Genomic DNA, 72,089 nt, shown 5'->3' with positions numbered 1-72,089 from the left:
TGCAAAATACGACCATCGCAAGTTTCAATTCGACCTCATCAAAATCTTTGTACATTATACATCTCTTAAAGTGTAACGATGTGAATTTTTCCTTTACGAAAGCCACAGCGAAAATAGCTTCAGGTTTAATAACGTATCATAATTCAGTTTTAGTAACGTAATAATAATAATAATTAATAACTTGTTAATATTTATGTTAATATTTTATTTAATATTAATATTTATATTATATTTATATTAGTTATACATGTACATGTTACAAATCGTTATCTATAAATCAATTTTTATTTTTTGACAAGATTGATTTCAGAACTTTACAATAGATTACAATAGCGGAAAGTACTTGTGCTCGATCCAAGTGACGGATATACTGTTACAAGCTGTATCCGCGCATTTGCGGTAAATGCATCCGTACGTGAGACTGTCGATCTGGCTCGCAGTGGGATTCGTCATTAATCATGCGGAGAACGTGTTCGTATAAGTATACACGGGTCATCCTATTCGATATTCTCGCGCGTATACTCTCCTGTTCTTGTGCATGCGTGCACCGTCGCACCGACGACACCCATGTCGCCCGTTTGATAGACGGCTCTAATCGCTATCGATCATTATTATACGCGCGCATGTAATACACGTGGCTCCGTTTGTGTGTCGTACGCCACCGCCTATATTACATCCGCGCGCGTATAAAATAGAAAATCGTGATGTGCGCGAGCGATACTCAACGTCGCATCCGTCGAGGATGATCGATCCATCGAACGATAGACAACGTCATCTCTCAAAAATTCTTAATTTTCTATGGGAGAGTAGCTTTTTCATTCTTTCCCTTGAAATAAGATCCAAACTCGCGGCTTTGATTTTGCGGTGGATCAAAGGCTAAAGTCCGTTTTAGACTATGCAATATATTGCGCTAGATTTGACAATTTCTTGAGCCAATTTTTGCTACAAGAATTGTTTGTCGTTAAATTTTATTGTGTTTTATACTGTATTTGACATACGTTTGTACATTGTATTTGACGCAAGATTTGTCCAATATGCACTTGTATACGCAATATGCAGGAGAGTGATTGGACACTTTACGCGAAACACCCTGTATAATAAAACGAATAATACACAGGCGATTATCATAACTTGCACTAATCATAAACAAACAAGTAACAGAAGTTTGTTCTTTTTCGAGGTTCTTTCTGCACTAGTGCAGGCAGGTAAAACGAACAGATGTATGTACTTCTTGTATTAGTGCAGACAATTCAGCTAAAAAGAACAGATCTCGAACGTACAAACCATGGCACATGCCAGTAGACAAAAAATTGCTCAGGAATAAAGCACGTTTTCAATATCTTGCGCAATTTATGAAACATATGCAATTTGTATATGATATTCTGCAATATTTATTGCTTTAAAAATTGCGTTAAATCTTGCGCAATATATTTCATAGTTTAAAACGGGCTTATGCGGCAGAATTTTGCGGTGGATCAAAGACTAAGCGGCAGAATTTCATAGTTATTATATGGTGTAAATAAAATGCTTGTAAATTTCATAATAAATTGCACATAGAAAGAGCATCTTCAAATTTTCATTTTCATTTCTTCATATTTTCCCGTGTTTGCTGCATGAGTCTGGATCTGCATAGGATATCTTGGTGTGCGGCTGGCTAACGATTTTGCAATCTTGTCAAAGCTCGTGAGCAGGTATGCAAGTTCGTGCGCTGGATCGCGTCGGGAAAAAGCGACAGGATGAAAGTCCCGGGAAAATAAAAATGGAGGCCGACTCATCGGCGTGACGCAGCTGCAACAACGGCTGCAACTGTATGACGGTCACCAGCCTCATCCTGACCCTTCCCGCTCGTTGGTCACGTGAACAATTTTTCTTCCAGCATGTTACTGCGTTTCATATTTATTCTCCTTTTTCCGTCTTTTTGTTTTTCGTTTTTTCGTTTTCAGAAGATCGTTTTTCCGACCGCTCGCGCCCATAAAACCAAAAGCGTGTTGCATGCATACGCAGGGGGGCAAAATGGGGTGGCGGGCACCACGGCGCGGTGGTTTGCCGGGCCATTTTGATCGCGCCAACTGTCTAAATCCTCGGGCATTGTTTGCAATGCTTTGTGTTGTTCCGTGGAGGCATTCGCCGCTCCTCTGCAACGACTCGTTCTCTCGTTCCATTTCTCTCCCTCTCTCACCGGTCATAACCCTCTTTCAACCCTCTACGCGTACTCTAGTCGTTGCTTCTGCCCGCAGTTCCTCGTCGCGACTATACATATTCCACAGCGTGGTTGAACAACGATGCGGGCGGCGAGGGAGCAGAGAGGGTTGACGACGAGTAGTATAAGGGTGGTTTGGTAGCGCTGGTACATGGGCGATAGAAACGACGTAGCAGGGGCAGACGAGTAAAATGAAGGGGACGGAAGGGAGCCAGGAAGTGGCGTTCAAGACAATTTCGCGGTCGGATAATCGCGCTTTGGCTGTCCTCTATTGCAGAGGGGGTGAGAGGAGGAGAAATGTGGCGCGACGCCGGCACTCTCATCCTCTTTGTGTAACCTACCCGGCCGGATATCTTATAAGCCATTTAAGAAGGAATTTACGTGTTGGGCTCGATACTCGGGTCGTATCCGTGTTAAGAGAACACGGTATCTCTTGGTATGCGTCAGCGTGCCTCATACGGTAGCGAGCGTGTTCATCTGCGACAAAGAAACATTTTTACTCTAAAAGTCATGAGGGCAGCAAGAGCAAGGATGGAAAAATATAGCGATGTAGGAACATTTTTATTCAGAGAGGGTTGTCTTGTACACTCTACACGCGGGCTCCAGTGAGATTTAACAACCATGTTTCTTCGAAGAAAAAGTTAAAAGTTGGATAAGGAGGCGTTACGAAAAGTACTGTTTTGAAAATTAATGTTTAAATAATGTTCGAAATAATGGCGTTTAATCGCGTTTAATCCCTCAAGACATTTGCGATTTAATCGCGACATACGTGATGCCGTGCGGTGTGATTAGAAATACATACAGTTGATTTATTCGCGCTTGAAATATGCAGGAACGAAGGAAATGTTCGGAGAAAACTCTTTTTATCGGTCTTTCCTATCGCTTAAGCTTCTCCCAATCCTGCTCGGCGTGTCACTTGCTTCCATTCATCGTCAATCCCTTTTGCGGGTAACGAGTCACGTTCGGCGGTACGATGGTGTACATACGTAACGTACATACCTACACGCGAGCGCACACACATTGCATCCCGAAAGCGGGATCGGCTTACGTGTTGCAACTTAGAAGCAGTTTACTGCCATAAACCATGCCGTATGGAGGATCACTATATATGTAGAACGAAAAGACATCCGCGAAGGAGGGCGCACTTCTACTCGTACTCAAAATTGCACATACTAGATTTTGCGGTTGGAAACAGCTCGCCGCGTCACTCTTGGAAAAATAATTGTACGAACTTTTCGGATGACACGCATCCGCAGCTATATTTCAAGCGGAAAAATATATTACTTTGCCCCCGAACGCATTTTTAAGCGCGATTTCATCCTGACATTTCAGTTTGATGATAACTTTATTTCGTTCTACGGACTATTCCTGCATCATTACGGAAAATCGATTTTATTACGTGGCAGATACGTCTTGTATGACGAGAAGGAGCTTTGGAAGTCGAGCTATTTGAAGAACGGCAGCCGCATTTGCTCTTGCAATAACTCGACTATCTGCTCGACAATCTTTTATAATTTCATCGTACGGCGTGAATCTCCAAAGTCGATTTTCCCGATTATGGAATCCGTATAATAAGGCGGAATAATCAGAATAAAAAAAAACAAATGATCAGCGGTGTAACGTGAGGTAACGTTGCTTTAATGAGGTATTGTGTTCGCGAGGAATCGATGTCCAATATTTAATCGCCAAAGTTACGTTCCTGCGGAATTTATTATCTTGCAGCTCCTGGTATCATGAATCAAGCGGCTGGAACTCGTGATTTATTCATGGATTTTAGTATTACCTCTTTAATTATGGTTAGCAGACTCCTTAAGCCTTCATACGGTCGAGTAGTAAGTCAGCTTTCTTTTAGCGCGCGGCGATATTAATAATTCAGCTGCATAAGACTAATAAAGTTCGTCGTCGGAAGTTTAGAGTTTCCTTCCACGCTTGTCCCTCCGGTTTATCGACCTCGTTTATCACCACGCTGCTACTTTATTCCGTACCGCCACCGACAACACCAGTCTCACTGATCTCATATAGAGTTCCGAGAAAGAAAGAGATGAAGAGAGAGAGAGAGAGAGAAAGAGTATAGATGGGAAAATAATCGAAACTCGCAGTTTATGGCGATATATATACGTTGCGTGCACGGACGTACCGCCGGCCGCAGGAAGGCACGTACGACCCATAAATACACCATAAACACCGCACAGGGAAAACGGGAAATCATTAGAGCGCCGTTCAATTTGCGGTACACCCTCGAAAAGGATGAACTCAATTTGGCCGATGCAGCTGGGGGCCTGTTTCCCGTTGCGAAAAACTCGAGTGCATCGCGCACGGGCTATCCCGCACTTTGCAATAACCCGAATTCAGCCGCCGCAGGTAGTCCCGATAGCGGCGAGGGAAGAAACAACGTGGACCGCGAATGGAGCGCAGGAAACTAGTACGCGGTTACCCCTTGGCTTGTAAATAATCAGGTTCAGTTTGAAAGGTACGTACCAACCACCAGCGGTCACGCAGAGTTTCGTAATTAGTTGAATGTGCACAGTTTTTGCGTTTCGATTACATGCCACACCTATTAATATTACTGAATATACACCCGCCCGAAGCATATAATTATCTGAAAATTCAGATAATTATTACATGTTGTGTACACACGAGTGTAAAGCCCGTTTTAGACTATGCAATATATTGCGCTAGATTTGACTCATTTTTTTGCTGCAAGAATTGCTTGTCGTTGAATTGTATCGTGTTTTATACTGTACATTTTATTTGACGCAAGATTTGCGCAATATGCACTTGTATACACAATATGTACAAACTGAAAACATGGATGAACGTATCAGCTGTATAGGAATAGCGTGCTTATTAATAGGAACATATTTAACAAAACGAATAATACAGAGGCGAGGCAATTATCATAACGTTGCACTAATCATAAACAAATAAGTAACAAAAGTTGTTCTTTTCCGAGGTTCTTTCTGCACTAGTGCAGGCAGCTAAAACAAAGATGTATATACTTCTTGTATTAGTGCAGACCATCGATATATACTATATAGTATGGACTGCGCGATCCGTACATGTGGAAGCCCTCGAAAAGTGTCGCTAGAATTAGACAAAGAGGGAACGAAGTGACGACCAATTGCTTTCTCTTTCCAATTCTCTACTACGCTACTGATTAGAAAGAAACAGAGCTTGGTTCATCATCGTCACCAGTCGCTATCTCTTTCTTTCGGCTGGTCATATTTTTCTATGCCTGAGCGCAGTCCATACGTCGATGGTGCAAACAGTTCAACTAAAAAAAACAGATCTACAAACCATAGCGCAGGTCAGCAGACAAAAAATTGCTCAGAATAGAGCACATTTTCAATATCTTGCTCAATTTACGAAATACATGCAATTTGTGTATGATATTTTGCAAAATAATCCAAAACGGACTCAAAATACATCCATGTCTCGTACGTTTGAGATTAAGATGCGGCCCATCGCTAGGAGTTAAATCGTCGATAAAATTGATGATGTCGCGCAAGTTAAATTGCGCGTCGATTAATCATCCCCCGTATCTCGTCGAAGTAAATCTGCAGGAGGGAAAAGTTATCATGGAGTCCCCAAGTAAAAGCGCCCGTGGCACTCACCGGGAGTGTCTATTTTTGACACACTATACATCGTCATGGGTAATGATGGAAAACTGATAGCGATAATGACAAGCCGTCGATAACCTGTCAAACTATCGACACGCGAGAGAGAAATTGTGCTCGCGAGCGACCGAACGCTTGTTCGTACTCGCAAAAGTATGCTTCGAAGTAGGAAAATCTGGGGAGGCTACGTGATACAAGGGATCACAGAGGGAAAAGCCAGTATCGCACACGTCCCGATATCGTGGAGCAGGTACCGTATATATTTACGTAGTTCGCACGTGCACCGCACTTACGTGTATGCCGGCGAAGCTGCTGCAGCGAGCATCCATCGCCGTTTCTCGTGAATTGAATTTTCATACGTTCCCCGTCTCCCTCTCGCGATACGTCAACCGGTTGTCATGCCAAGCGCAGCTCGCGATCGGTATCTCCAATTTCCCTGATCGCTTTACCGCGGTCATGAATAAAATATCGCGCGTCATTTACCCCTCCCTCCCTCTCTTTCCCTTCCTCTCCTTTTCCTCTCTCTTCTCCTCTCTCTCTCTCTCTCTCTCTCTCTCTATCTATCTATCAATCTATCTTTCTGATGTGATTTGAGGGTAAAAGTAACCCCAGGTAGGTTGTATATAATTTTTTCATTACGAGAAACTTTGAGAGTGTTAACTGGTACGCACGTGCGGAGACTATGAAAATCTGCGGTCTTCGTTCGTTTTATATTTATTCTTGAATTGCACTCTCTCCGATCTCTAGAAAAGTTTCGGTTTATTTAACTGTCTAAGGGCCTTTCTCCTTCTCTCTTTAAATGTAAGCGTATGTATGTCAAAGGTTACAGTCTGCACTTATTCGCGAGATATATAATGGTAGAGAAGCATCTCCATCGTTGCATTCTCGCTTTGCGACGCTTTGCATATATGCTCGGTATTTTGACAGCGCATGTACACGTTCGCAGAAACGTGCTGCACGTAGAAACGTAAGCGTTTGTGCATTAACGCTTTGCGGTTCTCTGCATTTTCGGTATTGGATCGTGTGCGAGAGCCGTGGAGGAGCTTAGGGTCAATTGCAACAAGGGATAGTTGTAATATTCGCGAGTCGACAGTTGCTTACTGTATATATCGGAGAGAGGAAGCAGAATAACGTACATCAAATATCGGTACGTTCCAGTGATCCGATGAGAGCAGACGAGTGCGCTAAATCAAATTTTGCAGATATTTCAATATAAATTTCAATATAAATTATTTTCAGTTTTTTTATAGACATATTTTTTCTATTGAATAACATTAAATGTGATATTTGAATTTCCGCTATTTCACTTTTTCGCATAATTTCCACAACTTGTTAATGCTGGTACATCACTTTACAGGATATATACGGCGATTCTGCGCGTTTCTGTTTGCACGACACACACATTCCTGATGCCGACGAAATAATTCAATTTTTATGTAACCCCGCGTTCGCGCAATCTTCCCATAGCAATTCCCTGAGCGACACAAAAGTGCCTTATCGACGATGCAATTACGAGGAACGCGATTGAACGCGGCGAGCGGCAGCCCGCGATTCCGCGTCGAACTTTGTACCGTAAAAATCCCGCGCGAACTCTAAACACCGCGAGTATCTCTTAATTAAGTTCTGCCGAGGTATTAATTATAAAATGAATTATCGTTCGGTTTAACAGCGACGCGACGCGACGCCACTCTCGCGTCCGATCAGTTTCCAACAGAAACGACGTCTCCTCAAATGGGGGAGACGTGCGCCACGGCGATAATACATTCACCCGCTTTTCATTACTAGTAAGCCAGTTATCGCGGCTCCCGCTCCCTTCACCCCGCTGCGGTAATCTACCGGGGATTCTTGGCCAATACCGAAGTTACGTCGAAGCATTTCCCATAAATAGGCGCTTAATAGAGCGGACGGTAATTTTATCGAGGGAGAAGGGAGAGAAAGAGAGAGCGGAGACAGACAGAGGGAGGCGACTGGCGAGACGACCGATCCGAAACGAACAACTTAATTAATTTTGAGCTCTGCTCAAAGATGCTCCTCCGCTCGGGGCTTTCCGCGTACACGTGTAATGTGTGTATGTGTGTGTGTGTGGGTGTGTGCAAATGTCTACGCGTGTACGCTTGTAACGGAATGAACTAAGTACACACGGCGGAAATATGTACATTGTACTTAGCAGAGCGAAATGATATAGACAGAGCACGCGGTGTAGCAGCAGCAACGCGACATAAAGGGACGCAATAATGAGCGCCCCGACCTCGACATGTAGGCCAAGCACTGACGCATACCTGCGTCGCATGCATATTGCGTAGACTAAGCAGATTGTATGCCGATGGTTGCCTCATTAAAGTGCGAACAGCCAGGAATGCCCCGGTGGGCACGCATTTCGCGAAAGGAATATTGGATTCTTACGGGTGTGCAACGAGCGACGTTTGAAGAATGCAACGCAACGCGTTTTCTCCTCGTGCCTCTCCCCACGAGAGCACTCTCGCCACGAGAAATATCTGGCACTCGGGGGATGATGGCTTTATGCCGTTCTCCTTATTTTTAAGCTCGCTCAGGGGCAGTCACTTACGATTCGTTAAACGTTAATGATCTGAATATTCATGGAGGGCTGTAATTCTTTTTTGTGCTTTATTAAATATTTCACAAGCCGCGGGGGGTGGACTGTAGCGTGGATGCTTACGCGACACGCGATATGTAAATTACAAACGGAAGATTATTAGTGCTTACATGGCAGGGTACGTTTGATTACAAATGCTCTAATTAACGACAAAGCAGTATCGTGCCCACTGATTTATTAGAGAGAAGGAGCACCGAACAACGTACATGCGCAACGGCAATTCTAGGTCTGTCATTAGTTCATACGGGCAAATGGTCCAAGGATTAATAGGAGGTTGATTATGTTGTACAATTTGTAGCTCTCTGTCTGGCGCTATGTGCACTCAAACGAGATATCATGTAGATAATCTTCGGAATGGTATCAATTTCTTGGTAGAGTTGCCAAAGGCAAGAGAGTGCGCGTGCTGCGCAAAGATATTGATTAAATGGTAATGGTTTTATTAATGTGAAAATACTACTTTTGCATCGAGAAGAATTTACATTATTATATCACAAGCAAAGCGAAATAAAGCGAGAGAACAATAAAAGAAATGAAGAATAACACAAATATATGGGTCACAAAAAGAAACGTGCCAAATGGCACACGCAAACAATTTTATCCAACTATCCTTTTTATTATAATATTATTATAATATTATAAACTTTTGCGTCGAGAAGAATTTATATTATATCACAAGCAAAGTGAAATAAAGCGAGAGAACAATAAAAGAAATTAAGAATAACACAAATGTATGGGTGACAAAAAGAAACGTGCCAAATGGCACACGCAAACAATTTTATCCAACTATTCTTTTTATTATAACCCATTTTTTCCGCTACACTACATTCACATCATTTTTAATGTGTTTCCATAAATCGTACCGTTCTTTTATTATATTTAACTGCACGAGTGTTTGCACGAGTGTTGGTACGTTGCGGGTTGATTTTTGCGCGATATCGCGCTAGCGATATTAGCGTATCGAGCGATCGATCTGCAGTGGCTCTGGCAAAGCATTCTTCAAATGGGAAACTCACAATCAATTAAACTCAAAATTTTCGAATCGGCTGTCTTCGTGAAGATTTAGTGGCGTGGTAAATTGCGAGTATTCCGCGCCGCGTATATGGCCGAACGATTTCGATTTCTACTCGTTAAACTACGAGCGCTCGGTATCACTTCAAAGAGGATAATCGCCGAGGAATTATCGGGACTTGAAATAGGAGTGATATCTTTCCCAATTGGAACAGAGTCGCGCGAAACGCGAACGTAGTTTCAAACCGGTTGCATAGCCAGGCTCCAAATCATCGTGCACTTAAACGAGCCTGTATGTTAAGGGTTGCGGGAGTCGATGTACGAGAGAGAGGGGGGAGGTGGGGTTCGACAGAAGTTCTGGAACTCGCGGAGACGGATTACGGTAGGATGAATGATGCGTATCGGCTCGATTTTGCAGGATGACAGATCTCATGCTCGTTAAAGTGCGAACGCTTCAAAGAGCTCTTTGAAAGGAGCGCAGTCGCGGTGAGTGGCGAAAGCGCGTTATTGAGTTGGGCACTGTTAGAAAGCCCAGGAATGAAGTTTAATTTCGCAAGTAGAGGACCGGGCGCTGCCGGTCGATTTAAGCGCCCATATCGAGCAGCAGCAGCAGCAGCAGTTTCCAAGTTCATATTAATGACTCTGCCGCGAATGACGGTCTATTTTTTTTTCGGTGTAGTTTCGAAAAAAAATATGATTTCATTTCGAAAATATCCGCGGGGCGGACCATGCGCAAGGCTGCAGACGCGCAGCGTAGAAACAATTTCGCCGTTATCAGTTTGCCAAATTCGCGAGCACGTCTACTTTGCGGCCGCGATTTACGGCTCCCTCCTCTCTCGTCTATTAACAAATACAGCCGATACGTTTCCTACGAAACGATCTATGGATACATAAATTCCACGAGACCGCTATTTACAGCTGACCAGCGCTGACCGGGCTAATAAATCGAGATGTTCAAAACAGTTTATCGGCTTGCCGGTCGATTCTATATAGTTCAAAGAGTCGATACTAATACGCTCGACTGTTTCCGCTGTCAATAACCGGCGATTTCACATCTATTCTTAGATTGTCCTATATTTACAGACACTATAGTCCTATGGTTCATAGATCAATGTGTTTGCAGCAGTAAAAGACTCACATACACATGTCGGCGATTATGCATCGAAGATTGGAAGCGGAGCTGCAATTTAAATACAAATTCCGTTGTAATCTGTGAAGGAGTCGCGGAACGCACCACGTGCGTAAAATTAAAAGCACGTATGTACGGCGCGCTGGCATAAATATTCCGCTATCACCATGTAAACTACGAAACTAAATTTCGTTCAGCACTTGCCTCGGAGTACAGCATGAATGTCACATATGCCTTGCGGCGAGTTATTATTCTGGTCATTTGCTTAACAGAATTATGCAAAATCGCGGAGGTTCGGAACCCTTATCGTGGGAGTGACACGTGTGACCGTATAGACCTGTATTCCGTTGTAATATATATTCATAAAGGTCTGCAAAAAAAATATTCGCAAATCTCTCTGCAATCCTATTTAAACCTTGAACGACGCCGTGCTCTATGTTGCCGTTTAGCGACAAGAGCAATTTTATAGATATGGAGGAGTAATAAAACGGAACAGCGTATCGCGGGAATAGTGCTCATAAAGAAATATACGTGACGTAAAATTGCAACGTTTCAATATTCTCAAATTTATTGGTATTACCAACAATTGATGGAGTTTTAACTGATTGCGACGGCCTTCTTGTTCTGCATTTGTAGTGATACCAGTTTTTCATTATATTTCATTATATGATAATGATACCTCATCGGTTTGAGTGGTAGTACGATGTAAAGATCATAAATGGAACTTAATTTTATACGTTTATAGGATTCTTTGTAACTTGTTATACCGTTTCCCCATTTTGGATGCGAAAATAATTATCATAATTATCATAATCTGTGATGATCATATTTATTAGCATCCAATAATCGGTATATCTGTGATAATCATATTTATTAGCATCCAATAATTGGTATTTATTATATATGAACAATTAAACGCAAACCGATTTTTGCAATATTCTGTTCTGCTCTGTGAAACGTTTTGTAAAAGATTCATCGCAATTTAAAGCTTATATATATCGCTGCCATTTCGGCATTCGTGTGATGCCACAGCGTAATGTGCGTGCCGCCGCTCCATTTTTCACTAGGAGTATGATAGACGAAGCGTTACTTTACCTCGCAAATAATTACTCTGCTATTTTTCGTTTGTATTATATATATAATCTACGACTGTTGCCGTTGAACGTATATAAATCGATTCGTACACACGAAAATGTAGATGGTAATTAACTGTGCTCTTTGTGAAACGGATAGCGATATTGATTCTCGCCACCAATGTTGTTACGAAAATTCGTACGCTTTTGCGAGAACGTTATTAACGGATCAAGAGATTACGTTTCATATAATCCTGGTTGAAGGGTCATAATTAAATATCGTTTCTTTCCACTTTGCTGTTTTCCGACATCTTCAATGATTTTTCGGGAAGATCTTAATTCTGTAAAAAGAATCTGAGACATTCTGCAATTTAAATAATTTTGGCTCCATATAAATATAAGTATATTTACGATCATGATAATATGGACTCAAAATTATTCCACTTGCAGAATGTCTCAGATTCTTTTTACAGAATTAAGATCTCCCTAAAAATCTCGGAAGATCTCGGAAAACAAGATATTCGGGATATTCTTATTTTATTACGATAACTTGAATAACGCAGATAGTACTCCGTGAGATACTAATGCAATATCTATTTTGAGTTTTGAGCTGAACAAATTTGAGAGCGAAAAGTGAACGGAAAGTCGCAAAAAAGACAATCATTTTTTACACATATTTTAATTTCGCAGCAAAGAATTTTTGATAACATATATAATAACTACATTGAATTCTCCGTCTATTAACAATAATTTGATTTCGCCGATTCATATGTCTAGGTATAATTATTTTGCGTGAAACGCTTAAATTGAATTTTGATGATTACGCACATTTATGATATTAAATAATTTAATAATACCAAGAATCGGTTTAATGATTAATGCGCGGGTACATGCCACTGGACATAATATTATATCAGCGATTACAGCATCAAGTTATTTAATGCGATACCTGCGCGCAAGCGCGCGGAATGCATACTGTAAACGACATTTCTGTCAATATATGTCATGCTTAAACATGAAAGGAATTGCGTAATATTATTCTGTATTATATATAAACAATTAAACTTTAAATAACCAAACTTATTATTAGTTTTCATTATTTTTTGCAAGGACGTACAGTTTATACGATTGTGCAATTTTAAATATGCGATTTGATATATACAATATAATAAATTTTACTTATTTGTAATATATAACACGATTTGTGATATCGAAATTTCTCTATTCATCAAGTTAATTCATTTAACGTGCAATTAATAGCCCTTTCATAAACGTATTAATTTCATGCATGGCATTCATTGTGACGGTTATTAAAATATTAAATAGTAGAAAAATTTAAAGGACATACATAGGTAACATTTAATGAAAGCTCGAAGTATTAATCGTTCGCTTAGAATACATATTGTGCGAGCACATTGCATAGTAAATAATAGAGACATTCGACCTGCAATAAAATTGAATGGTAACTCGAGCATAGCTGTGTGGTTATTTCATCGCTATAGCATCGCTATCATGTCACCCGATATAGAAACAGCTTAATGACGTGCAACCGCCTTTAAATGTGAGGAAATATCTTTTCTGTCAACTGTTGTCCCGATTATTTTTGTATAATGTACTAATATGAGATTTTTATATTTCTATAAATCATAATTCCCATGACAGTTTAACAAAAAAAGATTTGAAAAAAGATTAAAAAGAAGAAATCTCCTGCGTTAATAATTAGCGAAATTAAAAAATTTCATGAATACATAACTAAAATTACCTTTCCCTTCGTTATAGCGTAGTTATTGTTAAACAATTTTCATGCCCTTATGGGATGGAAAATAATAACTTAATTGTTTATTGCTTGACCTTTTGTTCCAAACATGAAAATTGTAGACTTAGCAAAATTTTGCGACACTGTACCTACCCTGGTAAAAGGTTAATGAAGACATTTCCCAGAATGCTACGTCTTCTTGTTTAAATAATATTGCAATTATCCAGACATAAGTAGCGAAATTAATGAAGAGCTGTATCACGAATAACATTGAAATGATAACTACTCATAAAATAAGAACGTTCACGCAAATCTTTTTAATTTAAGAATCAGAAACTAAAATCATGATAAAAGTAATTAATTAGATAACAAGTCTGCAATTTCAAAGTCACCTAAGGACTCCAAAAAAGATTCTATGTCTGCAGCATCACACCGACCCCGCTTAAGAAACAGCTTAAGAAAGATATTAAGAACATTCTCTGAAATTCAAGTTGAAAAGAGTTTGACGCAACTCCGAGCTTCAAACTCGCAATTACGAGGCCGAAACTTCCTAAGCGTTGCGCTCGTCATCATTCAAGTCCAGATAGATTGAAGACCGAGATCCGAATGCCAGATAGATTGCATTTTGTCTAGCAATTTATCAGCGTTAGTTGCGCTTGTAGCGAAAGTAATTCGTCCACGAAAGATTTGCATGCCGATGGACTGCCCGCGAGGGTGCAACGCTTGTAGAGGCGCCGGGCGCGTGTGTCGCGCCTGTGAGCGAAATAAATCAAGCGCGGGCGCGGACGATGGTGCAACGAACAATTAACGTGTCGGTGCTGCGCGCGGCTTTGTTATGGCAAACAAATCGTGTGAAGCCGCGCGGGAGATTCGCCCCGGCAGTTTTCTTCTATTCGGCCGATTCGATTTGAACCTGCTGCGCTCGGCGAACGTCAAGGAAAATGCCGCCGCGAAGGGGTAGTTCCCTGATTCGCGCGTGATTTCGGATGCGCCATTTACAGGGGGTGAGGAGGAGGCAACGAGATGACAACGAATCACGTAAAAAAATAGCGAGCGGTGGAGCGCTATATCGATCGGCGAAAACGCGGATACAGCGTACAAAAGAAAAAAAAGGTAAAAGAGAAAGAAAAGCGCACATCAAGTATGAGGTTTCTTGTTCGTACGGCGTCACTATTGTGCGCGTAAAATTGGATCTTTTATGCGCTTTTATAAACATTCCTCGCGTCGGGAATCCCTTGTATTTTCAGAGGATTGGAGTTGCGGATTCTTACGAGGGTGGGAAGGGGAGAACGTCTCCTCATCGGGAGGTCTCTGGGAATTCTTTAATATTCGCGTAGCACTGCTCGCACGACCTACTAGCAACGTTATTTACGACACACACGTGAGGAGCATTTACAAGAGCCATATTTATATTTCCCCTTTTTAAGGTCGAGGAAATGACTTACCTTGTTTGCGAGCAGTCCGCATTTGCGCTCTTTTTAGCGCTGTGACCGTTAATAAAAAGAGGTGAACTGTGCGCGTCTCTCAGAATGCAACAGAATACCGATTATAATTATTCGATTAGAGCAATTATGCTTTAAACAAACATCGTAAATTTTGAAATATTTCCTTCCCTCAAACGGAGCGAGAATATATGATTTTCGCACATCGGTTTCGCCTATAATAAGACAATAAATTACGCTGCTTTTTTTAAAAAAAACTCCGTCACGGGGCGTCACGATGAATGCGTTGTTTTATAAGAGCCTATTGTCTACTGTTTTCAGGGTGTAACAATGAGAAGTTGCTTTCTATTATGCGGAAGAAATGGAAATTGAAATCAGGATACACAATGGACGGGAAAATCGTTGGAGAGATAACGTTTCCACAGTGCGGGGTATTAATGGCGCTCGGTTTTTCCGTATATGTTCGCGCGGCTAGCGCGCGATGGAAATAAAGTTCGCGGTGCTGTCATCAAATTAGCTCACGCGCGCGCGTGGCCGTTTTCACTCGAATGAACGCAACAATGAGAGAGGAAATGGATATTCGATGTAAATGTCAATGTAGCGCAATTCCGTGATAGCTTTATTGGCGCGCCTACCGTCCCGTATCACGGCGATCGGAAACTTATATTAATAATTTATTAGTTACTGTCAACGCGTGTGTTCTCGGGTCGATGGTGCCGGTTCGCATTCGGTTCCAACGGTACACGGATTCAATGGACGGCGATTTCCGACCGGCGATAATTGAACGTACTTTGATCAGCTTGATTGAGTTGAAAAATGTTGAAATTAAGCTTTCTCTTGCGCTTCATTGTATCTCTCACATTGTTCGAAAGTGTTTTGTAATACAGCTAGTAATCCCTCTTTTTCGATTCTCTTCGTAATTGTTTAATTACTTTACGATCTCAAAAAATATTTTGACATAAATAACTACTCTCATATATATGTATAAGATAGTTTGAAAAATTTATATAAGTAAAAAAGTCTAAATATCTTTTTTTATAGTAAAACAAATAGACAGTTTGAAAACTTTATATAAGTAAAAAAGTAAATATCTTTTTTTTATAGAAAAATTTTTTTCAGTTATATAAATATCTCAAACTATTTTATATATGAGAGCAGTTATCTATGTCAGTCAAACAAGATATTTTATTTAAAGAGCATCTTTTATATTATGTGGCATAAAATTGCATTTTGTTGACAAGCTTATAAATTCTTCTTGCTCATAAAGTTTTCAAGAGAAAAAGACGAAAATACGGAAATTTAACAAGGAAAATCATTTTTTCCTCTTTCGAATCGTCCTCTTTCGTAAGTGTGTGTAGACTGGCTAACGACAGTATTACATGTGTGTCGTATTGCAGTGCTCTTGTCCTTAAAATTGGAATTTGTACGTGGTCACATCGTAATGGTAGACAATGTTGGGATATTGTTAGACCACGGCGATAGAAACCAATAGCGAGGCAGCCAGTGGTCTGGGTAAATTTATTCACAACATCGTGGAATATTTATATGCGCTGTATCATGCATGGAATCGACGCGTTATTCAACGCATTACCGCAACGGGGTTGAAGTTAATTATTATTGAAATCGATGCGAATGTGTGCATGCATGAAACATTTTCGGAGCCTCATTACAACTGAATAATGTTACGCCCGTACGCCGACCTATTTTTAATGATCCTTTTAAAAACGTTCGTTAACGAGACCGTCATTTTATCCTTCCTTTTCCCCTTTAATACTTTCTGAATAAATGATGAAGGAGTGTTGGCGTCTCTTCATACTCTTCATACTCTTCATACTCGCTTCATATTCAATATCTCAACAAGACCGAGATGCAGCTAAAATTAACGCAATTCTCTACATTTATTTTTGCATGATTACATGATCTGATTTTCTCTCTTTTCTTTTAAATTAAACATTGCCAACGAAGTGATAGTCCATTCTAACACGATTGAGTTTGCAGAACCGTACGCCCGGCGTATTTCATCCTTGTTCTTGATTCATTTACTTTGTTCACGTGTCATATGTAATTATAGGCGAGGAGATAAAGAAACTCTCATTTGCTCATCAAGAGCAACGCATCAGTTCTCCGTTGCGTGTCTATTATGCGGCACAGAGAAACGTAATTAATTAATGCGGCCTTTGGCATTAAGAGACAGAGTCTTCATTCACTTTGTACTTGATAAATTGAAAGAAGCCTACATGGCATGTCCATGGTCTGTGAGGAGTGTCAACGTAATGTAGCTCATCCTAAAAGCCGTTGCTACTTTAACCGTGTTCCCTACGCTTTAATATCTTTCGTTCCATAATTAACTCACGCTCGCGTATCACACGTGATATCATAATGCGCGCAGAGTTTGTATGAATTTGATTATCCTACATTTTTTAAAGTGCCTATTTCTTATCATCTAAGATCCCAGCTTGACGAAAAATAAATGATTCGATTAAAATCGTTTACATTACGTTGCCTGCTCATGTCGTTCTTACAGAAAAATATCATGGTTTATTTAATCGGATAATCCAATTACATAGTAACAAACGGATATATCTTAAATCGTATATTCGATGAAGAGCATGATCGGACATATCCGGTGAAAGTATCCATCATTTAATCGGAAAACAACGTTAACCGGAAACACTAATCGGTTTATCCGAAATTTTTCTCAGTGTACAATTTACGATTACCGTTAATGTGACGCGTATACTTGGCGCGAGACACTACCATGTCTCTTGATCGCGTTATTTCTGTAGTATGTAACATGACACATTATTCCATTTCTATTTTCACTCGCCTCCAAGACGGTTTTCCACAGATAACTCGCCGATCTCCGCGACTGTAATTTTATACACCGAATTCTTGCCACGGCGGAAATGCGCGCGCGGGATGGCGGGTAAATTTCCTCGGCGAGGGAATTTACGTCGCGTCAAGAGTGCGCTTATGATGCGAGACAGACTCTTGGACTGGTATCGAAAGTGCAGAATCTGACGTGGCTCATGGTCTCGCCCATTGATTCTAGTTTACGACCGGCGGAGTGAATGCGAGATACATCGTCGCGATATCTCCAGACAGTGCATCGGATTGACTTGCTGATGTTTATGACGCGATTCGCCGCAAAGCAGGGGATAACTCCGCAAGTCGCAGACATCGATTCTTGCTGTGACGTCGAGGGGGCGAGAACGATAAGCACGGGTGCTCCATTGTTGTGGCCCGATATCTCTGACCAGGCCGCACGTGGAAAGTACCTTTCCAATGTCGATATGACGACGGCACCGGGAAACCTAAACCTTATCTCGGCTCTCGAGGGACGTTACCGCATTGAAGAAACCGTTCGTACATTTCTCCAGCCATTCCCGCTCACGCCGCCGTACTTGGACAGGGTTGTTTTACGTTTACGGCCTGCTTGTGGTATTTAATGGATCCTAAAACATCCAAGTGCCCTTTACCAGCTCGTGCACGCGTTTACTCGCGGCTTGCAGGCATCGTGCTCCCTTTTTGTACATATCACTTACGCGGAATATCCCGCGAGTTCGCTCACCTGCCTCGTTGCTGCTTCCGTGGACGTTTACGGGGTGGCGGAGCGCCGTCAAATAAAGAACGTCCATGTTTGAGTAGGCCATATGCGTGACAAAGTTTATTTTTCTACCGCCACTTTGGCCAGCAAAGTGCGTTTCGTGAGAGAATTGCGATCAAAACGAAACTGGCTGTAAAAGCGGGCGAAGATGAAAAATACAGCGAGACAGACTTCTGCATTGAAACGTCACAGCAAGCGTCAAGAATTTACGCGTGAATGCTTGGATATTTAGAACTCGAACTTCTTCATCCTCAGCTCAAGGAAAAGAGGAAGTTGCTTTATGAAAGCTGGGGGCGCCACAATTTCAAGATATCGTTACTCCCTCGCTAACGTATATATACGCTAAGCATATGCGCGTTGACGTATCGCTTGCCTGACCCTGCAGCACGAGGAAAGAGAGCCGTACTCCTCCTCGTGAGGGTGTCACGGCCTCCGACATATCGATCAGTCTAGGAGTGCGGATATCACGAAAGTAGTACGCCCCACTTGCGCCGTGCTTTTATTATTCCGCGGCCGCAAAAGTAAACACGTAAGATCATAAGAATGCGCCGATCTGCCTTACCGGAAAATGAACGATATAGCGAGACATTCTCCATTCAAACGCCACAGCGTCAAGAATTTATGCTTGGATATTCAAAATATCGAGATCGAGTTTGATAGCGCGACAAACTGCAGCGGAAACGCGCGCGCGCGGGAGAGCTTGCTGATGAATCATTAGAACAAATCGCCATTAGTGTCCCGTAAATACGTACTGTTTCCCCGATGCGTCATTGCCGCCCCTATCGGTATTCGCCGCGAACAAATGGCGCCGCGCCACCCCCATGTATTATACATTTCCGCGCTGTCGGCGGTACGGCGACGCGGGCCAATATTTCCTGCGCGATAAATCACAAGTCCGGGTGGCGTGCATGACACCCCAAAGAAGCCCCGGGTCTTGCAGCGTTCACGGGCAGTCGGAGGGGGTGCAAACGCAGGGTGCATCGATAAGGGTCAAGGACGCGTGATGACCGCGCGGTTGGCGAGGTGCTCCAAATGAACGCACAATGCAAGTATGACGACCGCTTTAACTGTGCAAGGCGGTCACATAAGGTCACCGTGTAGGGTGCTTTAATATAAGGTACGATCCTAGTCAACGACTCTGCCTGCAGCCGCGGCCAGGTCGCATGTAACGACTGCAGTTCGCAGCAAGGTTGAGCATTGGCCGGGCTACCCTCATTGCTCGAACGAGGCCATTCGATCGTGCGCACGCGTTCGGCCACACGCGTTTTATGTCCCCTGATTTATTCCTATTCCCGATACATATATGTATCGCGGGAGGAAGCGGAAGTCTCCTATATCGTGAACGGGCGAAAGATACGATTCGGAAGACGACCGAAGGAGGATGAAAGCGATATGGGACAGGATGGAAGCGCCGGCTGATCGGATCCCGATCAGTGAACTCGCGCGCGCTTTGTGCGAAAGAATTGGCGATCTCGTTCGAGAAGGGGAATCGTGAATATGGCAAGTCCCTACGGGCTAGTAGTAGCGTACGGCAGACAGGTATTCGCGACTGAGAGGCGCCGTACATCTGCCAAGTAGATCAGCCAGTTCCGTGTCGTATCGTGTGCTGATGCTTATTTGGGATAATGCGCGTCTTAAAGCCGAGACGGCCTTGCAACGGCGCCTCTCGAGACGGGTTTTCACGCGAGTTCGAACGCGTGATACACATGTGGAGTGATTAAATTGATAGGGCACTGGAAGGTTCAAAATAACGTCCCGTAAAATTGGAATGTCCAGATTAGAACGTCTTTCTTACAACGTCTCTTGCGCGCACGCTTGCACTATCTGTCTGGAAGTAAACTCGACTTTAATTAATTTTTCTAACGGACAGGTAAAAAGGAAGTGGAAGCCAGTGCTTCGCTAGTCGACGATTGCGTCGCTATTATTGTGCTGGTGTTCACATTCGCGTCGCTGTATTCGCCGCGATGTTTGCCGGTGATTCTTAAACGGCAATCCCGGGCTGTCCGATTGGATTCGTTTATTTAGGAGAGACTTCAACTCGAGTGTTTGCAAATGCGACGTGCTCTCCGTTGAAAAGCACCGTAAAGCGTACACTTTTTAAAGAAGCCATTTGATTAGTGTCTCAGAATGGCCGTACATGCGCGGGTCGATTCCTTCAAACGCGAGACATTTTCCAGATGCCTTCGTCAAAGTTGAATTCTTTCGAGATTTACCGAGAAAGGATATGCAGCAACGTAAACCTTTGAGAACTTGCGTACAACTTGCGCTCCCTTGCCAAAACATAGTTTGAGTTCGCGATTCGAGTCTTACTTAATAATTTACCATGCAACATTATAGACTTATTATAACGCATGTAAATGTCTGTAAATCTGTTTACAACGTTTGCTTTATCGCTCCATTTTCGCATTATATAATTGCGCTTTATGGAACAGCAATTTTGGAGCAGCAAGTTGGGAAGCGGGCAAATTTGTTGCTAAAGTGATTAGTCTCCATGAAACTGGCGTCTTCCTTCTCCGTACTTTACTTCATTGTAAGGTACATACAATGAAACTAACAAACATGACGGCAGCATTCCGACATTCCAAAAGTTGAGTGTATTCCCTCCCTCCAAGTACAATCTAAGCGCGCAATTACAACAAATAATGAACCTGGGAAAGAATCAGCATTTAGATGAAGTATTAAAGGTATTATGTCCAAGTCCGGTTGGTCCCCTCTTTAAATATCGCGCGGCGCAATTTCACCGCTCGCGGAGGAGCGGACAGAACGGAATCCGGAAAATAATGCTGACGAATTATCGCGATGATTTCTTTCTCATAAGAAATCCGACAAGGGAGACAACTGCCGTAAATTTCGAGAATGGGCATGCATATTTAACGAACAAAGACGCGTTATTAGACGCGACCGGTGCTCAGATACATCCACTAGTCGGCGGGAATGATCCACGAAGCACTGAGTTACGATCCGCGTCAGCTCAATTTCCAGAAACACGGCGAAAAGTCAGGCGTGTTACGCGCACGTGACGCGCGCGCCCGTCGTGGAAATCAATCGCGGTTATACGCGGCGGCCACGGGGGTGGCTGGAATTGGAACAGCGTCGAGGTACTTTCAAACAGAGCCTCGTAAAGTGGAGAGAGAGCTCGCGTCGCTCCTGGTTTCGAACGATATCCACGAACTACATTTTAACGTCCTCTTCTCCCTGCCTCCTCCCTTTGCCCGCCCGTTGCAGTTCCTCTGTCGTTGCCGTCGTCCAGTTTGTTACGGGGGTACATCGTCCGACATCGTTGTACGGCCTTAAGCCTCGCGCTCATACCTCACCGCACTAAAGCACATTTAGTCCGACACTGGGAAATCCCAGGATTTCATAAAGCGTATCACGTACAAGTGCGCCGTAAATATGTATTACATTAGAGGAGAGAGAGAGAGAGGAAAAAGGCAGGGCCTTTTCCTAATGACATGTGCGCGCGCGTCGAACATTAAGCTCGCGCGTTCGTGCGCGCTACGTTTCTTGCAATTAGGTTGAAAAGGGGTCGATTCACGAATTAGCGCGATAAGGCGAACACGATATAGTATGGTCCGCGACCCGTTTTTAATATGTAATGACGGGCTTAGAACGCCCGAGGATTATACCTGGTGCTCATATCTAATTTGCAACGGAAAATGGGATCTATTATCTCGAATCGATAAGAAACTCGAATGATGCCCGAGCACTCTCTTTTAATTCCGATAGCGGTCATCGATAAGCATACGGATCGAGCGCGGGTGCTCGCGTATGAAACAATTATTATTTCCTGACGCGCACGGCTGCTATTTAATATTTAGGTTCAAAAATCATCGTGCTCAAGACATTTTGCATAAATCAATGATTTCTTCAGTCTGATCTAAATCTCACATAGCGCACGGCAAAAATAAGCGATTTCGAACGTTCCTTCGCGCATGAATTTTCTCAGATTAAAATAGAAAGGCATATTCGTTCTTCATACTTTATAACCCTTTCTTTATATTTAATTGATTATTCCGTGCGATTCCACGATATTATCGCTAATTTGCCTAACTCTATAAGAGAGGAGATAGATAGACAGATAGATAGATAGATAGATAGATAGACAGAGTTATATTTATAAAGCGCTGTGGGATAACATCCCCTCAAACATATAAATCAGAAATATTATAACTATATAATTATATTTTATATAATTATAACAACATTTTGCTCTTAAAAAATGTAAACGTGTCATCTTATAACAGAAAACATAAATGTGTTTAAAAAGAAAAAATTCCTTGAGATATAAAAAGAAATATCAAATTAAATAGAAACTTTAAAACTTATAGAAATCATAAAGAAATTATAGAAAAAATAATAAAATAAAAACACGATAATAATATAAACCAATCAGATTTTCGCACCATACCGTCTAGCGTGACAGAGAGTATGCAAGAGAAACACGAAAAATAATAACGCACTATGACTTTACTTATTTGTACAAGACTATCCACGCCGCAGCAAAAGCATACAGTTTTCGTTTTTAAATTTGCCAAGCGACGAGGTAGATCTGATCTTAAGAGGAATATGATTCCATAATTTTGCCGCAGTACATCAGAAAGAACGCTTAAAAATTTCTGCGACAAAGCGACAATGAGGTATGGACAGAAAGAGACCCGAAGTGGCTCTATCTACCAGAGAGAGAGAGAGAAAGAGAGAGAAAGGTACTATTGAATCATGCCAAGTTATACATTAAATAGGATATTTCGTTAAAGTCATTGTACTTTGTCGGAACGATCGTGCAATTCGCGTCGCTGATTTCCGGACAATCCGTACTAGCGTATCGCCGCGGGCCATGCGAGAATCTCGTTTCGATTTCGTCGGTGGATTTTCGGAGACTATCGCGAAACTCCCGGCTACCTAGTCATTACGACGTTACGGAAGAGGGAGACTAGCAGATTTGTCGTTCCAGATACTCATTTCCGCGATTACGAGGTTGTTACCGTTGGCCGCACGGGTACGTCGGTTCCGGTAAAACTGAGATCGCAAATGCGGACCGCAAAAAGCCATTCAAACGGGCGTCAGTGACAGACAAATTCCAAGCAGAATTAAATATAACATTCGGATTCAGCGGATCACGAGTGACACCGCGTGTGCGCCTGTCGCGGAATTGAACCCGTACGGGTCTTATAAAAACCCATAAAAACTTTCGAGTCCATTTACTATTAAATTAGACGTGGTAGCGAATAACGCAGTTCAGGGATATTGTCTGGCCTGATTTAATCTTTCTGCCTTTCAGCACTTTGATTAATTTCAAAGAGTTAAAATATCAATTTCGTATTTTCGTTAATACGTGAGCTTTGCTAGGAATTCTTTTCTGTATTATATCGCTGCCATTTTTAACAAGTGAAATATCGAAAAAATTCGAATTCGAGAAAAAAGAAGAGTGAGATTTTTATATTAGGTAAAATATTTGTTGCAAAAAATGTTAAATTAATTGCCACTGATACACATAACTTCGTAATTACGATTCTGAGGCGGTATTTGATACTGCGTTCTTCTTTCGCTGCGAGCGCTATTTTTGTCCATGCTAGTGTTCATAATCATTGTAGCACCGAGTTGATGCAAATATAATGATAATAACCGTTGATGGTAATATGTGGCAAACGCGAAACGGTATTGCCGTCAGTGCTAATGCATGAGGAGCATCGTGCCTTTGGTTAATGAAACATTAACCGAATGTTTAGCTATTGAATTTTTAAGCGATTCTCACGTGCGGCGTCTCGCCTAACTGGCTGCTCTTCTCGCGATTGCGTGCTTATCGATTAACAAAAAGGGGCAAAAAGCAGGCTGCAGCTGCACGGTCGATTATACATTTATCAGTTTAAAGAATAATTTGTAGTTCGTTGCGTACGATAATCGACAACTTTACTGACTGATCCACAATATGCAATTATAATTCTGCTTTATTATTCTTAGTTGAAAATGCGAGTTAAGCTCGAAAATGCTGTTAGAATTATTAAACAAGTTATACATTAATATTGAAGTAGCAAAACAAAAGCAGTATAACAAAATTGCTGAAAAAGTTTTAAAAGTTAAATTAAATCAGCGTTTTCTCTTAATAAATTACTGATTATATAAATACTACGATTGTTAAATAAAGCTCTATCAAACTAAAACTTATGGTGCACACGAGATAGATGTACAACATTTTATTTGATTATTTACCGCACAAGCCGATAACGCTGGATGGAGTCACTTGTAATAAACGGAAAATCCGAAAATGGTAAATTTTCGCTTTGCGCATCTCATTATTGACTTAAATGAGGAAACTTTGAACGCGCATTGGCATATTTCCGCTTTACTATCTGCGTGGAATATACAGTGGGTCGTTAAAAATGGATCAATATTACGATGATAACGTGATAACGCTCTCACATTATTAATCTCTCGAGTCGCTAACAAAAACGGTTAAGCGTGCCTTATCATGTCCCATTGCACTTCGCCGAGCAAATTTCATTTTGCGTAGCCCGCGCACGATTAGTAGAACTATGAGAATACAAAAACAAAAAGGAAGGAAAAATGAAAAAAAAACACGAAAGAGCAAAATGAAAGCAAACAAACCGTTCCGTCGGTTTTTCACCCGCCTAGAACGGAGTTCGCGCGGCAACATGGAAAAAAACAGGGAAAATAAAAATCGAAAACCGTGCGGTTGCGCGCACAGAAAGGGACGCGAGCAGATCAGCGATACGGCAGCAATAATTTATCGGCCAATTTGCCGGTATTGATATCTCGCGATTAAACGCTCTACGTCCGGCGATTGCCAAACTCCTCTGCTGTCCGCTCGAAATTGCAACGCGACGAGTTTCGCGCGTACGTATGTCGGTGTATTCGTGTGCTGTCGGCCGCCGTGCGCGGACCGGCGCGAAATATCGTTTTAAAAATTCATGGTGTTATAGGCACGAGCTGAAATATCTACAGCACGCGCGGAAAAAAAGCAGTCCGACCGGCTGATGGTGGACGTCCAGTTTAAACTTTCCGTGGCAACGCGCTCGATATCGCTTAAGAGGATCACAAATACTAATCTTCGTTATGTCTCGCTGTGTTTAGTTGTGTTTCATCCATCTCCGCCCGTACGCTCCGATACGCGCCATTGACGCGATATTTTCCGGACTATTAAATTGCCCATTGCCTGATTGCCATTAATTGAATCCAATTATACTTTTACTGTTACCTGTCGAGAAAATATACAATTGAAAATATAACAACTAAAAAATGCTTTTGTCCGATGTTATGATGTAACAAGTTGATCAGCCCTGTATCAAATAAAATAGCGTAAATGGCGAAACGATTTTATTGTATATAAAAAGATACATAAGCGCAATAATATATTTGTGATACTAATGAAAATTCCTTTAACTGTATTTATTATAAAATTCAAAACTATATTAAGCTCAAAATAAATTCCGCCAGAGTACTTAAATAATGAAAATTCCCTTAACCGACCAATCTGGTTCTTATATGACACTTGGTAAGAGCCAGAAGCAGAAGGTTGAAACGTTGTATATTTAGTAATTAATAAAATTTGCCAGATTGGTCGGTTAAAGGAATTTTCATTATTTAAGTACTCTGGCGGAATATAACTAATTATTTTGAGCTTAATATAGTTTTGAGTTTTTATGATAAATACAGTGTGAATATTATAAATAAGCGACATAACGGGCAACTCTCTTCTGTCGAGGGTACATAATAAAATAAAGTTTGCATGAGAACATTTTCGTACGGCTATAACGTATGATAAAGTGATAATTATAATATAATATATTGCGGATGATATCGATAAAATTATCTGTGTGCAAAATACTACGGTACGAATACAGCATTTTATTAATACGCAGTTTATTATCACGGTAGAATTCGTTAATTAATATCAATGCGCAGCTCCCAAGATGTGGCCGTTATTACAGCACATTTATGCGAGTTCGGCGAAATTTCGTAAAACGAGTAATGCAATGTTTTGTAACCGACTCGCTCGATTTATACAACCATGCATACATACATTAAACAATTTGTTACAAGTAGATAATAACACACATGATCAGGGATCTGCATAATTTTCTCTTTATTGTACTAATTAATTGAATTAAACGTAAATTTCACAAAAGTTATTTTCTTCATGCAAAGTCGTTTGCTTACCGTTTGCGAGCTATTTTACACGGATATAAATTATTCCGCATGCAACCACGAATAGTTTAAGAGAGAAGAGGTATATTCTGCGAAACTTGTACCCTTAAGATTTGTGCTGAACGTAGAGAGAGCAAGCTGGGTTATATGCTGAGACAGGTTGCCGTCGAGACAGGAAAATTCGATATAAGTCGCTGCGGAGTTTACAGTATCGCACACTCTTCGGACGCACTTTATGAAATTTACACTAACTACGTTACCGTCTTCCATCCCGCGAAAAATATAAACTTGAACGTCCCTATCACTTTATATCACCGTAAATAAATATATCATTTCCAAAACTGAAAAAAATCTTTACCCATCTATTTTTCACGTGCGTAGAGCTGCAATTTCGTTTTTATGGTCTACTATGTTTACACATAACGATACATCCGATACGACGAGAGCTGTGCTCCAATATTAATGTTGCACATCAAACAAAACGTCTCGCCGTGATTATCGTTTTATGACAAAATTTTCTATTTCACATTTTATGTGAGTAGTTTGTCTTTTAAGTATCAAAGGTTTCCATTATATTGCATGACTGTGCATTTTTCGTCTAATTGGATTTTCAGATCATCTCATTTGCGATATTTCGTGCAACTGTGCTCGCGAAGCGTAGCACGCGGATATCGATTAAATCCATAGAACGAGTTCGGGGCGGCTTTATTTTATATCGCCCTGAATTCTTTCAGAATAAGTTAATTGGAAAACTTTCTGTGGTTGTCTAGGTTTTGTTCTCGTTGTATTCGTTGTGTTTCCAAAGATGTACACGGTCCGCTTGCCTCGAAGATTTTCGTAATGCTTAGTCAGCGTCTTTGTGGTACAGCGGACTTACGTCGGACAGCTTTTTCCAGATTTGATTCTGTAACGTCATCGTGAGCAACAAGAGCAGCTTGTGTCCGTCGGTGCACGATATCCGTAGATTGAAACACGCGGTCTGGCAAAGTATTACAACGCGTTGTTTATGCACGAGTCACATCTACTACTTTTTCATTACACCCAGTACACGAAGCGACGCGACAGCTTGTTAACTTGGCGAACGTGCCTAATGCAAAGCACCAAAGTTTTACCTTAAGCGAAGCATCTATTTTTTATGAGTTTCATTCGAGGAGCTCCGAGTAATGCGAGCACGCGGCGACCAACTTGATGCAGAAAAGCTCGTGCAAACACTTTATTTTTGCAGTTATTCGTGATGCATTCTAGATTGCTTACTTCACGCCGGTTATCCTCTTGTGCATGATGTACCTATAAACGTATTACGCATCGTCTTGAGTACAACCTAATGCAGGGTGGCAATAATCCGGTCCCTGGTTTGGCAGGAAACCTTGCGAACCTTTATCACGCTATCGGTTAATTGCTACCCGTAAATAATCTCGCCGTAATTTAGCGCGCAAATAACCGGCCGGCTACTCCATACCGTAGCTTAATATCGATTTCGTTGGACCTATCAGAAGGCCACGTACCGCCGCAAAATCGCTTTTCTTTGCAGCCGCGAATTACTTTGCGAGTGTCGTCGGTATTTCTATTGGAATTTCCAACAATGGAATTTCGTATGACCTTGGTGCGAAGAATGTACCGGGAGAACTTTGATATTCATGGCACGTGATCATCCAGACATTCCTCCCTGCTGAATAACATGTTATTACAGCGAAAGTTTATTAAAAATCCATACTGTCTGCGGGATATGAGACGTTTTGAGCTTAGGATTAAATTTTTACGGATCCTTTTATGCTTTCGTCACTTCGACAAACGCTGACAACTAATTGTTTGTTTTGGATAGGTCATTCCAAAAATTCGATCTGTTCGTTTTTATAGATGAACTTTGAAATAATATCGCAAGCAGAGCACTGAAAATTAGTAATGTAATCACTGTCTATAACTTTTTCCTATCTGGAAACTAGATTATCGATACCATTTTTGAAAAATTCCGGTTTTTTAGAGTCGATATATCGATATTATGTTGCACATCATCAAATGTTTTGAATTTTTTATCAGCTCAGAAATGCTGCATTAATCGAAATGGTAATCCGAAGGAGCTATATTTGGGCTATAAGGTGGGTGAGGTAAGAGCTCCCAACCAAATTTCCCAATGTTTTGTTGCGTGTTTCGTGAAAAATGAGGCCGTGTATTATCATGAAAGAGACAAAAGACTCCTTTTCTGTGGGCTATTGCAGGCAGCCTTACTGCAATTTTTGCACGCAGACGAGTGAGCACAGTAGACTTCAGAGTTTATTGTTTTACCAGGTTTGAGGAGTTCTTGATGAATTACGTTTCTTCGTGTTTTCCACCAACATAATAAAACTTTTTTCCCATGAATATCAGGCTTTTTTTCATCGGCTGATAACCACTGTCGTTTGCGAGGATTTGCGTGCAACATCTACCTTTCATCGCTCGTAATTATTCAGGAAAGAATCATTTTGGTGTCTAGACAAAAATGAAGAACAAATGACAATTCATTACAATTTCTGGTAAATTCTTCAGCAAGAGAAACCCGTTTTCCAACCTTATTTACCTTTCTCATTTCATACAGGTGACGGAAAAATGTTATTCTTGGTTAGCTTGATGTACCTGCGATTTCATCGAGTGTCTGTTGCGGATTTTCTTCAACTGTAGCTCGAAAATGCACTTTATCAACACTTTATGTGACGGTCTTCCGTCTCTTGGATCTTGGAGCGTACTGTAAACAGAAATCGCCACTTTAAAATTTCAGAAACCACCTCTGACATGCCCTCACATTCGCTGCTTTCGGACACTTCATTAATGTTGTTTGCTGCAGTTTTTGCGGTTTTTCCTTTACGGAATTCGTATAGCATGCAATATCTTGTATGTTCTTCACTTGATAGATCACTTGCCATTTTCAAATAACCAATCGCAAAACTGCAAATTTACTTTAATACAGTTAAGACATATCCCTAAATATAATAACATTTAAACGCCAATAACTTTGTTATCTAAGGCGAAATTTCTCAATGACAAAAAAAGGTTGCTAGAAAACGACGGAACTTTTGGATTGACCTTGGAATATTTTTCGACATTGGATGACGATTTTGAATACTCGGTTCAAAAAGTATTATAAACTTTTATTAAAACTTCATAATAAAGTGAAATAAAGTATTGACTTCCAATGACATTTATTCATTGAATTACTCTCTGTTTATACAAACAAAGAAAAGTCTGTGAAAGACTTTGCAAATTTTTACACAATCCATTTTCCATTCGAGTGTTTCCTATTTCCGTTTAAAGCATTTAGTGACTTAAATTTATAAACGTTTCGAGACAAGTGGCACCGGCGCAAAATTCGGGGAAAATTCCAGCAACGTGACGGCGGTAAAATGATTAAGCGCCGGGGAGGTAAGGACCTGGAGAGGTAAGAAATTTCGTGGCGAAATTAGTCGGAAAGTTGCAGATACGACACAGCTGGTTCGGAAAGTGCGATCGGTACAAAGGCATTTTACGAGGTGCCGCCGAGTTTTACGCCTCCAAAGTAGTAGCGGCCAGCTTTGTGCGGACGTAATCTCAAATATCGTCTGGCGTTGAATTGCATTCGGACGGACGGAACTGCGGCGTTTTCTGTGATGAGCGTTCGCTAAAAAAAAAAGAAAAAAACGAGAGACTCCGAGCTATAAAGCGACGATGCTAGAGCGGAGATTCGCGGTTCGTTAGGGAACACAACCACGAGAGACGGCGACGCCGGCGTGAACGACGGCGGCGTCGTCTGGGCGTCGTACGTGCTCGCGAAAGTTTGAGGGGACGGCTTGCTCGTCCTCGTCGAGGATTATTCACGTCGGCGTCCGCTTTCAGACCGACGAAGAGTACACGCTCTGGAGGGTCGTTGACGTGTATATATTCTCATGGGGCGGCATTTTCGCATGTGACGTTACGCGATTTTTGAAAAGATCGCGCCATGCACGGCGATGCATGCGCGAGAGATGCGTTTTCAACGCGCGCGACGACCCGTAATTTCTCACGCAAATCTGTTTGTGTAACTTCGACTTGTCTCCCCCAGAGATGTGCGGCAACTAAATAGATGAAATGATCAGGTTCATCGCGCGGTTTATTCAGCGCTTTGAATGAAAGGTAGTCCTGCGATCTCTATGGAGCAGGGAACACGCTCCAACTCGATTGATTACGTAGCAATTCACATCGATCATTACCTAATTTCCTTACATTACATTACATGAAATGTAGTGCACAAAGACCCTATTTTCATTTCCAATGGTATTAAATATGGTGCACGCGCATTTCGGTAAAGAATCGAAAAATGGTAAAAAAAGAGAAATGATCCTTGATTATAATATTGCGGTTACATACGAGCGCTTCTTCCGCCGAAAGATGAAGCTTGCTTTACACACAGGCAAGTTGTACTTTTCGGTAGAGAAATAGTGCGAAAATAAAAATGCATTTAAAAGAACACTTTGCATTCCTTGCCTCGATGTTGCAGCTTGAATTACACTTTGAGAGAAAGCGCAAAACACGATTGCATGATAATTACGCGGCGTGCGCAAAGTTACCGCGCGCAAAGTTGCCGTATCTTGCCGGTTGCTGGTGATTATCGGTGATGGTGGTTTCAGCGGCTACAAAACTTTGCAGTTCCGCGCGCAAACTTCATAACGTGGCCATCCGCGTGAATCCGAATGTGACGGTTTTGAATATGGGGTAGAAAGTTTCTCATTGTGCCGCGTGTTACATCACTACTCGTTAACTCTTCTACGCGCGCGCGCGGCATTTAAAGCGACTTCTCCACCGCCACATTATCTCGCGAAACAATCACTACTTTGTTATTCGTCGCATTGTATCGCGGAATACTCAGCTTCAAATGCTGCGACTGCACCGCCGATCGTCTTACCAGCTATCTCGTGTTCTACTTATAATTCTTCATCGTATGGTCAAATTCTGGAGCATTCTGCGCGCGAACTGGATTTAAATAGTAATTTTTGTTCTTTAAATACTATTTAGAGTCAATCGGGGAGTAGACATTTGTCTTTACTGGTGTATTTCTTGACAATATGAGAAAGGTACGCGCTGAACAGTTACAATCAATTTGAAACATACACAATTTGTATTATTCATTAGCTATTAGTTTCGCGTCTGACTAATTCATGCTCTGTTACAATTGAAAATTGCTATAGTAAAGTTCATTACTGTTGTTGTAATCGTGAGAGTAATGGGAACGTTGTAATTGTGATTGCAACTAGGCATATTGTTATCAATGTAATTTGATATTTATTGCAACCGCGCTCTGTTTAATAGCCTCATCGACAATTGCGTATATTATTAATATGTATGGCATTCATCTAAAGCCTATTATACGACGTATCTCTTGTATGCACCATTGAACTTATGTATGTAAGTGACGCATGAAACATTATTATTGACTGGAAAGTAACGTTTTTCTTTTTAAAATTAAATTAAATCTAGAAAATACAAATATCACAGATAAATTCTTCACATCTGAGGTATCATGTTACGTATGAGACATATCTTTATATAATTATAATATACTCGCATATACGTAATAATTATATAAAAAGCAGCGAGTATATACTCGCTGCTTTTTCTTTCATGAATTTGAAGCATATATTCAGAAAAAAGCAAATAAATAATGACGTTTTCTCCGATTAAGATATCCGAGCCAATTAGAATTTCATTTTGACATTGACACATAACACATTAATAGCGACTGAAAATTGACGTTATTCTTTTTAAAATTACATTTAGAAAAAAACAAGTATCGCAAATAAATTCTTCACATCTGAGATATCATGTTACGTATGAAACTTATTCTTTTATGCATTTGGAGCATATATTTAGAAAAATGTATCATAAAAAATGTCTGTTTAAGCAAATGAAAAACGACGTTGTCTCCAATTAAGATATCTTATCTGAGGCAATTAGAATTTTATTTTGGCATTGATAGATATTTCGCGGAGACACCTTTTAAATATTCCAATATTAAGTTCAGCTCGATAAAAGAGCACGAACGTGAAATGTAACTCTGCTGAAAATAACTATATAAATGGTTTCGTTCTGTTTGGACAGCTGATTTTGATGACGCGTTCAAAGGTACTTCTCTGCGATTTGACATCATGAAGCGGGAAACGAATAAATATAAAGCGAATAGAAATAAATAAGATCGCTTATAATGGAAAAATCAATATCTCGAAATTTTGTTGCTGTAACAAGAGAATAGTACGTGTTATAATTTTATAAAGCATGTTCTACAAAACATTTATTAAATGCATCAAGAATAATGCATCAAACGCATTTTATGTCATAAACTATAAAACGAATCACTATAATAAAGTTACAAATTATCGTAAAGCTTCAGCGAGCTGTTAATGACGAAATCAATTCGGGCATTTATCACCATCATCAATGACGAAGTCGATTGTCGATTTCATGCGTTTATGTAAGATGCACGCCTGTCACCCTCCAATTTTTTCAATGACGTCCGACTTCCTCGCTCTTCTTTTCCCGAGGGTGTACCTCAGATGAGAATGAGGTTTGATTCCGGAAACTACGAGTGAAAATGGGTGTGGTAGTGAGCGGCTCGTCGATCATCGTTGTAGGTCAGTACAGTCGATCCGTCTTTGTAAAGCAACTCTTGTCGATGATGATACTGTCACGAACTCCTGTTTATCTCCCACAGGAATCCACAGGAATATGTGAATTCCCGCGACAAGGTAAACTTGCATGTTTTTGGCGCAAATTGACAAGTTGCAACGGAGATGCATCGATGACATTTTCATGATACGAACGAATCTGGTTCATCTGACTGTTCGTTGATAAAGAAACGTGCGCGAAAGTCTCTGTGGAGCTTTTCTTCATCACTTGAAATTTCTCGATATTGAATAACATAGGTAAAAGATCGAGGAATACAATTTTTATTTTTATATTTATCATTTATAAAAACTGTTCAACATCGTAAAACTTCCTTAACATATTTCCTACCAAGCCGTTTTTAGTTGTCATTTTCAGGTCATGTATATAAAAAATAGTACACGTTGTAGAGTTTGATAAATATGTAAAGATTGAGGTGTACATGAAGAATACAATTTTATTTTCATATTTATTATTTATTTATTTGTTTAAAAACTGTTCTATATCGTAAAACTTCCTTATAACACGTTCCCTGCCAAGCCGTTTTCGAATAGTTGCTATTTTCATGCTATATAAACTGTATAATATGTATCAGAAACGGTTATACAGTTTGATAAATATGTAAAAACTTTCTATTTTTTTCGTTTTTTATGAGCTGAAAATTTATTTTTTAGTACAGTAAATAGTGAAACTTGATACAACTTAACAAATATCATCATTGAACATGTAGTGATACCAACAATTATTTTCTTGCACTTTATCTACCAATGATAAAAATTTAGCCTGAAAATGAGTTTTAGCATGTACTGAAAATAGTACACGCGGTAGGGCACATGTTAATGACTGTAATGTAATTAATTATTACTAAAGAAAAATTACTTATAAAGATTAATGTGTTATTGCACGCGTATAATAATAACAAGTTGTATTAATTGACTGATTTGGATCTTGTCAATACAAATATTTTCAATAGTCGCGTGTCTCCAAGATATAATATATATCTTGATATCAAGATATAAAAGAATAGTCTCCAAGAATTTTGTATGCAATAAATCCGATAAATGCATTGAGCTATCTCAGCAATACAACATCGCGAGTTTCCAAGCTAACCAGTGTAAGAGACTGCTATCGTGATATCGATCTTGTACCGCTTCCTTCGCATTTCTGGCTTGCTCTGGCTGCTTTACGTGATGTTAGAACTATGTTAGCTGTTCTAAATAGGAATTTGGCGCTAACTACAAGTGCTCTCATGATTACGAGTAACAGAGCGTTGCTAATGTCGTGCGTCTCGGAAAGTCGGGATATAATCAGGATGTAATATGTACGGTTGTGTAACTTACGTTTCGATCGTCGAGGATTAATGCAGAAACCATTTGCGTGCAAAAGGAAAGATCTGGTTCTATAAGAAAATACTACAAAGTACTTTTCTTCCTCGCAATTTTAAAACATTGGCGTGACGGAGTTCAAAATAAAGCATCTCTCTTTTACACGGAATATTTATCTCTTTCAAAGAATTTGAAACCAATTTAAAGTGCAAAATTTCTAACTCTTAAAGCCAAATGTTAATTCCCCTTTTTTAGCATATTTCAGCATTCAGAACTAAATATAGTTATTGAGGAAAAATGAATATGTATAATGGAATACGTATGATAAGGCACGGAAATATAACTCATCGCTTTTAAAACAAATTCACGGGCGAGATTTTTTTGATCGTGTCTCATTGGAGCCCATACTAAAGTTAACGTGGCGGAACAGCCCTGGTAAGTGTCGAGAGTTCCAGTACTTGCTCGTTTACATGCAAATTAGGTATATTTCACTCCGAGGTAGATGATATCGAACTCTACACGTTCGAAGCAAGCGTCCGACTCAATGTCAGGGACAATAGAGAAACGAAACTACAGGAACGAGTGCAACTTGAGATAAAATGTTCGTATAAACAAGGATAGCTAGACGAAAGAGCTTTCGCGTACTAAACATTTCGTTCTCTCTAATTATAAGCAGTTTATGTCAAGTGTGATGTATCGGATATCTTTATACCGATAATGCCGCAGCCGTTTCAAACGCGCAGCCAAGTTGGATGAAACCTACACCATTACTTACGTATTATACCGATATTATTGAAGTTCGTAGCGCAAGTAATGGCGTGTCGGGGATGATGTAAATAGCTTCGCAATAATCGGCGGTTGCCGCAGGAACCGCTTTGTCACATCGCAACACTTACGTTCATATATTTCGCCTAAACTCGATTTACCGTATGCGCGGTATGTAACCGCTTTATGGCATGCATTACACACTTACGGTCGCTGAAATTCTGTTTATATATACATCCTGTTAGAAGCGCGTTCCACGGCCCCATACACCGCATACCTCGAATAATCGTTTATCCCTATAGCCTTATTACAAGTGTCGCAGTGTGTTGCGGTGAAGCATACGCGCGGTCTACATGCTTGCGGAAAATTGTTTCGCTACGTTTATAATTATTTCACGAAACTCGCGGAGGATAATAAAAAGACGAGAAGCTCTGCGCATGGTGTTTTATATCGCCGTAATTTTATTTTCGCGAGCGTGCACTTGGCGATGTTTTACGTTACATCCGCAGACCTTAAAGTGCGCGCGGTTTTACCCCTGTAAGGCGCAACTCCAGTTATCGGCAAATTTCTTCGAGGCGAGCTACGTGATCGAATAATTTCAGGATTTCGTGTCCGTATTAAATTGCATACCAACTTGCGGCTTTGGAACTGCCTTCTCTTAGCATGGGGTAGAATCGAATTGCGGAGCGCCGAGCACCACCAAGGACCATTCCATGCGATTTCACCTTCGATGACAAAATCTACCTCGTTTGTTCGCGCGATACCGTATGCAGGCGAATCTCATTATTTCGAGTCTCACCTTGCACTCTGTTCGTTTCCACGTCGACAGAACATCAAGAACCTGACGACATTCTGAAAGCGTATAACACAATTATTGATACTACAATAACAAGCTACTAGATACTACTAATATTATAGATATAAATTGATGAGAATAAGTAGAGCGTAATTTTCGTAATTCCATTCGCCGTTTTTTACCGTTATTTCTCGACGAGCGGAAGCGATATGAAATACCAGATAGCATATAACGAAATGTTGAGAGTCACTATAATCTCGAAGAACAAAGCAAAAGTTACGCCGCAGCCTCGGAGCAAAGAGAAAGCTCACGTTTTTAGGAATGGTGTCGTTTTTCTACCCTCGCAAAATTGGAAAATTGCTACAGAAAGCCGTTACCCGGGTGCACCGCTCCTGATTGACCTCAATCGAATATCCGATAGTTTGCCACTGAGTAGATGTGGAGTACCGTACGATGGATGGTGGACGACCATGTAGGCGGCAAGACACATTTATAGAGCCTTGTTCAAATTGATCGATTTTTTATGAATTACTTCGCAGTCGTAATGGACATTGCGAACTCATCAAACTTGAAACTTGCAAGTTCCACCTTGCAATTCAGTCTGAACGTGAACGGCATTTCAAAGAGAGTTTGCATAAAAGTTACCAGGAGAAGACTCATGATCTCAAATTCGAATGACTGAGTAAAAGCCCAACGAGAATATTACGTTGATGGACACAGTTTCAAAAATTTCAAAAATCATTAAGTGGAATATTTTAAATAATCAATCATTCGTGCTATTTGTTACTGCTCATATCTTAAATAACGTTTCGTTAACAGTTATTTTATTTTTTCTGATTTTTTATTTGTTATTTTAATTTAATTTAAATTAAAATTAATTTAAGTTAATAGCAGAGAATAAACTCCTTCATGCTTCATCAATTCGCAATCGACGAATACTGTGAATTGCAAACAAAAATCCATCGGCGTCAGCGCCTCTGTCGCTGAGAATGATCTTAATAATTTATGTCGACACTTTTGTTTTCGCGGCGGATGAAAAAGCGAGAGCGGATTTGGACAAGCAAGAGAGGACTCGATTCGGCGCGTTCGGTCACGCGAGTAACTGATAAATTACATCTTACAGCGGACTGTATCGAATCGAGATGGATGTCGGTGTCACAGGAGGAAAACTAGGAACAAGAGCAAGGAAGAATGAGATCAGGCAAAAAGATGGACGGAGGTCTGCGGTGGCCTGTTTTGCGCTCGTGACAAACGCGTTTCCGTAAAGGCGCCTTTTGCGCCTTATAAGCGGGTTTTAATTCGCGTTTGTCGGATCGCAAAGTGCGACGGTAACGAGAGGGGACGGGCGAAAATCTCTTGCGCGATTTGATTTCATTCGGGACTCAGTGGGGTGGTGCGCGCGCGTGTAATAATGTCTTTATGTAAACGCAGGGAGAGACGAGCACCGCTCACACCACCGTAAGAGGTAATGAAGCGACGCGGCTCATGAAAACTTCTCCGCCGCTCTGAGTAGGGAGACACCCACCCTCTTCCTGCATTAAGCGCGATAGGAGAACTGAATCGAAATGTCTGACGGTCCTCTTTGACCGCGGCGGAAAGAAGCGCTGCGGGAAGAACTTGCGGAAGGACGGGGGAAACGAAACTTGTTTCGAGTGGCGGAGTTGTTGGGGAATTCATGAGAGTTTACGTCGACGCGCAAATGGGCTGGTTACAAGTTAAAGGGTTCGGAAATCTGCTTAAACCATGAGATATTTTAAATGCACGTCCACCGAATGTCATAACTCGCGCCTCGGCGCACTCATGGCGTAAGCCGACGTGCCGAAAAATTGCTTTTTTAAGTAGAGGGGCGTAAGTGGGAGGGAGCTTCACGATGGAGCGTTTGTACTTTCACAGAGAATTCGACTGTGCACCAAATCGAATTTTAAGTCTGTGCATTAATCTCTGCGTGATCTATTTCTGTAAAATTATTACTTATTAACCTTTATCACTCCAAGCATATTATAGCATGTTTGCCAGACAACTACAGATAAATTTTTGAATTTTAAAGTGCTAAGAAAAGACGTTATATAATTTTTATAAGGTAACTGTTTATTAGTAAGAATGTTTTTAAATGTTGCATAATGTTGCATAAACACAAATACGAAAAGCAAAAAAAGAAATCAATTCACATTTTACTGTTAACGCTGATTTTTTTGACTATGGTTATATAGTCAAAGGCTGGTTTGCATTTAGCAGCGTTGCTGCCGGTTGAAGTGATAAGGGCTAATAGGGCAGATCAGGGTTGCTTGTCACAATGATGATTTTTCGGTTGCTAGAATTGCTAGGAGTTCATCGGTATTGTCAGGACTTCAACTTTGTCAAACAGTGAGTGTAATTTCATGAACATAATTACATAAAGTCCAGTTTTATAAACGATTTCTCGTTTTGCTAGCTGGTAAGTAAATTTTTATGATGTTACTATTTATAAAATTATTTTTGTTAATTATTAAAATAACATAGACATTAGATTTATTACATGTAGTTAATAGGCCATGATTTGAAGTATTTTATTGTGACTTTACAAAATCCCTACTTTAAAGGTTTAGACTAACAGCAAACTTTATTTTACAAAATGGCCTAGCGGGGCTCGTTGTTTCAAAAGCTATAGGATGGTTGTCACACTGACAATGAGACAATCCTTGCATACAATAATTATATTTTTTATATATGAAAATATAATTTTCAAATATTTAATAGGCCTAAATGGGTTTACTCTTGCAGACAAAATTATAATGGCTCGAAATTATAAAAGAAAATCGTATAAAGATCTTGTACCAGATGTTTAATTATTATTGCTTCGAGCAGTTCTGGTTTAGAAATTCTATATTTACCAAAACTGCGAAACCGACTTTTTAGAATAGATTCTTAATATTAAAAATTTTTTCATTTGTATTATATTTACTAGTAGTGATAGAAGTTTTTATTGTTTTTCTTATTTCTCATCAGTAATATAAATGTTAATTAGATTCATACAATAGATTTATTAATCACTTAATAATATTCTTCTTATGTCATATTCTTCAGTTCTTATTTAAAATACATTGTGACAACCAATCCCTGTTCGAGACAATCAACCCCATAGCGGGGAAGATTGTCACACTTTGCACAAATCTTTTAAAGTTCTTGCAAGTGTGTTTAAAATCATTAGAAAATTGTGACTAATTTTTTTAGAATACTTTAAGGATAAAATCTAACAACGGCATTAACAGAATCATTTTCGTGCGTAAAAATAAAGTGTAAAAAATGCATAAATGAAAAGTGTGACAACCAACCCCGATCTCCCCTATTGCAAGACGTTTGAACTGGTGCATCGTTCGCATCACTCTTGAAAAATGTCACGGTACATCGCCACATTCAGTAACACCAACGTCTCTCAGACACACTAATTCTTTTATTATAATCGAAATTGCGACTGCTCCATCTCCATTCGTCCACGGGCGCATCAATACATCAATTTGACGGACATTTATCTGCAAGGAGCTTTACTAACGACGTGGATCAACGAGGGATCATCACGTTGCAGGATATCCAGACATGCGCGATTCACAGTACGCAGAACGAAGGGCCGATGAAGGACCACGTGTCATTTTTCATCGAAGCACGATGCGGTAACGGAGAATTACGTATCGAGGTGCCGCGGGTGTAACACGAGGCACGATGTTACCTGCGCGATTCCCGCAGGTAGGTAGTGCACAAGAGCACTTTGTGTTCCGGGGCGCCTTAAAAGTTTTCCCATTTCCGTGGTGCACTATCGCGCTCGAGCGGCACCGCCGCTACCGGGAATACGTCGTGCCATTGCTCGCGAACACGCCTATCAGACGAGCTTGCGAGTGGTTTAGCTCTTGGCCCGAATTGCCTCGGTTTTTCGAGGAGGATTCATACAGCGTTCCTGAGAGGAGGCACGAACTAGATCGTGAGGGTGAGGAACGTGGAGATGTACAGGGAGAGAAAGCGAGAAAGAAAGAAAGCGAGAGAGAGAGAGAGAGGGAGAGGGAGAGAGAGAGAGAGAGAGAGAGAGACAAATCAAAAGATTCCTCAAGAAAGAAAGAAATCGCACGCGTACATATATCGCCTAATTCAGTAACGGATTTTTTCCTGATGTCTAAATTATGAGGCTATTTTGACTGGGATTCCCAGTCTCGTGAGATACGAGAAGAAAATTTGCGACGGCACTCGAATGGTTTCCATGTTGTTTTTACTTCCAGGTTTTACTTCTAGTTAGTTTTACGAAAAGTAGTTCGTAAGAATTATCTCATACCATTTATCTTTTGCGAGAATAATGCAATTTAAGGCGGCATAAATTTCGACTATATGTTGTTTTGTATTTGATTACGCGTTGTGTCAAGTGTGTGATACGAAAATTTGCTTGTCTCGTTGCGCAAGATTGCATTATAGCTGAATGTCACGAACGATATCCGAGAGAGATTTAATAAAATCATTTCACGAGATAAGAGCAAGAAAGACGGAGGGATGGAAAGAAAACTTGTTACTGCAGCCGTCAAGCTGTATATGGAAGAAAATGTTTTGTAGAACTATGAGAGTGTAATGGTGGCACACCTAGCGGTGATGAAATGTTTTTCCTTACCAGAATTAAACGACTTGATGATGGATGCAGCACAAACAAATTTAAGAAATAATTTATTTTGCCGAGATATCTAAACTATGTACTATATTTTTACAACAAATATTTTTCCTTTATCCTATAAAGATTCAATTTTAAGTAATAGGTCTATTTTTTAAATTTTGTTCTACAGTTTCAAAATGTTTCTAACGTTTAATTTAAAAGAAAATATTTAAAAACAATAAAAGATAATCCTAGATGAAGAAGGTAAGATTTAAGTTTACTCGAAATAGAAAGCACTTCTCGAACATCTGCTGTCAGATAAAAACGTATCTCTAAGAATTTTTAAACGTTACGTATCGAGTTTCTCGTCAGATATTAAATTTCAATCCGTATTTTGTGCAGACTCAGTAAACCGTTTTTAAACAAAAGAATCAGCTCTTTAATATGTTTCAAGTCCTCAAATTAGCTTCGTCCTATGAAAAAAAACGATGTATGTGTCAAAAAATACTTTTTATGTCGAGTTAATGATGAATAAAAATGAAACTAGAAGACAGTTCGTATATCAAAAGATGTGACTTTTGCTTGTGATGAATAAAAATGAAAGATGCTTTTTATGTCGAGTTAAATTGAGTAAAAATGAAACTAAAAGACAGTTCGTATATCAAAAGATTTGACGCTTTTGCTTAAATAAAACCAATTCTGCATCCAGAAAGATCGATCTGTCATGCTAGTTGGAAAATATTTCTGCACTCGTACGTATGTAATTCGATGTACTGTAACTGTACGAAAGCGAAGCAATATGAATAAAATTTCTAACAGCATATATACATATATGTGTACCCGTGTATCGTAGAGTTAATTATTTTATTTTATTTCTTTTTCTAGATTTGTTTTCCAAACAATCAGTTTTTATAATTAACCGTGATTCACTCGCACAGCCAATTCCTTTGTGCCTATTTTGGTCAGCTCGGCATAGCTAGCGGGTTTCGAAAATTGCCGAATGTGTGTTCATGTTACAAATCATTGACTTCTATACATATAATATTAAACAAACAGTATATTATATTAAACAAAGATCTCTCTCCGGATAAGTCGCCGCTAGGTGCATCATATAAGTGAACAGAGAACGCTCTCGCATACGAATTTTAAAATATTAATTTTTTTATTAATCAACATTGATGATTATGCATCCTTTGTTGCCTACATCCTTGATCCACTACTCTTGTAGGCTAAATAGAGTGGCCAACCGTCCTGAAAGAACCTTAGGCGGGACGCCATTTATCCCGATTTTTCACGTAATGTAAAATAATGTAAAATATAATAGATCGTATATTTATTAACTAAAATTCATTAACCAGCATAATAACATGAAAGTGTATATAGAAAGTTTAAATAAAATTGCATCTTCGATGTTTATTTGTCTTAGACCCGGTTACATCAACGGTGCTTAACTTTAATCTTACAAGCTTAACTCCCTCTTCATCTCTTTTTAATGTGCCCCTTAGAAAGAGACGAAGAGTTCAACCGGGCCTTAGATTCCCGAACACGAACAAAATCCAAGCTTCTTCAATTGATATACTTGTGTTGCTCACATTGCAATATATGTGAAACATGTTGACATCTTAATCTTAAATATTTATTTTATCTTAAAATGGATAAACAAGAAGGGACACATACATGCGTTAATATTACACATATATGCGTTATGAAGGTATTTTGTAATCTGATGTATCAATACAAAAGGCCCGACTTTTTAAGGTCGATGTCTCGAAATTAAATGATCAAGAGTTGGCCATCCTAGCTCCAAAGCAATTTAGAGAGCATTGTATAGACACTGTGTGTGTCACAAATATAGTGTAAACGGATACGAATAAATCGCGAGCGCGTAACGAGGCCCAGCAGCCCTCTCCCCTCCGGAAACGAGGCGGGACGATCATACACGATATATAGCCACCCGTTGCAATTCATCTTTGTCTCTTTTTCGATCAGCGGACGACTGAATTATCCACGTGAGGCCCCGGTGTAACCGCACACGCGATAGATTACGCGGCTCACGTATCGCACGGGGAATTTGGTAATGAAATGTCCAGCCTGTCGAGGGGTAGCAATTTGCGTTTCCGAGATGAAAAGTCGAATATTTGCCGATTCCCCGCGCGAATTTTCTAGCGTATCGGCCATGCGACCGAGCGTAAACGCGCGCGCGGACGTACACGCCGGAATTTTAATCGCGAAACATTTTCGCAGGCCGCCCTTTCCACCCACACTCACTCTCCCCTGCTTCCTCCTTCCCACTGCACCCACTCTTCCTCCGTCATTAATTTAACTGTTAATGTTGACAATTAGCTCGGCGTGCGTCGGCTACAAAGTATCGGTCCGTTTCATTGAATTCCGCGTTTGGCGCGCGTCATTTCAGCTTTTCCGCGGTGCATATCTGGGACACGACGCCATGTATTGCGTATGTACGTACATTGTGGTCGCCGCGGCGAGTGAATTAGCGTTTCGAGTGGGTGAGTGTTTCGAGGTCGATATTTAGCGCTGTCGACATCGGCAGCAACGTTCCGTGCAAACGGCGCGACAGTTTAACCGACTTTGCAGAAGACAGCTACGAACACAGGGAGCAATCAAAAGTTCATGATCCACGGCGAATCCGTGCCCGGTCGCGTGGAAGGAAGTACTTATTTCCTAACTAGGAAATTCATAAAAAGCTCCGATGTTATATAATGCCGGAAGTACGAACTCGTCACATGACGAGGACGACGAAGACGACGAGCTGGGAGGGCTCGGAAGAGAGAATGGAATTTCCGCGTCTTGATCTTAGCCCGGTATTCCGCGCCGCACACAGATTCCGTCCTCCTCTCCGCGCGCGCGAGAGAAGTTTCAATCGTCGGAATTACAATTTCGATCTTCAAATAGCCGAACCCCTCCCTCCCCCAGCCCTGCCTCCTGAGTTAATATTTCATTCCTACCAGTCTTTAAACAGGCAAATCGATTCCTCAGATATCGAATTCCGACGGACCGCATTATATTCGGGATCGGAACCAATTTAACCGGGTGGACACAGTCGTCTTCCCCGGTACCGATTCGCCGAGATGAGAATTAAAGCGATTTCCATAGTCAGCCGAGATCGAATTTTATCGCCATTCGACGTAATGAATTCTTTGTCGCTTCCTTCGGGAATCGAATAACATTACCGTACTTAACGGACGTATGTATATATATTCGCACGCATTTGCATCTCCAAATCGCTACGCGAGAGCTGCGAGAGTCATCGCGCGAGATGCACGCAAGATCACCACTTTATTCGTTCTGTCAGCAAGTAATGACCCTACATGTAGCAGGATGTCGACATACACGAGCGCCCTGGGACCGAGCCATCGGTTAGAAAGCAACGCGCGTGTATCCGAAATTTGGTCTGATGCGCGACAATACCAGCGAAACCCGCAGCATATCGCGGCGCCGAGGCCGACACCCCCATTTAATTGACCGGCGGGCTGCACGGGCACAAAGGAAGCTTAATTTCGCGCGAGTCGCGACCGCGACGAAAACTTCCCCGACTATTTGTTTTCAAAATTAAATGTCCACAGTCTACATTGTCGCAAGATGAAAAGTAATTTACACGGGCGGTGACGAGAGCGAATGCGTTAACGCGAACGCCGCCTTTGAAATCGCGAGTTGTCCGCAACCAACCCCGCCGTGCCCAAACTTCCGCAAATTGAAGCCGCAGCGGAATATTCCGCCTGGCAGTCAATGGACGACTTACGACATGCCACGCGGACCATGCGCTACCTACCCTCGTCTTTTCCTCGTTTCCGTTCAACGCGTCGTCTGCTTCGGGATCGTTGCATGGAAACGGATCGGAGCGGTATTATAAGGACTTTGCCGTTGAAATGGTCACAGAGAATATACCGTACCGCCTGTATCAAAGACAACGATTTTCGAAGGGGTTTCGCCGAATTTTGAGAGCGCCCGCTTCTCTAATTCTCGTCGAATTCGCCATAAAGCGTTCCATTTCGACTGTCTCGCCGTAATAAGGAATTTCAAGCCGGTTGCGCGCAGCAAATTGAGGCGCGCTTGCAAAACGAAGGATAGTCAGTTTCTCGGCAAAGTGTAAGAAAAAAGAAAGGAAGAAGAAAGGAGGTCTATCTCAAGGCAGATAGAAACGACAAATAGGTGCGAGAGGAAGGACGCGGGTCGCTTTGAGGAGCTCCTTTTTACATCTCGGAGCGAAAATGCGTTTCAATGTGATTCCACCTGGCTCGTGTGTTCTCGTTAGCAGCTTCTCCCGAGTTTTTCTTGCCGTGGTATTTTCATTTCAATCTCCTGCGTACATATAAATAGTTTTGTCGGTTGTCAAGCAGCACCTGTGACGTGTTGGCTGCCTTCATGAATATTAATTGAATCCTACGGGTGACAGGTGACTGATCGATATGTACGGCGGCCGGTCGGGCAGTCCGCACACCCTTGTTAAGCTCCGATGAAAGTTGATAGGATAAACGCGAGCTTGACAAATAAGCACCGGTCTCAGCACGCCTCGTGCGGCTCCGAGAGGATCCTGAATTATGGATTGGATGGAAGGATTATGGATGACTACACTCACCTAACGGAGTATCGTTCATCAGCTTCCAAAATTTTTGTCTCGAACGGTAGTTCTTTTCGTCACTGTCGGCAAATATCCACAGAACTGCACCGAACGGAAGGTTCCTAAAGAGTACAAATTAAATTTTCGCTGCGAACTCACGCGCGAGATCCTCGTCGATCGATCTCGCGTATCCCATGCTCGGTATTTGAGAGAGAGAGAGAAAGAGAGAAAGTACCTGTTACCGACGTGTCAACCGAACTGCAGAGGACACCCGTATCAATAATGTGACATCACGAGCGACTCACATTACGTTGCCGTAACGGCGACTAACTCTCAAGTCTCTCGACCACGCGACTCCAGCTTACGACGCGCAATTGCTGTGCGCATTCGGATGCACACCGGGAACGCGCACGAACGGCAGCTGAGATTTTGTTTCGAAGCCCTGCGAATTGGAAATTGGTTACGCGTGCTAACAGCACGCTGCTATTCCGCTATTTATTATAATCTCGAAATTTCATTCTTAATTCCGGGTTAACGAGGTCTCAAGCGTGCGATTGGGGCGCGCGTTTAAAATTGTTTCATGGTAAATAAAAAATAAGTTAATCATATAAATCTGTATATGTTAATATTATATGTTAATGTATTAATCTTTGCTAAAGCGTGCGAAAATGTAATGCAATTCAATATTAGCGTTCTTTCAAATTTTACTTTACAAATATTCATGTATCTGTACGGCTGTTTCCTCTCTTTTCGCCGTGTGGAGGTAACTTACAAAAGATATGTTGAGATATTTACAATACAAAGGATTTATGCTGGAAGATGGGAAATTTGCATCCTCCACATTAGACCTACCGCCTTTTATTCATACAATCCAATGTATTGATCTGTCGAAGAGTTTAACTTCTCGTATTCTCGCGGAACCGTGAAAAGTTGAACAGTAGTTGAACAGAAACTCTCGCCGATTTTCTTTCGCGTAAAACAGAAGAGATTCATACATTATCCTATGTTCTTCGCACATTCAATATTCAATGAAATCCATTAAACTCTTTCGTTACAAATAATTTCGATTCCCGTTTTTCCTGTTTTTACGTGTAAACACGATTGGAAAAATTATTTCTCTAAAAATACTTCTAATTTATTATTAATTGTAATTGTTTATTTCTTTTTAATTTTAATTTCTTTTAAATTTCCTATGCTTGGCTGATATTTGCAAAAAACAATAAAAATGTAGGATATATAAATCTTACATTCAACATACATTCAACAGAATCAGAGTCATGTACATTCATTCACACTAGCCGGAAGAAAACTTTTCGGGTATATACGAATATACGATACTCATAATAGAATGCTACCAGTACACTAGTAGCTTGCTTTTCGAGTATTAGAGTTCGTCGAAGGCAGGCTGCTGGAGGGTTTACACAGGATTCTCGCGGATTCGAACGTCGAGCTGTCAGTGCGGTGGAAAAGTTAGCCGACGTGCACCATCGTTTGGCTTCCGTTTCTCGCGACGGGGATTTCTCAAATGTAAATTTAAAGTCGCGTCTACAGCCGGTGCAAATTTCATCACTTTCGAGTCGCGGCCGCGTGACACTTAGCTGTCACATTATACATGCATATTACATCTCAAACGAAAAACTTTTCAGTTGGGCCGCATTAATTATGCGAACCGCTTTAATCACCATCTGGTCATCAATCGCGCAACAACGTAGATAGCGCTACTAAAATTTCCTCGTATTGAGATTGCCGCAGAGAGTCGTTCTTCAGCTTCTAAAGCTGCTGCATTTTTAATGTTAATAAGAGAGTATTCTTGGCACAAATTTATGAAAAGTGCATATAATTTAATACATGCATTGTCTTGCATTCTAACAGTTATTTTTGTATTTCGTAATTTAATGTCACACTATTATTTCTGTATCTCATAATTTCACGTCACACGAAGGTTACACGAAAGTTATAATATGTCACTTCTAGTTACATCTATCTACAAAATCCATTTCTTCGCGCAGAATCGCTTTAAGAAGATATGTCACAGACAGATTTACTTGGCGCACCGCGTAAAATGGGAGTATGTGCGCGTCCTCGTATATTCGATTTGACTTGCCACAGATTCTAAAAGCGCATACGTGGCAAGATTTTCACCTCATAAGGTGGAATAAATAATAGCGCTGCTTTCTTGAATTGCTTCCTACGAATACTCGTACAAGTTTTACTGCGACGAGAAGACGCGTAAGTATAAACCGCCATAAACGTATGCACATGAGAAACACGTGTTCGTACCCACATAAGTATTTATGTACGTATCGTACTCGTACGTAGCGCGAGAAAAAGGGTGGAAGAAGTGGCGAGGAAAGGTCCATAATAAATGCGAACGTGAAAAGTGGTGAATAGCCGGAACTTCCGGCGTTGCCATTCCAGCACGCTCTCTCGCCTCCTGGTTGTCGTTTGCTTCATTATTTCCACGCCGGGGGAATTTTCTTCTTCGTCGAGGGGTTGCTTGCGGAAGACGGGTCGTGTCTGTTCGCAGCGGCGACGAAGCGAGCAGAAAGGAGGGATGCGTCTTGGAGCCGCGAGAGTACATCCCCTTTAATGAACGTCGACCGGCCCCCCTTTCGGCGGTTTTCATCCAAATTGGCGGTTTTTGTTTCGACATGACCGACGCTCGCATTAGATTCTCGCGGCGGGAGCCTCGTAGCACTGACTAATTATAACAGGGGACGTTAATCCGCCGAGGGTTGCGATATATCGCGTCGGGGGAAAAATAATTTCGGGCTGAATGGCGCCGTTCGCAGGCGAGGCTCTATCTTAGATGTCCTCGTCGCCTTCTCGAAGGCTTTAAAATTTTTTATATCGCTCGTATATCGGTTACCGCGGACGCTTGAAAATTTCCTCTTTCCTCGTAGCGGGATATAATTTGCATAAGCGAATGATGTGTGGCGATACATAGCCCCCCTTAATCTAAGGGCCGTAGAATATTGCGAAATTACTAGAGTCAGAAAAAAAAGTATATACCTTCCTTTGTGTGCATAGAATAATCAATATGAAACGAGTGATCTGCATACCCGAGATAGGAATACACGAACTTCTTTTTTTATTGATATTGAATATCGATCTTATCCGGTAGCTTGCGGTGACATTTCGTAGTGCAATCAGTCGAAAATCGGAAACCGCTGCGCGCTCTCATATCGTATCTACGGCTTCCGCAAAACCGATCACACAAGGAACAAAGGCAGTCTAACGGAGGTCTGACGGTGTTGCGGCAGGTACTGAACGAGATAGGGGTCAGAACAGAGAGAACTACGTATACTATTAATCTCACATAATTGTCACGCGTCCCTGTATGTGTATGCATACTTGCGTGCGTGCATGCATGCATGCGTGTGCCTGTGTGTATGTGTATCGGTTAGATATCACGTACCAACGCCCTAGAGTACCTCCTGAAACACGTCCTTTTGCGCTCAGTCGGAGCCGAGAATGCTGCTCGATGATAGCTGCTGTTTCGGTGGATAAGAGCGGGTCTTCACTCGTGAACGATGGGATATTAGACGCGGTAGTTATCGTCTACTCGAAGAAGATTGACGATCCGTCGAGAACGGCGGGAACATAAGCTTCGAGCCTCTACAGACTTCAACGTAATGTACAGTAACGTACAACACGACTGTAACATATAATTTATTATACCGTGAGCGATCCTTTCGGTGCGTGCATCGCGCGACACGTGAAGCATTGTTATGTGACAGGAACGTTACGCAATTGTTCAAATTATAATATCGATTTAATCAGGATAGATCCTCTGAGAGCAATGATAACACTTATAGATAGTAGGTAAAAGACTGATGTATTTACAACGAGTTACGAATTATTAAATTAACAAAAAGAAAAAAAAAAGAAACAGAATTAAACAAAATAAACTGAATTAAATAACTAAACTAAATAAACTTTCACTTTCAGTTTTTCCGTTGATTCGTCCGCGATTTCGGCTTGAATCTGATCTCGCAAATCTGACGCTATTATTCGTCTCGACAAATAACTCCGCACTTGTTTGTGCTCTTGGCCTATTTATATCATTAGCCCATCGACAATAGGGGCCTGAATTTGCTTGCAATTTGTGTATAATATTCTGCAATATTTCTTGCTTTAAAAATTGCGTCAAATCTTGCGCAATATATTGCATAGTCTAAAAGGGGCTTAACGTATTGTTCATTTTAATACAGACGCAATGATATGGAAAACGATTTTGGGTATTATGAGTAAAGGGAAACTTATTTTGTAGCATTATACAATTATGCTAGGAACATGTGCGATACGCTTTAAATGTAATAATGTAATGTTGCCAACACTGTGTAAATGCGAGTATCTAACTCATGCCGCGAATTCTATAATTGTGCGTATTAATTGCTAAATGCATGGAGTAACTACGCATAATGTTTTAGCCGCGGGATTCTATTGATTTAAAATTCTTAATAGCCATTGACGTTTGGATAATTGACCCTCCGTAGTTGCTGGTTATCATCGCTCCGCTGTCTGTATTCGAGAAATGGAGCGAATCTGAATTTACGGAGTTAAATTCTCGTAAATTTTGATGGTTTCGCTATGGTATAGCTGCGATCGTCGTAACGTTAGTAAAGAGGTACACTTTAGTGTGCTGGAAATTTCATTTGCAGATATAATTAATGCATTGATTCAATCTCTCGTTATCCGTCCTTATCAATTAATGTTGCACATCGCGTGTTTCAAAGCAAAATATAGCAATTATCCTCGAACAGCATGCGTAAACATATTAATTAATTATCGTTTCCTAATCATTTTATGAAGTAAACAAATATTGAAAAAGCTCCAATTATCAACATATATATAGGTTTGTTATACGTTAATACACTCTTGATATATCCTATCTTCACTTATATAACAAAAGTTTGCAATTTAAAACTCTATTACCATTGCTGATTTCAAAATATCCTACATGCAAATATACGTCAAGGATTAAATCGGTCTCATATATATCGGAGATGATTATACACAAATTTAAATACAAATTTAAATTGATTTTATATCGGTGACTTAGCAGCAGTATTAACAGTTTTCGATACCGCAGCACTGTATCGTTTGATTATTCGAGCAGAGTCGCAATCTGTGCGCGCAATTTCGATACACAGGCAATATTATTCATAGGAAAGACATGGAGTCTGATTGAATTCTAAATGCATCGGTTCTATAACGGAAAACGACAAGAGGATAGACGAAGGCGTAAGAAAGTGGAGGCCCTTCGGGGACCGATCTTGTTGTCGAGCACAGGCTCAGTGACGAGTGACTCGTCGTCGACAGCGCTCGCGAGCGTATAAGTAAGCGCGTGTCGACGTCGCGACGCCGCGCGTACCAGCGTCGAAAGACTGCCACGGAGATTGGTTCTTTGCAATTCAATTTGACCGACGATTCCGCAAATCCGGTATTTGCAATCGTTCGATAAAAAGGGATGATCGTCACCCGTATTCGAACGTAATGTCAAACGCGACGCGTTCCCGAGAAAGAACTTCCCTCCCTGAAGCACGTGGAGAAATATTTGTTTCGTGCGATAGTCGACAATGCGCGTCGGCTGTAAGCGACGATTTGACTTACGAAGGAGCGCGTGGAGACAAACGCGCGACCATTTTGATGATTTATGTCCGTGTACAAGAACGACTTTCGAATCTATTCGTGCGCGGGACATCCTCGAAGGGAGAAAGAAAATATATGGTGCGATTGCAATACTGTACCGTGCGATAGAAAAGAATTTTGCGAATAAAAAGTAAGATGACTAATTGCAAGGGACCATATGTTGCGACAATTAAATCTCTCTCTCAAGCATAGTCAATGCAAGTTGTACATGATGTATACTTTTATTCAGAGAGATTTTTATGGAAATATTCTGATTTTAACACTTTATTAGATTTTTGAAATTATTCCATTTTTGCGGAGAATTTAAATCCTAGGCGGACGGCTTCTAAGAATAATGGAACAATTGAAGAATTTTAAACACACCTAACGTATCTCCATCATTTTGACGCGGTTTGCCACTCACATGATTTATGACGCGCGTACGTATAGCCAAGTCGCAGCTTATTTGTATTGCTATGATTTTCGTATGAGATAGTTTGCAGGCGGCACGTACAGCTTTCATCGCGTAAGGCTGTACATGATCGATGACGCCTAGTCCGGCGATAATTGCCGGCATTATGAAGCGTTATCAGCTAGTTCATGAGGTCGGAGGCTGGTAATATTGGCTTGATTTTGGTGGTTCCTATATGGGAATTATGATGCTTCAATGAGGGTGTTGATTGCATTACGCGCTAATCGGCATGACGTCGTGTAACCAAATTCAACACCGGCTGACACCTTCGTACGATACATCTGATCAAAGTGCACGATTTGTTGGCATACGTGAGAGATTTTGTTGTAAAATCTTAAAATACTCAGATGTATTATTTAAAAATGTTGAATTGTCCATAGAAACTTTACTTTTTTCATAATAATTATTTGTAAAACGAGGAAAATTTCTAAAAACTATTTTTTATTTTACTTGCTTACTTTGAACACTCGCATAATTCTCAAAGACAATTCAAAATACCGAGAACGTTTTCAAATTATATCAGCATCATAATTATATAAAATATTATTTTAATTATATATTATATTTTAACTATTACTATATTTTAATTATTAAAATGATTATATCAACAAAATACTATATTTTGCTGATATAATTATTTTAAGATTACGTCTTCTTAGGTCGATGTACAATTAACAATGTCATAGTCTCGTAACGCGCGCAATGGATCAACTGCAATTCGTCTCAGGTTCCAGCGAGGATGCAGCGCAAGTTCACCGGATCAGTTTAATAGCTCGGCGTCTCCCGACGTCAGGTGATCCACGAGTGATCGCTTACGAGGGGTGGGATCATCCCGGACAGGGAGAGTTAAAGCGAGAAGCTGCATTGGCATGAAGTGTCTTGCAAACTGGCCGAATTCCTCGTTTCATCGACGGTAAAGTATTGCCTAGGTCCCTACGTGTCCCGAATGCTTCCTCCGCGGCCCTTCCGCAGCTCCGGAGCAGCGGCAGGACCGTGAGCCGAGTCCTATCTGCTTTGCACATTGGTATTCCCGCTATTTCTAACTTACCGGGGTGGTGTGTCTACCGGAGCGCAATTTCGCCGTATTTTTCCGATCGCTTCTCTCTCTCCCGCCCGCCCACCTCTTTCCCTCTCGCCAGTCTTTTTTCTGCGCGCGTGCACTTTTTGTTGTACATAAATTGTATTCGCCACGCGATCGCCGATCCTTCTTTTGTGGTAGCGCAGCCGGTTCCTGGGAAGTAGTTCAGTCAGTGGAACTGCAGCCGAGAGGCTTTTTCTTCTCGTTTTCGGGGCACCGACGAAGGCCATATCGAAAGCAAAGCGGATACTTTCCGCCATGAATTAAAAAGTTAACTGTAACGGAAGGTCTCGTAAGCATGAAGTTATTGGCTACTGCGCGAATCTTATATTTCACATTTATTGCGCGTGCATGCACAATCTATACGTATTTTCTCGTAGCAAGCACTCATTTTGCCAATTCAGTGCTGATCGGAGAACGAAATCCTTGAGAATATATTACTGACATCTACAATAGACTTGATAAGAATTTTTAAGTTTTTACATATATCTCTTAATGTTCGAAGAATGCTAGTATTAAACCTGACTGATGCAAGAGGCTTAAAGAATTGATAAAGACGGAAAGAAACATAGGACAACACTCGACAAAGAACACTGAGACATCACAAGCTATTCCTTCTGTAGTTTCGTAAAGTGACTGACGCAAGAGGGCGTAGAATGAGATGTTCGACTTCATCCAAAATGCTCTTCTGCCGTCAAAACGCGATGAATGATACATCTCGACGCAGGTAGCTTGTGTAAAATGCATAATCACGTCACAAGGAAAAGTTTATTTACCCTCGAAATTAATACTTTAAAACGGGTAACTCACTGAGTAGCTATCAAACTGAACGCTGATATTTAAAAACAATACCAGCTACATTGTACAGTAATATTGTCGCGCGTATTTACGTTGCAGCAAAAGCTGCGCGCTTTTTATCGAACCCATGAATCCGTTAGTTGCACAGCCGGTCCCTTTTAGCGCAAACATACCCCGAGGAGTTGCTGGACGCATTGAAATTCAACGTGAACGCGTTTGTATTGCCGTTTTGCTACGTACGTGTGGAATACCGTAACCCGGCGCGCCACACGCACCGACGCTTCGGTGTAACGCGACGTTGTATTCCTCGCGGGCAAAAAAAGTCAAAGGCGACGATAATCCCGGTTACATCGGCCGACCTGATTTCCCGATGCCCCCAGCTAGACGAAAATCTCACGGCGCTTATCCTGAAATCCGGTGCGCCATGGAACTTTGCGCGTGTAACCCGCGGCGATATCCGATTGTTACAAGCCAGGCTCGCCTCATGAATTTTACATCGGGGCGACGAACTATTATCAAATTCTAATAGACAATTGGTGTTCCCGGGGCGGAGGCTAACAGGATTGCGGTGCCGTCATCAGTAGGAAGGGCGCTGAAAAGGGGCCGCAAAGGTCACGGGACGTGTCGCGTGCAAGGGCGTATCCGCGTGGATACAGGAAGACAGGAGATCGGAGGAGTTTAAGGATAGGGATGGGATCTCCCCTGTCGACTCGAAAGGGCCGAAAGCGACCTTAAGCGTCTGCAGTAGAGCGGAGTAACGTGCACCCGCCTCGATAATCGATGTAGCGTGCATCCACCTGAGTCCAATGCTCGCAATTCGGTCGACCCGAGAGAAATTTCTATTTCGAGGTACCGTCGCAGCGAGGCCGTCGGCCGCGCTCTGCGCATTGTGCTCGGGAACCATAACCGCGGGCTCGATGAAATTCTAATCGAGATTCGCGTGCGACTCGGCGAACTATTTCGCGAAAACTTTTTCAAGGGCTGCACAGTGACAAGCATTGAACGCGTGCTGTTTCGACGGCTACGCGCTATTGAAAGAGTAAATTCTGTGGCAGGATTTTTATTGCGGAAAATATGCGTACGGTGTTACAACAGAGTTTGCAAATGTCGGGGATATGCAAATTGACATTGAGTAAATTTGAGAAAACCAGAATAACGCTGATTATATCTTAAATTTATTATATATATTAAATGCGTTTCGTTGCATTGGTTAATTCGATAAACTTGAATTTCATTTAATTCCCTATTTATTTGGCGGACAAGCTTTATCTTGATTTAAAATATGCACCAGTTTAATGAAGCCAGTCTGTATAGATTTTACCGAAATGTCCGCAATTTTGATGAATATTTCGCTCTTTTCAAAGCGCACGGATCGAGATACGCAAATTCTCTGTGCTGCAACCTTATTCTCCGCAATGTTCCTCACGAATTAATCAATCACGTTATACAGGAACAACATTGATGGAAAACCCGCCGGTACGCAATGTTTTCCAATAAACGGACTTAATGCGAAATATTTTGCACCGCTTGGCTGAGCGAGTTTGCGATATAAATTACGAATACCTCGCGCTCAGGATGGTAGGCAAACGTTGCATGTAGCAAACGCGAACTTTAGACGGCGAACTAGAGATATACGCTGTGGTAGCTTTGTAATTTTTCCTTTTTGCTACCGTGCGAATTGCGCGAAGACCGCTATTATTCATCGCTACTTTTTTAAATTTCTGGACTAGCTTGCCAAATAAACAGGATTGTTTAAATCAAAGTGACTCGAGAAGTCAACGGGACGGTTCTTTTCATCAGCTTTGTAACCGATGAACTAAGGAAGATACGAGCTCCACCCTTGTTACGCGTTTTGCTAACTCGCAAACGGCGCGTAAAAGCGCACTCGTCAATGTATCTCAGATTCGCTCTCAACTCTTTCATGCTTATAACGAGAATAACGAGTCTTTGAAATCTTTTCTTTTCAATGTGCAGAAGTAAAATGATCTCTCAACTCAAATATCAATATCAATACGCGAATTATTTTAATAAGATTCTGCTGTAATTCTCTCGAAAAAAGAAGAATTTTGAAAAGTATCATTATTTAAATGGAATTAAAAAGATATCAATATAATGTGGTCGACATTATTGACAACATTGACATTATTGATATCGATCAAATGAGATAAATTATGAAAACTAATTAATATATTTAAATTATATGATTCCAATGCGAAATCAAATATGAAATATATGTCCGAATTATATGATTCCAATACTATTTCGGTAATGTGGAGTATAATATAATACTGCATGCAATGTTATTCGTTTTTACAGTTGCAACGAAAAGCAAAGAATGTCAAGCACGTAAAATAAATCATTTATATATATGTGTGTGTGGAAAATATGTTGAACTTAACGTATATTGACATTAGGTATATGTATTTTGTTATAATACGCGTGATAGATGGAACAGAGTCAAATAAACGATCGGCCTAATATTGTTTGTGAGAGACGAAGGCAGTCGAAAGTAACGAGCGCGAATCAGCGAGAAAACGTGTTTATCTTATGAGACTTCTAAATTGTATCCATTGTAATCCGCTTGATTATTAAACATATATTATATTTAAATACAATATCTACACACACACATATGTAAATATATATATGTAATATAAATTATTCTATTACATTTTATATAAAATATTTGAAAAACTTAGAATGAAAAATAGATCCCTCCACCGCCTGTTTCCGTGAGAATGCAATTAGTATATTGTTTCATTGTCTCTCCAATTTATCAATAGACGAATATGCCTCTGGCATGAAACATTTCTTTAACTAGAGTGCACTTGCAACGCGCAGTTTGTGTAAAGAATTTATTAAACTTTTCAATTAATAAAAGTTTGGAATGGGAGACCCTTATATAATTGATGAATATATTTTGGCAAATTGGTCTCTTACATACAAATATCTTAACATTTATTGATAGAACTGTTACATTTATAATATATATGTATGTGCATTGTAACATAAGAGATTGAAAATCAGTGCGATTTACTACAAACTACTGCATGCATTATTGCTACTTTATAAGCAAAAACAAAATTGAGCACCAATGCGAAATCCATCGTAGTCCATCATCTATTCATAATCTATATCCACATTCTATCGATGAAAAAATAACTGTCTGGAACCTTGCCAGCCTGCAATTCCTTATTGTGTTATGCATCTCTCCGTCGATTACTTTTCAATTTTCACTTCACTTTACACTTTGCACTTTATACTTTACACTCGCGACACGATGCTATTATTAAAGTCGTTGAATGAATATTTATGTCGGAACAAAATTCACTTCACTTTACTTCACTAACCTGCAATGGTACCACGATGAATTGCTCCGCATTACGATAGTGAAGCTTATTTTCGCAATATATTTGCGAAAACTGCTTCGCATGTCCATGTAAAAATTATTTATGTGATATATTTGCGAGTTTATTTTAAAATAAATAAAACAGATCTATTTAAAACTACTTTAACTTAATTATAAATTTTTTTTAATTTTACGGTTTACGTCTTTCTGCACGAAATGAAATTTATGACGCGATCGTAAAATCTTGTAATATACACGCGCAAAATATATAATTGAACCTATCGAGATTGTAAAATCTTTTAATGCGCACAAATAAAACAATTTTGATAAATTTATGCAAATTTTTCTTTGACCGTGTATTTTTAACTACGCCTAAGTACATCTCTAGTGGTTATCTCGGGAAATTATGCATAATCTAAATTGATGAAAAACTAAATACCGCGACAAGTACATAATAACACGACAAAGAATTCGCGAAATTTGTGTGATGCCATATTTGGCGTAACGTTACGCTAATTTTGAGTACCGTCATGTCTGACAGTATTTATACCCAATACAATTATATATTAGGCCATTAATCAAGTAATCTGGAGTTTTGTCAAATTTATTTATTAAAATTAAATAGTTAAATCATTTATTGTAATCGAAATAATTGCTGTCGAAATCTATAACCTTCTGCTATCTCTCAAGCAAAATATGGATTCCGCGGGGATAGAAGATTGGCTCATTGGCGATGAAGAAGTTATTGACCCAATTTACGATGTTAGCGGTATTTCAAAAGCGCTGTTTTAAGCCGTATTGCATCGAGCGAAACAGGTGGTTATCAGAAAGTGCACTGTTTAGTGAGTAGGCGGAGTGAGAAAGGACTTCCCAGCCTAGGTCAGGATCTCTGCGGTGGGTTTAGTAGCATGAAGCCAGGCGTTGTCATGTTACAAGAGGCTTTTTGATTATTTTAACACAACTAGCGAGCCTTTTTTCCAGCAGTTCCGTTTCCAATTTGGATAATTGTTGGCTCTAGAGTGTGATCGGCTGTAATCATCTAATCGGATGATGACAGCTCGTACATTACACTCTTGTCATCTCACCATACACAGAGAAGAACTTTCTGGTCGTGGATTTTGCGTTTGAGACTATGTGGAGTTGGTTGATTTGCATCCAATCACGATTTTTTTCGATTGGAATTATCGATCCACTTTTTATCTTCAGTCACAATTCGGCTCAAAAAACATTTTTGCTTAACCATAGCATAGCAGAAAAACGCAAGTGTTGTACCGGTTCAAGATCGCACGCTCAGAGAACACATGCGGCACCCAGTTTCCTTCTTTCTGCATTCTCAGACGCTTCCAAATTGCCACAGAGTTTACTCCGAGCTATTTTCCAAGCTCATAAGTCGATTGAACCGAGTCCTCCGCCAACAACGCCTCCAAATGTCGCGTTTCCATCTCTATTGGACATTCAATTCATTGAACACGGTTTGACTACGTAACACCGAAAATTTTTATTTTTCTGCCGGATGGGAAATGGAGCGGAATATAGCAGAACGAAATTAAAGATGCGAAAACTGTCGTCTAGGTCGAAATTACCACTTCTGAATCGTTGACTAGATACGAATTTAGATACAAATTTGGAAAAAAGTAACTACAAAAATAACATCGAAACAAACCTTTAACATCTGTAATATTATACAGGGTGTCCCAGACTTACTGTTCACGTACCTTCGACTACGTAACACCGAAAATTTTTATTTTTCTGCCGGATGGGAAATGGAGCGGAATGTAGCAGAACGAAATTAAAGATGCGAAAACTGTTTAACGTTGAACTTGGACAATGAGTTTATTGTAATAGAACTTTGGCGCCGGACCTTGCGTACAAAGAAGACTCTCGATCAAACTCGCACGCGCGCGACTCGGTCCAGGTCTCGAAACTCTCTGCCGGTTCGAGCTCGATCATCCTCACGAACCGGTAAGCAAGTTTTCTCGCGAATCATCATAATTGTGTCTAATTGATCCACGACTCGATTACTTTTCTCGAATAGACCAATCACAAAGCGACATTTTTACATCTACCGAATTCTCTCCATATACGAAATTGTTGGTCAAATCGCTCTCTACCAGACAAACATCTATTCGAGAAAAATACCTCGACAAAGGAAAATAATACGTTCTCGAAATTTCCTGATGCCTTCAAATATTGAACATGATTTTTGAACACTTACCATATCACCGGTTGAGGGTAGACTGCTGATGTCATTCCAAGATGAAAGTTCCTCTGGCAAAATGTCGAGGGTGGCGTAGTTTCGGCGCTATAAGAGGTTGAAGATATTCTATCCATGTACAGAATTGTCCCGCGTTCAGGGACGGCGGGTTTTCTGTCATCACGGGAGCTCGCCGCACTTCACGTATGTTTTGACAGTTCCGCGTGTATCGCGATTTCGTGCAATATGGTAAGCGATCAGTCCGTCTTTTTTCATCGATCATACTGCCGATGTCGCAAAAATCGAACGGTAACGCGAGAAAATCCCGGCGCACACGTACGCAGATAAATGGATCGAACGCGGAGAAGTGTGTGTGTGTGTGTGTGTGTGTGTGTGTGTGTGTGTGTGTGTGTGTGTGTCGGATTTGACTCTGGTCCATGAAATAGTGCTTACAGGAAAGGATACACTGCTTAAAGGACATTGTGCAGTGAACAGAAACACGCAGTGAATAGTCGCGAAAAATTAAGATCGAATTGATCGGTGCGCGATGCGCGGGGCCCCTTCGACCCGCCGTCGTCTCTGAACGCGGGAAAATTTTGTACATGGATAGGATATCTTCAACCCCTTATAGCGCCGACACTCGACATTTTGCCAGAGGAACTTTCGTCTTGGAATGACATCAGCAGTTTATCTGAACCGGTGATACGGTAAGTCTGAAACACCCTCCCAACAATCTCCCCAACAATCAACAATTAACAGAAAACGAAATTGCGGATCTTATAAAAAAGTTACCAAAATCTGCATTGGTAGTGGTAGGAGATTTTAACAGTCATAGCACACTGTGATTAAATAAAGCTGACACTAGAGGAAAAATATTCAGGAACCTCCTTGAGACATAGGCCGGTTATTCATAGTCGAAGCTCAAGATGGTACTTAAGATCGACTTGGCTAAGATCGTCTTCTTCAATAAAGATTTTCTCAAAATCGATAGAATTCATAGACGTGAATTAAGGTAATCTTAACGAAGAAGTTCTCATCTAAGAAATTCTTATTCTATTTGAGACTGTTTTCGCGAAGACATACTTAAGATAATACTTATTGATCATTCGACTATTTCCGTATTTTATTATTTTTATTAAAACAACCAATGAAAACGATCTTTGTTTCACAACCAAAGTGGACTATCATGATATATATTATCAATGGTGCTTCATTCGTTTCTGCAGGAAGTAAATGCTTGAATATTGTGAAACTTATAAATCACATCAAGACGTTCTAAACTAAGATCATCTTCGACAAGTTATGTCTTGAGATTTTACTTAAATTTCGTTTCATTTATCGACTATGAATCTACAAGGCATCTTAAGACCAAACTTAAGGCAGTCTTCAAAATAAGATTCGACTATGAATACATCGAATGCCATATAAGTCTGCTTGTAAATGAGTCTAACTTCAAGAAACACATCTTATTCCTGCTGACTCAAGTTTAAGCGAAGTTTCGACTATGCATCAACAGGCAGACTTGAGCATTGACTTGAGTCTTACTTATATATAAGTTGCGACTATGAATACCGACCGAGGTCACAACAAAGAAGATCATAACAAACTAAGAAAAAATCTTGAACTAGCCTCCACGTTTACAAACAATTCAAGTAACACAAACTATAATATAAGAATTATTAAACTACATAGAAATCTTAGAAGAGACCGAACATATTAATAATTACCTAACTGAAAAACAACCTTTCCTTCAAGAAATAAACTTACTTTTCCACCGAATAAACGAATTGACTCATTTTCTCGCATGACTTCATTCTTCTAAATATCAGAACACAAGCTCCGGTCCAGATAAAACCCAACTCCTAACCAAACTGCCTGATACCGGACTGACCTACATATTAAACATCTTCAATTCTATATGGAAATACGACGTTTTCTCTGCAATTTGGAATGAAACAACGGTTATCCCTATATTAAAACTTAACAAAGATTCTAAACTTCCACAAAATTATCAATCAATTATACTGACCAACAACCACAAAAATGTGCAAACTAATGGCCCAGATAACCAAATCTGCAAAAAGCAGATTTTAAGTAGTATCTGCTACAGACTCGATGGCAGAATATAATGATAGACTGACAGCAGAAACCGAGCAGAATTTGTCGTTCCAATGTATTTAAATGGAACATACTGCAGATCCTGCTCGCTTTTTGTCGCTAATCTGCTGGCAAAATCTGCTGAGCAAGTTCTGCTAGCAGATTATAAGCCGAATGTAGATATAGCGGATGCCAATTTGCCAGCAAGTTTTATGGAAATCTGTTGCCAATCTGCTGGCATACTGCTCGCATTTTGCTTATTAGGGGAAAAATTAGATAGAGAACTCTGATAATTATTAGAACGACAAAAAATCATAACGTATCAAAGTGCTTACCGACAGTTCAACTCAACCATGGACCAACTTATAAATTTAGAAGCTGATATATGCGATGCATTCGTAAAGCACCGATATCTCATAACATGTATGGACACTGAAAAGGCATACGATATGATTTGAAGACCCCGAATATTTAATATAAGAAATAACAGTACAGGCAACTGCAATGTATGAAAAATTTTCTAAAAATAAGGAAATTAAAAGTTCGAACTAACAATACGCTCTCAAAATTTAAAACTATTCAGAATGGAGTGTCACAAGGATCAATGCTGAGCTAAAACGATAGTAAGTTCAAAGCTAGACTACAGCGCAATAATATATAACTCAGCTGAACCAAGTATGCTAAAAAAGCTAAACATGATACACAACACTGGGCTCCTTGCTACCAGAATAAGCATTATATTCAGAACAAGCCCAATTATGGGAATGTTAAAGGAATCTAACAGCCCACCCTTAGATGTCAGACGTAAAGAACATAGTATAGTGGCAGCAATAAAAATTGCATCAAAAGTAGCATACAAAAATATCTTCTTCGGCAGAAATGTAGACGTCTTCAACTCCCACTCCAACCTACCAAAACCTTTTTACAACAGAGTTTACAAATACTGACAAGAAATAGAGAAAGATCTATCAAATACCATACAAAGAAGAATCTCAAATCTCCTACCTTGGAACAATCAACCGATAAAAGTCAATACTGAACTACACCAAAAAAAAGAATCTACTCTCCAAGTATACAGGGCCTAATTCAACAAAATATTAGAAAAATACCAAAACTATACACACTGTACATACAAGCGGATCAAAAACAGATAAGAGAACAGAATGCGCCATAATGTTTGACACTGAATTAAAATTGATAAGAATGTCTGATGAAGCTTCTAGTTTTTCAATGGAATTAATATGCGCGATACAACAGAAAATTGAAACCATTATAAAGCACTCTAATAATTTTATAATCTTTAGCGACTCTAAAAGTGCCATTACAACTATAAATAATAACTTCGGACAATCCTTGATATCCAGGAAAATCAATATAAGACAATAAAAAGTAATAAAAACATTGTATTGTGCTGGATCCTATCTCATATCAGCATTCCTAAAAATGAAAGAGCAGACGGAGCAACCAAAAAAGCGCTAAAGCTATTGCTTTCTGAGAAATTCACGCATTTCCTAGAGATTTAATAAAATATGCAACAAATAAAATTTTTAAAAAATGAGAGGAAGGTTGAAAATATGTAATTAGCACCCAGACATGCTAGAGAAATTGACAAATTCTTCAACAAAAGCCCGCTGGAGAAACTAACGAGAAGAAAACAAGTAATCCTTACCAGACTAAAAATCGAATATTCTAAGCCTTCTAAGATAACTCCTAATTCACACCTAATTACAGAACCTTTTCGCGATGCCTACAACACAAACATCACTGTAAAACACATCATCACGGAATGCTTCAAATACTTGTTAGACGCTCGCAGGAAACATCAAACTTACAACGAATTTGCAACGAACCTAATTGATACTAAAAAACCATTGAATGTACTATCTTTTTTTAAAAAGCATATAAGTATTTATTACAAACTACTGTAACATTAAAGTGCAATCACCACTCCGAAATATCATGTCGCTAATGAGCTTTCAGCAACAGTTGATGCGACATTAAATCTTAATAAACAAATCTATTTTCTATTCGCGATACGATTGGCTTCTTATCAAATTTTAATGTACAGTTTATACACATACTGTTTTGTTTTCTGGAAAAAGGAAAAAATAACATAATTTCAACTAAAATAAAAATAGTGATATCAAAATATCGATGAGGGTATAACATAATTACATTAAATTGAAATACACAAAAAACAGTTTCTACAAAAGTAATAATATTATAAAATGTCGCCAACTAAAAATACAAATGTATCTACAAACCATACGACGAAATAAATTATTGTATCTTGGGTTAAAAAAACCAAAATTGTAGTATTAAGTTTGTGACATAATTTCTATCCTATTTGGGGCAAAAATACTGCAATACCAAATTTTTAAATTGAAAAAAACTTGGCTCTATTAAAATCTGGATTAAAACATTAACGGTTTATGTTTGAAAACTATATTGCAGCACATATGAAGTATACTAGAAAATCCTGATCAAAATAAAACCAGTTTTTTCTTTACCAAATAATCCTTTATAAAATTAAGTCTGAATGATATTTTTAAATGAGAGCTATTTCAAGTTATCCAATTAGCGGACTAGGTCATGTGCGAGCCAGGACCGGCACAAGACGCGTGCTTTGCCACACCATGAAATATCATATGAGTCAGATTTTTTTTTCTCTGATTAAAGATTTTATTACGCAGCTATAAATAATATCTGATTGATAATATTGTTATTTTGAGTACAAGTATCTGTTACGAATTTCTCGTGGATGCCATTGAAAGAAAGACTATAATATGAAATATAAAATAATATGCTTAAATGATAGATAAATAATTTTTTATTTAGAAGAATTCACCGATGAATCTTTATTTACACGCGAGACTTTTTAATGCACATTACTGGACACAAGAAAATCTTTTCGTATTTAGAGAACAAAGCTTCCAAGTTTTCTGGAAATAAAATATATAATCCTGTATAACAGATGACTAACTTGTTGAACCGTGCATTCTTTTGAACAGGCTAAGAGGAGATACTTATATTAAGTGTTTGATAGAAAATTTATCTGATATACTTGAGGATTTACTATTTATATATCTGTAAAACAATGTAGTTTCAACATGATGGAGCATCACCTTATGACAGTAGACTTGCGAGACATTATTTAAACATAAAGTTTCCTAATTCTTAGATTGGTCGAGGTGATAGATCAGGTGATCCTATCGTATAGCCAGCAAGATCACTTGATTTAAACCCAATAGATTATTTTCTATGGGGGTCTATAGGTTAAAAAAAGTTTATTTTAAAGAATCCTGTGGAAACGTTAAAAGAATTAGAAGAACGAATTTTCTGTGCAGTTGCAACTGTTGGAATTACTCTTTATATAAACAATTATTTATGTATTGTTATATTATTTTATATTATAGAATAAATATCTAACAGATACTTGTATTCAAAATAACGATGCAGATATTATTTATGCGTTGCGTAATAAAACCTTTAATAAGCAGTGTTGCGTTTAGATAACTTGAAATAATCTAGATATAGATTAGATAAAACATATTAAATTTAGGATATATAAAAATAATACTCTAGACAACTATGGAAAATAGAGATATATTATATTTAAATATTAATACATTACATACAGGGTGTCCCGGGTTTTAACCGACAAACTGCGGGAGCATATTCTACTAGTGGAAATAAGAAAAAATTCTTATATCGAGTTTGCTTAGAAATGCTTTATTACAAAGTTATAAACCAATATTGAAAAGAAATATGAGATAAGTAACAACGGCACATAGTGTAGAATTTGGAAGGTCGAAGATGTTTATGTTATGTGTATTCACATGTATTCATATTCACTATGTTGAAACGATTCAGTATGATTGTTACTTTCACAACAGTAGCTGTTAGATTTCAATCGTCGTGTGAACTAGCAATTACTATCAGAATGCCAAAAGTGTTTTCAAATGAGGAATACACTGATATTCATTTCGTGTACGGATTCTGTGACGGAAATGCACGAGCTACCGTACGAGAGTATCAACGTAGATTTCCTAACAGGAGAGTACCAGATAGTTCTGTGTTTAGTAATACCCATTTGCAATTATGTAATTTGGGTTCATTTCGACCTATGAATAAATATGATGATGTTCGTTCAGCTCTAAGACACCGACGACGCTCGGAAAGAATCTTAAATCTTCGCCAAAACAGCTGGATACAGTTAGACGGTTGTCCATCGCACTATGCTAGACAAGTTAGAAACTGGTTAGATGAACATTATGCTCATAGGTGGATTGGTAGAGGAGGACCGGTTTTCTGGCCTCCAAGATCGCCCGATTTAACGCCTCTTGATTTTTATTTATGGGGAACTTTAAAAAATAAAGTTTACAGTACAGAAGTAATCTCGCTTGAAGATTTAAAGCAAGGAATTACTAATTCAGTTACTGAGATGCAACAAAATTTTCAGGAATGTCGTACTGTAACAAATTCTGTACTACGTCGATATCTAGCTTGTATCGATGTGCAAGGACAACATTTTGAAATGCGTCACTAAATCATTGCGTACATAATTTTTATTTTTGTGAAAAAATCCGTTGTTACTTATCTCATATTTCTTTTCAATATTGGTTTATAACTTTGTAATAAAGCATTTCTAAGCAAACTCGATATAAGAATTTTTTCTTATTTCCACTAGTAGAATATGCTCTCGCAGTTTGTCGGTTAAAACCCGGGACACCCTGTATATATATATATATATATATATATATATATATAGCAAAAAATATATATATATAGCAAAAGTTATAATTTACTTATTTTGCAGTATCGTCCATCTCGTATTTTTGAGTGGTGCAATCTCGCACTTGGTGCCCAATAGCTAAGTTTTCGGGAACGTTTAAGTGAAAATATAAGAACTGACGGAATAATTGCGCGTAACTCTCCACGATCACGGCAGGACGTGAGCTAGCATGGTCGCAAATTTTTGGCAAATATATATATATATATATATAAATATTTCAGAGGAAAGTAAATATATTACGCATTTAATGTAGAATAAACGTTTTAAAGTTATGTCTATATATGTGTGTATATTCTCTCAACCTTCTAACACGATACTCTGAAAACATGATTTCGATATAACACGGTGTAAAAATTGCACAACAGTTCTCCTATAACACGGTGCGATATTCTTATAAGTAACAGTTTCCATATAGCACGACTTAATAAACTTGGACAATCCTCATATAGCACGAATGTTTCCAACTATTTTTATTAACATAAACATAGTTCTAGGTTTCGCTTGACACGGTTTATAACACGGAACGAATTAACCATGTTATAGGAAGGTTGAGTGTATATAAGCGCATACGAATATACCAGAAGATTTCTGATACTAAACAAAACAACTTTTTTCTTTACCAGAATTTAGTCCGAATGATAGTTTTTAAATGAGAACTATTTCAAATTATTCAATTAGCGAACTAGGCGCGTGCGAGCCAGGAGCGGCACAAGACGCGCGTCTTATCGCACCATGAAATATCATGTGAGTCATATAGATTATTTTTCTCCTATTTTATTAACAGTGTTTTCCATTATTTAGATAAAATTATTTAGATTTTTATCTAGATGCGATCATTATTTATTTTATCTTTTATTTATATAATTAAATATTAAAGTATGTGGCATCTTTATTTGTATCTCATTGTCAGATAAGAAAAGTAGTATATTTTATAAAATATCGAAGATAAATGTAATCAGTGCGCACTGATTATGTAATAAGTGCAATTTTTCTCAAAACATTTCGCGTATTCGATCAAAACACTGTTAATACATTAGATATAATCCCATACAGCACTGAAAGAGTCCAGAAACATTGCATACACCTTACATTGAAACATTGTAATATTGCATGGAAGTTGCGAAATGTTTCGGCAACGTTGTTGCAAGCTTGCAGCAACAGTAAAATGTCCGCCCTAAGAAATATTGCAATGTAACATTATAGTAACATTATGATGCAATGTATTTGTAATAATATCAGCACGATAAGATTGTGAGTAAAAGATGAACATACCCTTTTTTGTTTTATAATAAACTGAGTGTATTAACAACCAATATTGTGTGTCCGTCTTTTATTATCTTTTATCATGAATATTTATAATATTAATTTTATTATAATATTGTTGTCCATGGATTACAGATTAGCTGTGCTGACACAAATATTTAAGCTTTAATATTGTTATGTCCGGGTTGGCCACCCGGCATAACGAAGAGCCGGTCAGCTGCCGATCAGCTGAGCCTGAGCGTCGTCGGATCGGCCATCGGAAGAAGACGCGAGCCTCCTGACGACGCACAGTGGGACAAAATCCCGAAAAGCTGGCCAAAACCTCAAAAATGAAATTTTGATTCCGAGAATTTTGAATGGTGGAAGATGTAGAGAGATGATTGGTGCATTAAATTCTATAGGTGAAAAAGGCCTACTCTCATACCTGCGTCTGTGTATTCAGTTCAAAGTTAACCTTCGTCTAGTGTCACGCATCGCACGAAAACATCGCACAAAATAACGTGTTACAAAGAACGTGAATAACTTGGAAAGGAAATATTCAATTTAATTCAATGTCATGGAGATGTTTCCTGGAGGTAAATAGAATATATTTTTACACTCATGGAAGCTAAATTTAATTTTTATCGTGTTGAAATAAGATATGATTCGAAGCGGTCATGAAAACGATATAATTGTAAGAACTTCTATTTTCAACTAGAGGAAAAGTTACATATCCCGCCATATCCCGCGAAGATCAAAATTTTGGGCTTTAGTTTAATCTGTTATCTTACGAAATTCACAAGAACTAGCTGCCCGTAGCTGCCCATTCGGCTGTAATAATTTGTAATACTTAATCTAACCAACATAACCTTATTTTATTTATTTTAACTTCCAATCTGACGTGAAAACAATGCAGGCGCAGTTCCAAAATATTTAATGAATTAGTTTGTACTTTATTTATTTTACAGCATCTGCTGATGAACAATTACAGTATACCAGAAAAGAAGTTTTTTTAATTATAAAAAAGCATTTGAAAAAGGAATTCTCTGTTTTAGTAGAACACTTAGAAAGAAGTATCTCCGAAAAAAGTGGACGTTCGGTATATATCGTCGCGATTTCTTACGAAAGTGTTCGAGAGTCAAAACACTGGAAGATACTTTTAATCGGCTTTTAATAACTTCTGATCCATATATTTCCAGTCTCAGAAAATTACCGCAGAAAAAACTAAAGAGTTTATGTCGGGAAGCTGTAGAGCTATTACTCCCTTCTGCAGTGTCTCTTACAACCGGAACGACACCTGGCCCAGCGAACGACAGCGATTCAGAAATTGATTATAATTCTGACATGAATTCCGATTCTGACATATATTGGGTTGTTCGGAAAGTTATTTCGTTTTTTCAAGGAAAAATGAAAGGCGGTTTTTTCATATTTAGAATAAATTTTATTCAGTGATGTATTGGCCATTTTGTTCCACTACCTTTCGCCATCTTTCTGGCAACTTTAAGATTCCACGCTCATAGAAGTCCTTCTCCTTATTGACAAAAAATTGAAGCAAGTGATTTTTGACGCCTTCATTTGAATCGAAGTTTACATTGTTCAAAGAATTTTGTAGAGACCGGAACAAATGGTAATCGGATGGTGCCAGATCAGGAGAGTATGGTGGGTGTGGTAGCACATCCCATCCAAGCTGTAAAAGCTTCTGGCGAGTGACCAAACTTGTGTGTGGTCTGGCATTGTCGTGATGGAATACGACACCTTTCCTATTCGCCAATTCCGGTCGCTTCTGCTTGATGGCAGCATCCAATTCATCCAGCTGACGACAATACACTTTCGAATCAATCGTCTGGTTGCTTGGTAGTAGCTCGAAAAATACGATTCCCTTCCAATCCCACCATACAGAAAGCATGATCTTCTTTTGATGAATATCTGCCTTGGATGTCGATTGAGCAGGTTCATCTTGCCTGGACCATGATCGTTTTCGCTTAACATTGTCGTAAACAATCCATTTTTCATCTCCAGTTATGATTCGCTTCAAAAATGGTTCATTTTCTTCACGTTTCAACGATGAATCGCAGATGGTAATGCGTCGAATCAAGTCAATTTCCTTTAAATTGTGTGGAACCCAAATATCGAGCTTTGAAACGAATCCAAGGCGTTTCAAATGATCGTAAACGGTCGAATTCGATAAATTTAACTTTTCAGCAATTTCGCGTGTTGTTATGCGACGGTTTGCATCCACCAGAGCCTTTATTTTCTCGTCATTAGCTTTAATTGGCCGACCTGAACGTGGTGCATCTTTCAAATCGAAATTTCCAGTACGAAATTTCGAAAACCAATTCTGATACTGACGTTCACTCAATACATCTTCTCCGTACACGGTACACAATTTTTTTCTCGCTTGCACTGCATTTTTACCCTTTCGGTAGTAAAAAAGCAAAGTATTACGAAAATGCTCACTTTGATTTTCCATGTTTGATGTGATGCCAAAAAACAATTACTTGACAGATCGCAACACAATAAGATACTAAATGACGTCTGAAATGTCAGTTGTCAAAATATAAAACGAATTTGCCGCTTAGAGTAAGGTTAAGTATCGAGGAACGCGACTAACGACATCGCTTTGTGAAAAACGAAATTACTTTCCGAACAACCCAATATTAATTTTATTAACAATTGTTTGTAACGATGAATTTCAATTCTGATGTAAAGTAATTTCATTAATAATTCTTAATACCGATTTTTATCCATATTTAAAACCTATTTTAAAATAAATAGCCAATTTTTTCAAAAATCTAACATTTTTCATAAATGCGTCCTCCATATTGGATCCGCCATTTTGTTTACAGTATTTTTTACTTCGGATTTGTAATCAGCGACCTCGAAACCTTATGTATACCAATGTTTTCTCGAATCTATGTACAATTAAGGTTTTGGCCAGCTTTTCAGGATTTTGTCCCACTGTGCGGCGGTAGAGATGTTATAGTTACAAGCATTTTGTTCTTGGAATGTACCAATACGATAAATCAATTCCAGTACGAAGATATATTAAAAGACATAATGCTGCTTTATGACTGTAATTGTTTCGGAAATGACTTCATCTTCTAATAGGATAATGATCCAAAGCATATAGCAAGGAGTATAAAACACTTCCTTGCAGAAGAAAAAGTCACTTTATTACTATCGCCATCTCAACCACCTGATTTTAATTCAATTGAAAACTTGTATAGTACTATAAAACGTAATGTACAATAGTATTTAAACTCGAAAAATCTATATGATCTGTATTCTACAATAGAAACAGCATGTACTCTTACAGTGGATTAAGTTTAGACTCGGTGTCAAAGAGATGTCCTAAGGTATTGAAGCATAAAGGTTATTCAATGAAATATTAATTTCTAAATATTAATTTGTTCTGTAATTTTCGATATATAATATTCAATGTAATAAAGTCTTAAACTATTGTCTATTGCTATTCAATAGTCTGCTATTCAATTTTTCTTTTCTCTTAAGGTAAAAGTCCCAATGACTAACCACGTCCCATTACCTAGCCATTGATGGGAATATATTTATTATTAAGCTGTATAGTATACATATTACACAATATTACAAAGATATTTTTACTGATTTATCTTATTCAATTATTAAGTGTCTTATATAAAAAATTGTGGTTAAAAACATTTTGTTTAAAATATAAGAAGAATGGTTTAAATTATCGCAAACGAGTGCACCGCGAATGTTGTTAGATTCCTTACAATTTTATTAAGAAAAGTGTAGTACTTGTCAAGATGATAATTATCATAATATTAGGTTAATCGTAATAAAATAGCGTAAATAAAATAGCTATAGAATCTTAAAATTATAATTAGTAAGTAGAAAAGGAAAAATTTGACATTTAAATTATTTTTCCACTTTTAAAAAGCCATGTTAAATCAAATCGAAATCATTGTTGCCTCTTTTCCGCGACGCTGATTGGTTATCTCAATTCGCGTTGTGCGTTATGTTCAGTTTAGATTACCATCGCGCGGCTGTCTTCGCGTGGAGATAATTTGGTAGAGTGTGATAATTGTGCATGTAATAAATAATAGATATAAGATATTATTATTCGAAACATTATTAATATTGAAAAATAAAATAGCGCGCGCTTCATTTGTAAAAATATTGTATAACATATATATAGAGTAATTCGCTTAAAAAAAAAGACAAGAGCTGATCCGTAAGGGATTCGAACCCCCGCCCTTCGATGATTCAATTAGATCGATGCTCTTACCGCCTGAGCCAGTGTTGCTATTCGGGCCGCTTTTTCTCGCGCATGTGCTTGAAAATCGGTCTCAGAGACGTACTAATATAAGAAAAAAGGAGTACTTTCAGACCCTTTGCTTAAGCTGTTATAATAATAATCTAAAATTTTATTATTAATAAAAAGTTAATTAGTAAAAGTAAAGAAATAATAAAAAGTGAAACATGTACATATAATTTTACTTTAATAATAATAAATATAATATTATAACAAACAGACTAAAGAAGAAAAGGATGTTTAAATAATTTTTAATTACGTTTTAATAGCTAAAATACTTTATTTGGCAGAATCACAAAGAATACCAACATTTGTTGCGAGAGTAAGGAAAACTGCCATAAAACCTTACTAGTATTCATAAAATAAAATATACATGACAGATATTAATTAACAATTATAAATACAAAATCCACATTTTTCTTAATATAAATATAATTATAAACATAAAATACATATTTACATATTTAATCTATGTAGTCAACATACAAACTTACAAACAATAGTTATTAAATATTTAAATTCTGTAATAATATGTAAAACCAAACATAAAGCCTTTAAGAATATTAACAAAAATAAATTTTCTTAATTATAACAGAATAAATAATTATAATTATAAATAAGAAAATAATTTTTCAAAATAAAAATTGCAGATTATGCAGGTACATAAGTTCTTGGCGAGTGGAGAACTTGGCGGAATCGAGACAATAGATTTAAGGTATCCCCGATGAATCTTGTCGCACGCGCGGAAAATCGTCCATCTCTTCTGTCAGGTCGGGCTCATCTACCCTGAGTGTATTCGGAGGATTTAGCGGAGGCT

General features: G+C 39.4%; 1 long non-coding RNA gene across 1 annotated transcript; it reads right to left on the bottom strand.

Moving 5' to 3' along the window:
- Positions 1 to 23,347: 23,347 nt before the first annotated feature.
- On the bottom strand, positions 23,348 to 45,734 carry LOC105285956. The gene is made up of 4 exons (XR_895152.3): positions 45,555 to 45,734; positions 45,338 to 45,441; positions 29,164 to 29,328; positions 23,348 to 29,075 (listed from the first exon to the last, which is right to left on the bottom strand). It is a non-coding gene; the product is annotated as an uncharacterized LOC105285956 (long non-coding RNA).
- Positions 45,735 to 72,089: the final 26,355 nt, after the last annotated feature.

Source organism: Ooceraea biroi, chromosome 2 (genome assembly GCF_003672135.1).
Source record: "Ooceraea biroi isolate clonal line C1 chromosome 2, Obir_v5.4, whole genome shotgun sequence".
In the NCBI taxonomy this organism is placed as follows: Eukaryota; Metazoa; Arthropoda; class Insecta; order Hymenoptera; family Formicidae; genus Ooceraea; species Ooceraea biroi.
The sequence above is the reverse complement of the archived record's forward strand: the minus strand, read 5'-3'. Positions and strand labels throughout refer to the sequence as shown.